Source organism: Nelumbo lutea, chromosome 3 (assembly GCF_056320005.1).
Source record: "Nelumbo lutea isolate HS-2025 chromosome 3, American lotus-T2T, whole genome shotgun sequence".
Lineage (NCBI taxonomy): Eukaryota > Viridiplantae > Streptophyta > Magnoliopsida > Proteales > Nelumbonaceae > Nelumbo > Nelumbo lutea.
In genome coordinates, this window is record NC_142686.1 from 9,276,727 (window position 1) to 9,347,711 (window position 70,985).

General features: G+C 38.4%; 5 protein-coding genes across 8 annotated transcripts; 2 read left to right on the plus strand and 3 right to left on the minus strand.

Moving 5' to 3' along the window:
• Positions 1-3,237: 3,237 nt before the first annotated feature.
• On the minus strand, positions 3,238-4,999 carry LOC148862796 (uncharacterized). The gene is made up of 4 exons (XM_088974541.1): positions 4,085-4,999; positions 3,786-3,891; positions 3,591-3,668; positions 3,238-3,503 (listed from the first exon to the last, which is right to left on the minus strand). The coding sequence occupies exons 1-4, from the start codon at positions 4,142-4,144 to the stop codon at positions 3,445-3,447; spliced, it is 303 nt and encodes a 100-aa protein (XP_088830667.1). The 5' UTR covers positions 4,145-4,999; the 3' UTR covers positions 3,238-3,444.
• A 24,253-nt stretch (positions 5,000-29,252) lies between these two features.
• LOC148862797 (putative BOI-related E3 ubiquitin-protein ligase 3) lies at positions 29,253-33,784 on the plus strand. 4 transcript variants are annotated; one of them, XM_088977710.1, is made up of 8 exons: positions 29,284-29,464; positions 29,554-29,612; positions 30,431-30,491; positions 30,582-30,691; positions 30,819-30,838; positions 30,941-31,041; positions 31,868-32,229; positions 33,086-33,784. In XM_088977710.1, exons 6-8 carry the CDS (start codon positions 31,023-31,025, stop codon positions 33,626-33,628), a joined length of 924 nt encoding a protein of 307 aa, XP_088833836.1. In that variant the 5' UTR covers positions 29,284-29,464; positions 29,554-29,612; positions 30,431-30,491; positions 30,582-30,691; positions 30,819-30,838; positions 30,941-31,022; the 3' UTR covers positions 33,629-33,784. The 4 variants fall into 4 exon arrangements, with proteins under 4 accessions (XP_088833833.1, XP_088833836.1, XP_088833834.1 ...); XM_088977709.1 differs by having other exon boundaries at positions 29,290-29,464; positions 30,819-31,041; XM_088977707.1 differs by lacking the exons at positions 30,819-30,838; positions 30,941-31,041 and having other exon boundaries at positions 29,253-29,464.
• A 9,422-nt stretch (positions 33,785-43,206) lies between these two features.
• On the plus strand, positions 43,207-50,874 carry LOC148862798 (phosphoenolpyruvate/phosphate translocator 1, chloroplastic-like). Its single transcript, XM_088977924.1, has 9 exons — positions 43,207-43,767; positions 44,301-44,423; positions 44,507-44,659; positions 45,548-45,633; positions 45,791-45,875; positions 46,370-46,489; positions 46,608-46,676; positions 50,293-50,422; positions 50,520-50,874. The coding sequence occupies exons 1-9, from the start codon at positions 43,372-43,374 to the stop codon at positions 50,594-50,596; spliced, it is 1,239 nt and encodes a 412-aa protein (XP_088834050.1). The 5' UTR covers positions 43,207-43,371; the 3' UTR covers positions 50,597-50,874.
• A 2,674-nt stretch (positions 50,875-53,548) lies between these two features.
• On the minus strand, positions 53,549-55,639 carry LOC148862799 (uncharacterized). The gene is made up of 3 exons (XM_088977925.1): positions 55,022-55,639; positions 54,759-54,885; positions 53,549-54,671 (listed from the first exon to the last, which is right to left on the minus strand). The coding sequence occupies exons 1-3, from the start codon at positions 55,573-55,575 to the stop codon at positions 54,078-54,080; spliced, it is 1,275 nt and encodes a 424-aa protein (XP_088834051.1). The 5' UTR covers positions 55,576-55,639; the 3' UTR covers positions 53,549-54,077.
• Positions 55,640-60,099: 4,460 nt separating this feature from the next.
• LOC148862800 (GDSL esterase/lipase At5g62930-like) lies at positions 60,100-66,729 on the minus strand. The gene is made up of 5 exons (XM_088975336.1): positions 66,321-66,729; positions 65,952-66,029; positions 62,500-62,576; positions 61,755-61,919; positions 60,100-60,411 (listed from the first exon to the last, which is right to left on the minus strand). The coding sequence occupies exons 1-5, from the start codon at positions 66,417-66,419 to the stop codon at positions 60,243-60,245; spliced, it is 588 nt and encodes a 195-aa protein (XP_088831462.1). The 5' UTR covers positions 66,420-66,729; the 3' UTR covers positions 60,100-60,242.
• Between the last annotated feature and the right edge of the window lie 4,256 nt (positions 66,730-70,985).

Below are 70,985 nucleotides of genomic sequence, written 5' to 3' on the forward strand. Positions count from 1 at the left end.
ATGTGCTAACTGGCCAGTTCAACTTATTAATCAAAGGAGTCCAGATATCCTGCATATTTATTACATATTTCCATGCACAACCTATTAGAGTGAGATATACATCAATGCCATACGGGTTGAAGGATTTGTACGTGCGAACAATTTAACCAGCATAGAATTACTTTTGTTTCTGTGTTTCCCAAAATTTAAAATACTTTGAAACAAAAAAGAGGGAGCCATTGATAAGTTTCGAGTGACACTTATGAAATGTGAGTGTGTAGGAAGCTTTCATCGATAGCAGTGGTAATCTAAAACCTGGGTGGTCGAGTTTTTGTTTAAAGACCATGAATGCTTGATGCCATTGAATTCATCGGTAACCTCTCTGTAATCTACGGAATAATTGGAGAAGATGAAAAGTGGAGGGATAAAAGAGAGAAAAATAAGGGCAAAGGAGGGGTGTTGGGAGAAGAAGAAGAAGAGAGAGAGATAGGTTTCCTCTTTCCTTTGGTTGTTAACGATCAAACCAGTAGCTAGCAAACAATCCTCTCTCTCTAAATGCTCTTTTCTCCTGTCTTACTTTCCATTTTCTTCTATTTTCTCCCATTTATTAACTTGATCATTCTTTCAAGATCAAAATTGTAATTGTGTATCATAAGCTCCTAAATTCCTGGTAAGATCGTCGTGGTAGAAACCTTCTAATTTTAGCAATAGAGGGTCAGTTGGTCAGTAAAAAAACACAAATTTGTCCTCGGTGTTATTTTCCTTTTGTTTTATAACTTTTACTTTAAATGGAGCATCTTTTATACTAACCGTGTGGTGGTATTTCATGCTGGTTAAATTATTCACACGTACAAATCTTTCAACCCGTATTGCATTGATGTGTCTCACTCTAATAGGTTGTATAGAGAAATGTGTAGGATAACAGGACTCTAATCAAACAATTAATACACATTTTCCCAATTCGAATTGAAAATGGAGTAATAATTTTTGACTTGTTTAATTTGCCTAGTTGTATTAAAAATAGAAATCCACGCTCTCTCCTGATTAAACTTGTATATGAGCATATGAAAATAAAATCTTCTATCATATAACCACTCACTCTCACTTTCTTGATTCCTTTTTTTTTTTTTAATTGATAGATGAGAATTTATTGTTACAAAGATTAGAAAGAGAAGGAAACAGCCAGTTTGGTGGATAGAACCACCCACGAGAAGTGTCATAATAAAATATTTCCTTTTGAGCCATAGTATGAGCTTCTATGCAATCCCTTGAACATCGAGTTGGTTAGTGTACCAACTTAATTAACACATTTCCCGTCTGTTTTGGCTCAGGCAGGAATTGGAGTCCGAATTAGAAACAACTAAAATGGATTTTCATTACTAAGAGAGGGCCAAGAATGATTCTATGCAACTGAACGGTTGAAAATGACAGACCCCTATTCCCATGAACCAAATAAACCCTTAGTCATCTTATTGTGCATACATGCAATAGATCTGTACCTACATCAAGTCAAATGGATCGGATCATGATCCGATCCGATATATGTTATATATTTATTTATCTAAATATATATAATACATATATATTGTATTTTTATATCTAAATATATATAATACATATTTTATTAATAATTTGTCTAAATATATATTGTATTTTTATCTAAATATATATGATATATATTTTATTTTTTAATAGTTTATTAATTTTAAAGAAAATAAATCAGTTCGGGTCGAATTAGATCCAAAGATCCATCTTACCATCGGATTGGAATTCAGATCAAGGCATGCCAGATTGGATCCGCCATAAACTTAACGCTTTGTACTAAGTTGTACATTAACTAATATTGAGGATTCATCAAAATTCACGCTTTGTACTAAGTTGTACGTTAACTAATATTGAGGATTCATCAAAATTCATGTGAATGGTTTTGATTGGTTAAACTTTTAAAAGTGAGACTGGGTGGCGATGTTTGGCATCAATGCCGTTTTCTGAGAAAATGATGCTCTAGACCATGCCTTGGAAATTGGGGAAGTGCGGTCCGGAACAACACCAAATTCAATGTTTCCTGGTGCCAATAATGCAATGATGTGGCATCAATGTTGATAACGTTGCTTCAGAAAATGAATCGATGTTCCCAGTATTGATGCCAAACATCTACTTACCTTACGGATTTTAATACAAACCATTTTTTTAGAAAACGGTGCTGTATATGTGTGGGTTGGAAGCACCGTTTTTCTGAGAAAATTGTGTTTTTTTTTTTGTTTGGAAACATTGTTGCCAGGTAAGACGTTTCTTGGAGCAATAACAACACCTTCTGCTTGGTACCAGTGCTCTATACCTGTTTTCAGCACTGGTACCCATTATAGTAAGTCCATGTCACTGCCACATAATGTTCTCGTTGGCAGCAACGAACTCCAGTTTGAGAAAACGTCGAATTCGACATTATTCCAAACCACGCCTTCTCAATTTCCAAGGCAAGACATAGCTTGGAATACCATTTTTTATGAAAAAATGGTTATGAACATATTAACTTTTCCTAACACCAATTTTTTCCAACATATCTGATGTATCACCATTTTATGGAGCAAAGGCACCGCTTCCAAACACCGCCTAAGAGATCCGGCATCAATTAGATATCGATACGTCAGCTGATTCAGACTGTTACCAGCAACTATTACAGATGGCTAGCTAGTTTCCAACACATCTGTTCCTTGTTGAAGTAAACCTTTGGTTAGTGGACTAGCAGAGTTTTGAACTGGACCTAGAATTTAACCGGGGTAACGCAGATCAGCTGGTTGTTAGCTGTACAATTGATCTATTAGAATTTAGATGAGTTGATCTAATCAATTAGAGTGCTCTCTCTGACCTCTGGGTCACGCGGAGAGTCCTTTGTATTTATTACCCCATTGGCTCGAGAAATAATCATAAGTTGACAGTTTCGAGCTAATGAATAATAACAGGGTGGTTGTACTCTCATGTCATGGGTTAATCCATGAGAGCTTAGGTTGGATGGACCCAGAACATGGGACATCAAGATCAAGGATCTGTTCGGTTCAGATAATAAGTAAGAGAGGAAAAGGAAGTTCTTAAGCAATTTCAGAACTTGCCTGCTAGGGTTTAGTGTCCAAGATAATAATAAGGATCTGTTTCTCTTTTATTTTCTCGTAAACCAAGCGCAGCCTAGGGTTTAGTGTCCAAGAAGAGAAGCTTGCCTGCTATGATCTTCATGGAGAAGTATAGAAGAAAGAAGTTGTATCATTTTCAACAATATCTGCTTAAAATTCATATACTGACCCAGCAATGGGAGCTTGTGTCTATTGTCTATACATATATATATCATCTACCCACAAAAATACTATAATATAGCTTAAACACATGTACATATATATACACCTAAACTAGGACAGAGAATACAACACTAGGTAGGTAGGTAGTATTAGTTTTTGATGGCGAGTTGGGTGATCTTCACATTGATTTCCATTGCTTCCTTCTTCTAAATCTTGATACCCTGTGCACTGGTGTCCCTGTACAGGCTAGCAAAGTTAGTTAATTTTCTTTTTCAGTTTTATATTTCTCAGGATCAAGCATAAGAAGCTTATAGAGTAACTTACATTTCAAAGGCCTTGGAGAAATAGCAAGATAATATGCTCGAAAGAAGTCCCTGTTCTCTTTGATTAGCTCTTTCCACACTGCAGGCAGCAGCACCAACTCTAATTATGTTCATCATAACCAACTCAAACCCAGGAAAACATAAACATGCAAGAGAGAGAGAGAGAGAGAGAGATAGAGAGAGAGAGAGAGAGGACCTGTAAGTGTGATGAGTGGGTGGATTTTGGCATGCACCGCAAGCCCTTTGACACAGTCGTCTCTAGTCATGCCGAGGAGTAAACATCTCTCTATCAGATGGTGAACCTGTTGTTCCATGCAAAAACATAATCTTCAATATAATGATACCCATTGATTATTAATCGCCAAGCGATTGTTTAAGCAGCAGGTCTATAGTAGTGAAGATATGATACAGTTCAAACAAAGTAGAGATTCTTGTACAGTCTCTTTCCTTCTCCCAGTGGAGAGGGGGAGGGGGGGTTCTTTGTCTGTCACTTACCATTCTAATGTATCTGTGGGGGTGGCAATACAAACATGGGAGTTGATGTTCAAGATACATTGTTGCTGTTTATCAGCAGAAGATGACAAAAACAAAAGGGTGGGGATCGAGTAATTGAGAAAATGAATAGCGATCGAAGTGGAGAAGAGCTAGAAAGAGAAAAACAGAAAGGGAAACAAATGCAAAAGTACACGAAGACGAGACGAGGGTGGGAAAAGAAAGATATTTGAGGGGGTTTATATAACAAAGGGAGGGGAGAGAAGAACAAGTATTATCCACAGATATCCAAGCGAAGGGCCAAAATAGCAGACGAAATCCCAAGGGGTGGATTCACCTCATCTTCAAGAGATAAGACTGTGACCAGTGAGGCAGTGACCCCCGTGATTCATCTCTCGTGAAGGGATGGTTTTGAGAAGCGTGGCCAATCCTAGAGCCACTTAACCCTCACCTTCCTCTCTTGAGTCCGTTCCTTTTCTGGGTCCTACTTCTTCGAATTCTTTCAACTGCAACCCAATGACCTGGGACTACCAGAGGACAGAGGTGGCCCGGCCCCACTTGGGTTCCTTCCGACAACTGGCCGGCCGGGACCACCTTCATCCCTTCACATCTCTGCACCACGTTATGTGGAATTGAATTGTGCTGTGGAGGAGGAGGAAGACCCACCACCTATACACTCCCCTACTACGGTACTGATCAGAATTTGTCGATACGGGTTCCAATTTTCGATCGAAAATATGTAAACTCGAACCAGAAATGGCCACTAAAAAAGAGGTTTTCCGCTTACAGGATTTTTGTTTGAATTGAACAGAAACGATTAATGTATAAAATTTTAATTTCAACAAATCAACCCATTCCCTTCTCCGTGTTGCCCGAAATTAGTGAAGGTAAACTTGCTGCGGTTCTGATTACTTGTGTAGCTAGTCATTCATTATTGTGCTTTAAAATGATAAGGTATCTGCTTGGTTGAGTGTGTTAAGTCTTGGTCTGAGGTATCTTCGTACCCAGTGGGGTACAGGCATATTTTGTCTGGCATTGAACCACCAGCGCCATCACATGGACCCAGATCAAGGCGGGGACGGGAATGGGGATGCGCATCACAAGTCCACATCTGCGATGCCATCCATCCATGATTTAATAATTTATCCCCACCTTAATCTGGATTATACCAGCACGTCATTACTTCATTACAGACTCTCCTATCTCTGATGAGCAGAGCATGATTCCAATATTATCCTGGGACCTGAGCCTTAATTGCATGGTTTGTGTAATAATCTCCTACAAATTCCTATTTTCTATCACCCGATTGTTTCGGCAGGCGTTACCTTTGCTTCCAAGTTTCTATTTGCCATTATCTGATCATTGCGTTGAATAATTTCTCTTTGATTTCTTTCTATGGCCTTATTCTTCGATTCCTTTTTTTTCCAACTTCCCATCTCACCATCATTATATTACCTTTCTGGCCTTTTTTCAAATTGTTGGAAAGCCACATTTTTTCATTGAATATAGATAAGAAAAAAAAAATAGAAATGTAAAATTTTATGGGGAAATAGCATTCAACTGTTTATATCTTTTCAAAAAAAAAAATCTTTTCTTTTTCATTGTGATGTTTTTAAAACAAATACAAGTTTCCAACATGACTCAGCCAAACATACCCAGACATACTGACAAGCTTTACAGGGAAAACCAGAAGTCGTACGTGCACAGAAGCTTCCTTCATCGCAAGTTCTACCACAGAGGAAAAAAAAAATATTGGAATGACTTTAACCAATCAAAACCCCTAATGAATTTTGATGAAAATCCACGTGATCGATTGGATATCACTTTTACGACGCAGTTGATTGGTTATAAGTTTTTCTGGTGGTTAGTTATAGTATTTCTGTTTTGAGAAACAATATGATTTCAAACAGGATGATTTTGATTCAACTTGATTTTAGACGTACAGCAACCAAGAAAAATAATTCATATTGTAAAACACCACCTACATTTTATGTATTCTTTGTTGTTTTCTCGTTTTGCCTATTATTATCCTTCTCTTGTTACTTTCGTCTTTGTATGCACATGCTTTTCATACTTGCTTTGAACAATATACTTCATTCGCTAGTTACCAAAAGAGAGAGAGAGAGAGAAATAGACATCATTCCTTAATAAATAAAGGCCAGGACCACTGGATGGTTGTAATAAAACATAGCCACGCCACTCACATTATCACGTGAAGTTTTAAGGAATTAGCCTTTCACCAATCCACATGTGTAGCTACGTACGTATCAATACCACATAGAATTAACTTTGCGTCTTGGGAGCCAACATCCAAAAGTGCTGCTGGGAGAACATCCTAGGATTCGATACGTTACTCTATTCATATCCATGTTTAGTGATGATAGCGGATTTTTCCCCTTCAATGATATTGTGACACATGGTACCTCGTAACAAGTAGGTGACACCTGAAATCACTTAGACAACAATTTGTCTTAGCCAAGTTGATGGTGTTCCACCTGGCGGCCTGGCACAGGCGCTGATCTGGCGGCCTGTACGATGTGTTCATCGACAAATTCGGCATGCATATCCAAACACTCCCACGATCTTTGGGAGTTGGCCCACGTGCCGAATGATCCGGAGGGTGGTCAACGTGCATGGCGGTTACCTCAGGGAATCTCGGACCACTTAGACGACTTCTCGAAAATCTCGGATGCGGTGCATGAAGTCCACACCAAACTATGCCTATATAAAGGCACCAACCCCAATGGCATGGGGGGGGGCAAGTAAGCATATTCTAACTCTCATACTTTGTGATTTTTACCTCGCAGTCTACTATGAGAGTACTGACTTAAGCATCGGAACGACCTCGCCGGGTTAGCCACCCTGGGTCCTCTGACATTGATTCCTTGCAGGTCTCTAAAGAACTACGAAGCTCAACAATTAATCCAGCTCGCTACCAGGCAGCTCGACACTCTGGTCAGCTCGGCAACTAATAGGCAACTCGGCCCTCTAGTCAGCTCGACACCTAATAGGCAGCTCGACACTCTGGTCAGCTCAGCACCAAATAGGCAGCTCGACACTCTAGTCAGCTCGTCACCTAACTTGCCTAGCTCGGCCCAGTCAGTTCGGCACCTAACCTGCCCAGCTCAGCCTAGTTAACTCGGTCTGCCCCCAACTCAAAATCCAGTAGAAGTTAACTTCGACTTCTGAGTCATCGGCCACTTGGAAGCAGACTAAAGGATGAGGTACTTAGCACAAAAAAATTGATACATCACCAAAAATTGATTCATCAATTAGTTTTTTGGTCCATGTCCATGAACACTCAACAACCTATGCATGACTGGTACATGTTGTTTCTACTTGAAACGCTGCTTGATGTTTTGGATCTAAACGTCAAACTGATGTTTCCTCCATCAGCTGCACATTTAAACGGGTGTTTATTCAATAAATGCTGCCACATAAAGCGCCTCTTCAGTAGTTCTTCTCTCTTGCTCTTTTGTATGCATCAAGAATGACAAAAGTGGATTTTAGTTTTCATGCACGCCTACTCTTTGGAGAAGTTATTTTTTAGAGCTTTCACAAACAGTTAGGCATTTTTTCACCGTTACGCTGATGTAGAGCCTAGTGGCACCTAATTGTCATAAATGGTTGTAATTATTACCTTTCTCGGTTTTGCAAGCAAATAAGGCTCTGTTTAGAAGGATAACAAATACAAATATGTGGAGTGCAAAACTTAGTATTTTTGTAGTATTTTATATGTATTTGCACTGCACATATTTGTATTTGTACTCTTTCCAAATGGAGCCTAAGGCTGTGTTTGGAAACGATGCAAATACGTAGAGTGTACAACGGTTCATATAAATTGTAAAATTGGGTTAGTTTTGTACTGACAAATTTACCTTCTTACCAAACAGCCTTTTAGCTGTAATGGATGCAAACATGAATTTCAATAAAGCATATGCTATTTTTTTTTAATCAAAAGCCCATTTGAATGCAAATTTACTTCTTTTTTATTGATGTATTTTTATATCTTATTATCAATGTAAATATGCATTGGTTTGCCATTTATCAATGCATAAATGAAATGTTACCAAATACATGCAAAAATGAATTAAAGTATAAATTTATCCTGACACTCTATTTGCATCGTTTCCAAACGCAGCCTAAAATACAAACGTTGAGTGAAATAAACGAAAACAAACACATACTAAATAAACAATCCAATGACCAAGCTCTTACTTGGCCCACTTGGCAATGTAGAGAGTTATTCCGGTGTATCAAATACTAGCAAAGGTCACAAGCCCTCCATGGGTACCTCCAAGACAAATGGTTCCCTTTTGGCTATGCTACAAGAACCATTAGATCTGCATTCACATGTTAATCTAAGTCTAATAATGAGTCAATTATTAAAAAGCATTTATTTTTAATATTGATAATTGGATGACGATCAGTATAGTAAAGTGGTGTCACATTATAAACATTTCATTTAAATATTTTAGCATTACCAAACAAAATAATGCTCAGAACACTTCTTCAACGCCCAGTCAGCATAACTACCAACCAAACAAATTTTATGTGAAAGTGCTATGTTGGCATTTTGACATAAACGTCATTGCCCCTCAAAACATTTGAGCCCAAATTGTCAAATGGCATCAAACACAAGCTTCGTAATTTCAAATTAGTTACTTTTGATAATTAAGAGGGTGTTTGGTTCCAGAAAAACAAAAAAGCATTCAATCTTTTTGTTGGCCACAGTTTGTTGGTCTATAATTAATCATAAACCCCATGTGTAAATCAAACGGTAATGCATCTTCCCTATTCTATGATATAAAATATTTACTTTTGTGCATAAATCATAAGAATCACATGGCCACGTAAGTGGTACGTGGCAAGTTACTTGGCAATTGGCATATAGACAAACTCAAGCAACAACGTCCGTTTTTTCGAAAACAAAACCTTGCATTGGGTTGGTGGTTGAAAAACTGGCCCCCACTATGAAAATATAAGAATTGGTGTTTGGAATAATGCGACCCACTTGCCGTGACCCAATCCCCCACCAAAAAACCAGAAAAATGTGACCCATTCAGTGTTTTTTTTTTTTTATCTATTTGTTGGGTTTTGAATGATTATTGTCAACAACCACTACCTAATGTCATGCTTACATCGGTGAATATTCCTCCTTCCTCCTTGATTGAATACAAATGATAAAAGAGGTTTTTGTATTTCACATGAAACGTAAACAACGCCCTTGGCCTTGGGCTATGGTTGGTTTCTTCTAACAGAGAATTTTGAGCAAAAAGTTGCTTTCATAAAATTTCTTGAGTAACTTTCTCTCAAATATCTGCTTTTATCCTTATTTTCTATCAAACACAGTATTAGTCTATAATTCTACTCCCAATACAAGGCCAATCATGGTATTACAACATGTGCATATAGACATCGCTCCTGCAAATGATACAAGGATGATGTGGCGTATTATGATTGGCCCACTAACTCCCTTATTGTCTACCTACCTGAGTTATTTATTCCACTATAAACAGAAAGCATTGGGTTCCACTTTGATAAACACACAATGTTTTAAAAACTGATTCGGAGGTTGAACTGTTTTTGCATCTAGATCGCAGGTCACTGGTCCGACCATCTGGGTCAAACGGGTCAGGCCGTCCCACATGTGTTTAAGGTACATACATACATACATACATATATATATATATATATATATATATGTGTGTGTGTGTGTAAAAATATATTTTATTAATAAATAATATATAATTATGTTAGATATGGTATATGTTTTTTATATTTAATTTATGCTTTTTAATTTTTTATTTATAAAAATATTAAAATTTTCATTTTGGGGCCAAAAAATGTTTTTTTTGCAAAAATAGCGGGGCAAGGTGCCTATTGGCCCTTTTAGACACATAGATCTAAAAAAATTACCCAAAATCACAAAAAAAAAAAAATCACCCTAATCGAACATTGGAATGCAAAGTTAAGGCCTCCGAAAGCTTGTATGAATTGAGTGTGACAGGGTCGAACAAGTCAATGGTTGAGCCAGCCAGATCAAACGGTTCTTGATCAAATCAGTGTTTTTTGACTGCCTAATGGGTTTGACTGAGTTGAACCCAAAATCTTAAACAAGTGATGATTTGAACAATTTAATTGACTGGGTCAATAGCAGATTGAAAACACTGTAAATACATTAGTTTGGGTCTGTAGATTGCACATCTATTATAGGACCCACTTGAAATAACACAATGTTGCAAATATGTGGTATAAGATGATTTGCAAAGCATACAAATGCTTTCTAATGCTTTTCATGTGGTGGGGAAAAGGGGGGCAAATAAACCTTCATCCAATAACTTCAAAATATCATAAAATATGGACTCCAATGGGGGTATGCTCAATATTTTAAGTTTGGTCGTTTTCGACCTTTAGTTATAATGATGAGATTTTTCCTTTTTTTTTTTTTGAAATTTTAGATGAATGTTTTAATAGTTTTGAATTGTTTTTTGAAATAATATGTTAATATTTATGCTATTATTTCATTATTATATCCTAAATGTCAAATAAAACAAATAGAGTTATCAATACGTCAGGTCTGGTTGAATAAGAATAGACCCAAACTGGATCCAACCTAAACCTGTAAGTTTGCAAATATTAGCCCATGACTGGCCTTGTTATTAGTTGGACTTTGGGAGAATGACCAATCGTAATTTTATAGTACAGGGGGAATACATCACCGTGATTTGATGCCAAATTTACAGGCAAGATGTGGTTTATAGGGGAGAGAGAGAGCTAGTACTAGGGGGGTTGGAATTCAGAATTCTGGATCGTATGTATCCGTAGTCCTTCGGATTTATTTTAAGCCTGAGCCTAAGTCCACAGGCCTAAAATTATGACCAAGCCTGACTTAATAACGAGTCGGGCCAAGCCAGCCCATCAGATCTAATTGAAATAAATTTATTGTTTTTCATAGAGTTGAGTTGAATTTAAGGGTGCAAATCGGATACCAATTTGAAATTTTTGCACTGTATCTGTCCTTGGCCTCTTTAAATTTGGCAAATATTTAAGAGTTGAACTGTTGAAGTTTTTCCATTGAGGTGAACGTGGGCGCACAGAAGTTTTTCAATTTTGTTCTCCCAATCCATATCAGATTGTAGTCTGTAGAGATCCCCGGGCTTGATCGTTGATTTTTGGTGGTCATGAGTCAGATCCTGCCAAGTTTCCCCTAGTACAATCCAGAACGACCAATAGTGATCTCAAATCCTCAATCTTGATTCTTGAATGAAGCGAGAGATTTTGTCCAATCCCTCTTATGTAATATAATGGCTAATACGCTGCTTGGGCCAACTCTCTATGAGACGTCTACCTTTGCTCGGGTGTCGAGACACCCTGACCCGATTGGTAGTTTGGTACCACTGGGTTCGGTTGCTACGATGCGTTCCGATCGCCCTTGTCACAAACTTGACCGATCAATCACTTTAGACAATTGTGCACCCAAATGATCTATATGAATCACCAATAACCAAGGAAATAAAATAATGGGCAAACAAGAAAGCTGAAGCAAAAATGTAATGGTTCTCACATGAGTGGACAGATTTCCCACTCAAAGTGGGCAGGAAATCCTATTTGCTCACGTCAATCCAAATGCAAATGAAAGGGATAAAGAAAATAAAAAAAACAAACGTCTGGTTCAGAATGAGAAAATATTCCAATAAACCAAACATTTTTTTTTCTAAAAATGAATTATTTTCAACCGACAAATGTCCTAGTGCTCATTTTCATTTTTCAAAAAAAAAAAAAAAAAAGAAATGTACCAATATTCATAAACCACCAGCTTAGGTCTCCAAAATTATTGGTATAAATATTTACCGGTGGATGGCCGGCAACCAATGTTTATAAGTTGGCATATATGTTTTTATAAAAGTTTTATAAAAGTGTTTTCATAAAAGTGTTTTTATTAAAATGCTTTTATAAAAAATACTTCTACAAAAGTGCTTTAGTAAAAATATTTTTATAAAAATGCTTTTATAAAAGTACTTTTCATAAGTTTACTTTTATAATAGTGTTTTGTAAAAGTATTTTCATGTAAAAGTGCTTTCATAAAAGTAAATATCTATGGAAACAGTTTTATAGGCAAAGTTTATTTAAAGAACGAAAATGAGCAAGATGGGGGGGCATGATAGCTATTCAATTTTTGTGCTACGAGGCTGACTTTTTATTATAAAAAGAATGTGGCCTATGGCAAGAATTTTGTAACCAAACACTAATACTATAATAGTGTTTTTATGAAAGTGCTTCCATAATAGTGCTTTCGTGTAAAAGTACTTTTATATAAGTGTTTTCATAAAAGTACTTTTATTAAAGTGCTTTTATAAAATCATTTTTATAAAAGTGCTTTCATAAAAATATTTTTTGTAAAAATACTTTTGTAAAGTATTTTTTTATAAAAGTGCTTTCGTAAAAATACTTTTCATAAAATTACTTTTATAAAAGTGTTTTTATAAGAGTATTTTCGTAAAAGTGATTTTGTAGAAGTACTTTCATAAAAGTGATTTTATGTTGACTTTAATTTTGATTGATTTCAAATTGGACAAGGGTTTGGCCTCAAGATCGAATTATTGGAAATTTGGTTTAGGTCCAATTCAAACCAATAAGAATATGGACCAATTTATTTTGGATTGGTCCAATCCAATAATTATAATGGACCGTCCAAATCCGAAATGATAAGGTTTGTATTGGATTGGATCCAAACCAAAACCGGCTGATTGACACCCCTACTCCTGAAATAAAAAACTCTGCACATAGCACCCATCCACACATAGGGAAATATCTCTTGTACGTGTATATTAAATTCATGGGGAGATGTTTCCAATGTGTGACCGAATGCCCATGCTTTCAGATTGCATGTAGACTTTTTGTTTGCAGGGGATTCCATCCCATTAGCAGGTACCCGTCCAGAGGGAGGGTCTCCTAGTTCATGGACAGATCAGATTAGCCACAAAATCCTTCTTTATTGCAAAAATGTGCCAGGTCATGTAGAGGTCCCTACTTTTATTTTTTTATTTTTTTATCATTGTAGTGAAGGTCCCTACTTGAACTAAAACACTTGCAACATGATAAGAATAAGCCATTTTTGGATATATTTAATAGTAAGACCTTCAATGACAAATAAAAAACATTAAGAAAAAATGTGGACTAGAGGATTGAATATTTGGTCAATCCAGATGGTCTGATTATGGAGCCCTCTGGATTTTCCACATGTTTAATCACCCATTCCAGATCACCTCTGTACTTACACCACTATTTGGTGTAACAATCTGTTCCAGTGATAGATTGTATTTTGTTTCTGTAGTAGGTATGTCTACCAAAGAACCAATGCGTAAATCCTTGAAATCCTCCAGCGTAGAATTCTTGTTTATAAATTCCTCAGACAAAATTTCATTCTCGGATTCTATATCCTCATCTAGTTCAAATGCATTATCCGGATCCCTGTCCTTCTCTGATACAAAATCATCATTCTGGTCTCCAGCATCTCCATTTGTTTCTTCATTATACTCAGTCTCTTTCAACATATCCGCAAGTGGAAAATTACCAAACTTCATGGTTTTAGGAGGAGAATTTCCACTTAGAAAGATTCTTTTTCCAAGTTTTATAACCTTATTATCAGGAGATAAAGACAAAAGAGCATTTGAATATGGAGTCATCAATGACTGAAACAATAAGATAATAATAGCTGCAAAACCCATGACAAAAAGCAATATCCTGGGCTTGAACTGACATGGCTTTTCAAATTGAACCGAACACTCCATAACATTAAGAATAGAACTAACTGCCCAAGGAGCACTGATTCGCTTTGCAGTCAATCAAGACCATATAAAAATCTAATAGGGAGATGACAGATTTACATTATTCAATCAAGAAATACACCTAATAAAACCAAACTCCAACAATTCAAGCTCTGTGAGCATGTAAAAGACAAAGTCCACAATTTTTTTAATTGAAGATAGATGAAGAGAAAAATGTGTCAACAAACGCAACCACAGCAGTAACTCGCTCGGGCTCTTAGTAAGCATGCCAAATATACAGTTTCCTATACAATGTTAAAAAGCTGAAATTATCATCTAAAAACTAGACCAAAAATTGACCAAGGGTCATCTGTCAGATTTCTGAAGGAGTACACAGGTGTCAAAAGGGAGATAGGATCTGCTACTCACATTTGGGCGCTTCACATGCACATCTGCTATGCATTGGGAACATCTCTCGTGAATAATAACTTAAAAATATGAAAGATATTCCTAATACATGGAGAGAGGCGCCCTCTGTGATCAAAAGGGCAATGACGCCAAATACGTACAATGTTGCTTAACCTAAAGCTAAAGAACATGACACCTCAATTATATTAGTGCAATAGTTCAGTGGACAAAGTAATGCTAAAATGGTAAGAGAAGTAGTAGTTGGTAACCACTGATAAAAAACAAGTGACATTTGGTGCCATGGAAGTTCCCGAACCAGAGAAAGTTTATTTTCTTGGGAACTGGATTCAATTAGAGCAAAGTCCATCCAAATAGTCATTATAGCCTTGCATTGGAAATACCTGTTCGAACACTGTTAGAACGGGCTTACCTCTCACTAAAGGCGATCTCATTTTCCTGAGTATACTCATCTCCTATGTGGGTAAATAACTTTCCCACCTTAAGGAAAAGTTGCCAACACTTGAAAGGAACAAGAATGCCCTGTGTAATAATGGTTTTTTATGGATAAAATGGTCATTGCCATATTTACATGGGAAATAAAAGAATATGGATAAATGCACTTACCCTGATAAATCTTTCCTAGGAAACAATTACTTTGATAAATGCATTTACCTAGGTAAGTAACTTCCCGAAATGTGAATGGGGCCTAAGAGTTTAGGGCATGGTTTTCAAAACCAGACCGGACCGGACGGTTGGACCGAAAAAATTAGGAACTAGTCACCTGACTGGTTCCGTTTTCTCCCAAAACCGTTGATTTTGATCAGCAAACCGCTAAACTGGTCGGTTAACCATTCAAATGGTTTTGACCATTTTCCAAATTGTTAACTTTTTAAATTTTTTTTGTTAGAATGGACCGATCATTCAGATTGAACGATCAAACCGTTCAAACCGATAACTGGACCCCTGACCGGTTCGTTTTTAAAAACTATGGTTTAGGGCTTGGGTGACGTGGTCGATTAAGATAAGTGGGTTCATGCATCCAATGAACCCACCAGTGCATGGACTCGAAACAACCCCCTCGAAAAAAGAGCTGAGAATATAAAAAAAAAGCAACGTACGCAACAAGAACTGAACCTTAAAAGTGAAAAACACCTATGAAAGAAATACTGTTGACATCAAAAAATAAAAATAATATCTACACTGCAACAAATACGAGGTTTATTATTTTGTTGTCGAAAACCGATTGTCTCCCTCCCCCACGAGTCCGGCCAATCGGCCACGTCAAGTGAGTTCAGATCTGTGCCCCACAACGTCCCATAGCACATTTCCGTCGCATATTTCCCCATAATAATATTAGAACCAATGATATCATTATTGAGAAATATTCTTAATACATGGTAGAAATATGGTGTGGGACATTGTTGGGTGCCCCTTGTGAGGCGCATATGTGAACTCACCCCAAGTTGTAACATTTGGGATTTGGGATGTGCTATCTGCAACCTCTACTCTTCAATGTAACATTTTTTGGGACTTATCGTAAAAACAGGGGTGGGTTCGAGCCGAGCCGAATAGTACTAGGCTCGAGCTCGGCTCGAGAATGTTCTACAAGGCTCGAGCTTAGTTCAAGCCAGAACCTTGAGTTCAAGCTCGATTTTGAGAAAAAATATTTTATAAAAATAAAAAATTATATATAAAAATGTTTTTATTTGATATTTAAAGAGTTAAGAATTATAATAATTTTATTATATATATTACTTTTTATAATATATATATATATATATATATTCGAACTGGCTTGCGAGCCTTACGAGGCTCGAGCTTGACTCGTTTAATAATCAAGCCAATAATTGAGCTCGAGCTCGAGATTGATTGAAACCGAGCCAAGCCGAGCTTGAATAGCTCGTAAAAACCTCGGCTCATTGCCACCCCTACAAAAAAGACACATGTCACTACAGGACCTACTAACTCACAAATTGGGATTTGGGATTGCTCATTTGCTCTCTCGACTCCTACCAAACTCTTTCTCTCTCTCCTCAATTCTCCATTGTGGTTTTATTATGTACGCTTTAGTACGTAAAAGTAAAAAATCTCTCAAAAATAAAAATAATAACAATTTTTAAAATTACTATAAGTTATTAATAAAATTAAATTTATTAAATAATATTTATTTATATTAAAATTAAAATAATTATTTTATTTAAATTTATTTTAAATAAAAAAATACAATTATTAAAATTTTAGATATTAATAATAACTTTAAATACTTTTAATTAATTAATAATAAAATTTGATTATTAATTTAATATATGATGTAGTGCGATCTGACTACTCCCTGTTGGAGGATGATCTGGCTTCCAGTCGAGCAGCGAGCTAGGTGAATCAGCAAGACAACGAATCAGAGAACCCGGGGTGGTTAACCCGGTGAGGTCGCTCTGATGCTTAAGTTAGTAAACTGTGATGTGAGCTGAAAGCTCTGAGAGCTAAAGAGTAGAGAAATCATGTGTACCTTGTGTCATTAGGGTTGATGCCTTTATATAGTTGAGTCCTTGCAGGTTTTGCGGTTCGGTTCTAGGATCTTTGTCCTAAGGGGATCCGTTTCCGCTTTAATTGGGGAGTAACGTATCAATTAATAAAGATTACCAATTCCTTCCGATCCGGGTGGGGAGAAGATTAGGCCTGTCGTTACGCGGTCTAATCTCGTGAGGTTTGGAGTCTGTTGGAGAGACTTCCAGGATCGTTACGTGGCGGTCCGGGTCGGTAGCCCCAAGCTGATACTTCAGTCTTTTAGTTTCGAACTGGATTGAATGCCGAGGTGACTCTGCGCCGAGGTGACCCTGCGCCGAGGTGACCCTGTGCCAAGGTGATCCTATGCCGAGGTGATTGAATACCCGAGCTCAATTGTTGCAAACTAAGCTTGCCAGGCTGAGCTGTCATCTCTTAGTCAGGTCGTGTCCACGTGTCCCATTTCTGCTAGGTCGGGCCAAATCACCCTTCATTAATTGCCCCCTACTCCCCGTGCCAGGGGTCTCAACCCGATGCGGGGAGTTCATGACGAGTCTAGGTGGATTTGGCACAAGGCCTAGGCGGCTTGATGGGCGAATCATTGGTCGGACCTATTTGCTGCCCAGCTCAACCAGGAATAACCCAGGTCACGTCTAATGTACGCGGGGATGTCACGCCTTTTTATAAAATCCACGGACGTCAAAACATGCATTAAACCAATTTCAACCTCGGGGGATGTGCAACCGGTTTTCCTAGGATCCGTCAGATCGTGGTGATCTCGACCGTTGATCCCCGGACACACCGGCTATAAATAGGAGGCAAGGGCTCATTTTCTTCGCCACTAGTTTGCTAATCCACAATTTGAGGTCGCATTCAAGTCCTTCAGTTCGGTGTCTTTCCGGGGTCGTCTTCCTTTCTCCGGTCTTTCTTTTGGTGAGTCTCCCCTAGCTCTCTTTTTTGATTCCTCATCTTTTCATTATGTCTAGCTTTAGTTTTGATAGCCTCTTAGACAGGAGTAGTGAATCGGTTGGAGCCAAGGTGGGTACCTCAGCTCAGGTCGTAGATCTTCGTCCTACCGAGGATGTTACTTCGGGTCAGGATGCGGTCCACGGTCCTCCCGAGGTGGACTCACTTCGGGGGGAGTGAGAGGCCTCTGGTGACTTGGCTTCCACCTCGCATCGAGTTCGGATGCCAGATAACTTTGGTCCGTCGACAATGATGGCGGACAAGCTTCTATCCTTAGTAGCCCAGTACAGACTTCCCAACGACCTCGTCTACAGTATCCCCTTAGGTAATTTCCCTTGGGAACATGGTCATGATGAGATCATGATCTTCGAGGAACAGCTCGTAGCTGGTCTTCGTCTTCCACTTTACCCTCTAATAGTCAAAATCATATAATTATTCAACATCACCATAGACCAGTTGCACCCGAACTCCATCCTTAACGTCATAGGAACCATTTATCTTTTCCACGACTACAACCTTCCCCTCGACCTTGACATCTTTTCTTCTATTCTTTCCATCAAAAAGAACTCGTCCAGTGTTCTGCCCGAGCACAGGCAAACTTATTACCTGTCACCTCATCTTGGCTACAAACTCTTGCACGAGCTCCTGAACAAGGTGCCTGCCTAGAAGAGGCGTTATTTCGTGCTCTGCAACACTGAGGAGTGGCCTTTCCCGACCCATTGGAGGGCAGCCATCCAGGACCCCGGTGTCAGGTTGGACCTGAAGACGAGGGAGGTGCTCCGATCTTGGGTGGAGCTCGACCTGAAGTTCGAAGACTTTGTGACCGAGGGGAAGCTCGTGCAGGCTGGTTTGAGTCCTAGTAGGTCGTTGTTTGTTGTATTTTCTTTGTCTTATTTCGGTACTATTTTTTATAGTTCATTTTTGTTGCAGCTATCATGGACATCCCCGCTAACGAACTCTTCGGGAGTATGAAGAAGGGGAAAAAGAAGAGAGCTTCAAAAAGAGCTTGCATTGAGTCCCCGCCAGCTGCCATTTCAGAGCCTGAGCAGCCATCAACCGTCGAGCAGCCTCTAGTGATGGACCTGGTCAAGGAGGAATCGGGCAAGCTCTCCCTGCCCCACGCGCCCGAGGAGGCTACGTCTTCGGAGCCTGCCCCAGTAGTTGCCGCTTCTTCAGGCAGCGACGACGGAGCTCGAAGCATTTTGACTTCGAAATTCGGCCTCCTCAAGAGCAAAGGTGTAGTGTTTGCTAAGGAGGTTTCTAGCCAGGCCAAACTGCCGGTTGCTCTACTCGGAGCCCGAGCGGATACTCACTGCATGGTGGTAAGTTTTCGGACTTGTCTTCTTCGATCTGTCTTGTACTTGACTTTTTATATGATAACACTTGTTTTCTTCTCTTGGCAACTGAATTCCACCATCCACGCCTTGGCTTATTAGTCTGAGGTGAACTTGAAGCGGGCCCTAGCAGCTAAGGAGTCTTCCCGCAAGGCCCACACCGAGCTGAACTTAGCTCGTAATGAAAATAATCAGCTGAAGAAGGACGTGCGGGCTAAGAAGGAGTTGATCACGTTGCTGATGTCGGAGAAAAAGGAGCTCGAAGAGCGTGAGGCGGCCTTGAAGAGGGAGCTCGAAGAGCGAGAGGCGGCACTGAAGAGGGAGGTAGAAACCCATGAGGCTCACGTGAAGGAGCGAACTGGGATACTACTTCAAGCAATGGAGGAGGCCAAGGTTAAGGCCGTCGAGGAGTACAAGACTTTGGCGGAGTATCGGAAGGAGATGATCGAGGTGGGGATGGCGATCTACCACAAAGGTTTTAAGCTTAGCAGGTGGCCAACCTGATGTGAGTTCCCCCATCTTGACCTCAGTGTCATAACCACTTTGAGGATCACTAAGTCGATGGCCATCGAAGCTGCTCAAGATTCGGACTCCAAAGCAGAAAGTGACGGCGACCTACACGATGAGGGTGAGGAGATCGGTGCTGGTGAGGGCCGTATGGAGACGGATCTTCCTACCGAAGCCTTTAACAAGGACAATGAGCCTCGAAGTGACTAGAAGCCTCTTTTCTTGGTCCTTTATGATGTATACCCCGAGCCTCCGAGCTCGGTTCATAGTGAAAGTTTCTCTCTTTTTTTTTTGTACTCAAAACTTCACATTAATGGAAAACAAGTATTTTGGCTTTCTCAGTGCAAAAAATTTCTAAGTGTAAATAACTCACGAACTGGTGAACTAAACTAAAAATAGGAGTAGATTTTTTCCAAGTGTTGGTTATCCCGAGCTGTCGAGCTAACGAGCTGAACTACTGATTGAGATAACTTCGCATCGTTGTGTGCCGACCCCAAATAGGAGTAGATTTTTTTTCTAAGTGTCGGTTACCCCAAATTGTCAAGCTAACGAGATAGATTACGAGTAGGGATAACTTTGCAGCGTTGTACGCCGAGGTGGGTGGACATTGTAGGGTATATACCTGACCTGTCTGCATGCGGGCTACTCGCTTAGGTGTCGATTATCCCTTAATGCTGAGCCATCGGGCTTGACTTCAAGTGGGATCAACCTGTTGTTATATGCCAACGTGGGTTAGACATAGTAGGGTTTGTACTCGAACTATCTATGCCTCAGGCATGAGAACTGGTTTGCCTATGCCGAAGAGGTGACTAGGACTTGTCTGCCTATGCCGAAGAGGCAACTAGGACTTGTCCGCCCATGCCGAAGAGGCGACTGGGTCTTATCTGCCCATGCCGAGGAGGTGATTAGGATTTATCGTAGTGCCGAGGTCTTATGTCAATTCGGCATCAAAGCCCTTGGGTTTCTAGGAGTGACTCGTAGTCCTCTCTCTAGTTCGGTGATTACAAGTAGTACCTTCTTAGGTTGCTGATGTTCCACGCTTGAGATACTTGCTTCCCTTCCAGAGTCTCAAGCTCATATGTACCTTCCCCGAATACCCGTCTTACTCGGCCCGGACCTTCCTAATTCGGTCCGAGCTTACCAACGTCGGGCTCAGGTACCATAACCTTTCGAAGAACCAGGTCGCTAACGCGAACGTGTCGCTTTCTGACCCGGGCGTTATAGTACTGAGCTACTCTCTGTTGGTAGGTTGTAGTCTGGATGTATGCCAGGTCTTGTACCTCTTCCACCAGGTCTAGATTGGTACGGAGCTCGTCATCATTAATCTCTTCGTCGTAGGCCTCCAAGCGTAGTGTAGGCACCTCGATTTCTGCTGGGATCACTGCTTCTGTGCCGTAAGTAAGGTTGAAAGGAGTCTCACCTATGGCAGTCTTGATGGTAGTCCGGTAGGCCCAGAGTACATTGGGCAGTTTGTCTACCCACAACCCCTTGGATCAAGTTAAGCGAGCTTTCAGTCCATGAAGTATGGCTCTGTTAGTGACTTCCGCTTGCCTGTTCACCTAGGGATGTGCCACCGTGGTGAAATTTTGCTGAATTCCCATTTCGACACAACAATTCTAAAACTTAATATCCTCAAATTTCTTCCCGTTATCGGAGATGATTACCTGAGGTAGCCCGGAGTGACATACTATGTTCTTCAAAAAGAAATTTTATATGTTGCGGGTTGTGATTGTTGCTAGAGGTTCAACTTCCACCCACTTTGTAAAATAGTCTACTGCTACGACCAGAAACTTCCTCTGTCCTGTCGTTGGCGGGAATGGGCCAAGGATGTCGATTCCCCACTGTGTGAAGGGCCATGGGCTAGTGAGGTATTTCAGATCGGCAATAGGTCGGTGGTGGATGTTGGGGTGCCTCTAACACTTGTCGCACTTCTTGACGAGTTTGAGTGCATATGCCTTCATCATGGGCCAGTAGTAGCCTTGCTGTAACGCCTTCTATGCGAGAGCCCTGCTCCCCAATTGTCCGTCGCACAAGCCTTCATGGGTGTTGCGAAGTACGTACTCAGCCTTTGAGGGTCGTAAGCACCGCAAGTAGGGGAGCGTGAAGGACCTTATGTACATTTGTTCATCTATAAGGACGTACTTAGCCACCTGGCGCTCTACCCTTCGGGGCACATTGCGTTTTGTAGGGAGGGTTTCATAAAGCAAGTAACTCACGAGTGGGTCGATCTAGCTCGGTTCTGCTTGTGCTACAGGAGCGACCTCTCCTGCCCCCCTGAGAATGCTAGGCCGAGGTAAGTCCTCTATATACATGGTCTGCATGGTGTTACTGCTTGTGCTGGCTAATCGGGACAAGGCATCAGCCTCAGTGTTCTCGAACCTTGGTATCTGTCTGATGAAGTAGGAAATGAAGCCGCACAGGATCTCCCTAACTTTGGCCAAGTGAGCCGCCATGGTGGGGTCGCGGGCTTCATACTCACCACTGACTTGGTTGAGTACGAGCTGAGAGTCGCTACATATGATGAGGTACTTTGCTTTCATTTCCCTTGTTAGGGTGAGCCCGATGACCAATGCTTCGTACTCTGCTTCATTGTTTGATGCCGCGAAGCCGAACCAGAGTGCATATTCCAGCTTCACCTCGCTTGGGCGGTACAAAATTATTCTTGCACCACTTCCTTGTTGGTTGGACGAGCCATCAACGTGGAGAATCCAGGGCTCATCGTCCCAGGTTGGACCTGCTTTGACCGGGACTGGTGCCGCATTGATTGATACTTCCATCGTGTGTTCGAGCTCGGTCAGCTCGGGAGTTGCAATACTGAATGTACATTCTGCCACAAAATCGGCCAAGGCTCGGGCTTTGATTGTCGTCCGAGGTTCATACCGGATGTCGTACTCAGTTAGTTCGATAGCCCACTTCGTCAATTTGCAAACACCTCGGGCTTGAGTAGAATCTGTCTCAGAGGCTTGTTGGTGAGGACAACGATGGTTTGGGCTTGGAAGTATGAACGAAGCTTGCGAGCTACTATGATTAGTGTGTACACTAGTTTCTCGATCTCCGGGTACCGAGCTAACCACCTTGTCACTCGCGGAGAGGTATAACTTTAATGCATCCCCTTCCTCGGGTCGGGTCAGAACTGGGGTGCTAGCTAAGTATCTTTTCATCTCGTCGAAGGCGACCTAACATTCTGCGGTCCATTCGAAGTCTTTACTCTTTTTTATGGCTTTAAAAATGGGTAGTTAGCGATCTGCCGATTTGGACATAAAACGGATCAGGGCGGCTATCCAGCCATTCAGCCTTTGAACATCTTTTAGTTTGCGGGGTGACCTCAGATCTAAGATGGCTTTTATTTTTTTATGGGTTGGTTTCGATGCCACGTCGGTTGACTACATAACCCAAAAATTTACCTGACGTGACCCTGAAGACACACTTGTTGGGATTTAATTTCATATTATATTTTTGTAAAATTTGAAAAACACTTTGCAAGTCATATAGCAGAAAATTTGAATACTGACTTTGAAAAACACACTTGTTGGGATTTAATTTCATCAACATAGAATTCAATTTTATTGCTGATTAACGACTCAAAATTTTTTTTTACAAGGCGTTGAAAGGTTGCCCAGGCATTTTTTAGTCCGAAGGGCATGACCTTGTAGCAATACAACCCGAGCTTATTTATAAAGGCAGTTTTTTCTTCGTTGGCGGGGTTCATCCTAATCTGGTTGTAACCGGAATAGGCATCGAGGAAGCTCAACAACTCATGCCCTGAGGTCGCGTCCACTAGGCGGTCGATCTTGGTGATGAAGTGTGAGGTAAACAAATCTGCGAATTGAGCCCAGCTCTTGATCGATCCCGGCGTTAGGTTTTGGTACCAGGTCCAAACTGCCCCCTTAAAAGTGGTGGAGAAGGCCACACACATACAAGACTCGTCTGCCCCAGCTAGGTGCATCTAGGACTGGAAGGAGTCCACATGATCATTATGATCAAAAGACCCATCATACTTGTCCAAGGGAGGCATCTTGAAATCTTTAGGCATCGAGGTCGCCAAGAGTTCGGGAAATAGGGGAGACGACCTGGAAAGTAGGGGAGGAGCGGCCTTTGTAACTACCGAGCTTGCCTCCTCCTTAACTTTAGCATGTCCTTCTTGTTGGCTCGGTCTCGCTGGCTGGCTATTTTGAGCTGAAGTATGGCGTGCCTTGCGACGCCTCCGTTGCTGCCTCTTTACCGGGTCGACATTGGTGTTGTTGATTTCAGTATGCTCTGGTACTGTTTTGTCGTGAGGCAGCTCCTGGTTCCTCATGGGATTCTGGGGCTGGCTATCATGGACGGAGAGGCCCTGCCTTGAGTTTGCACCCCGAACCCCGAACCCCGAACTGGTTACTTGCAAGCGACCCATCTTCTTGCTGTGAATGCCGAGGAAGATTGGCCCTGTTAAGATGAGTATCCCCGAACCTATTTCCGAGGTTCCCTTGCGAAGTAGGTGGAGTAATCTGACCGTCTCTCCTCCCGCGGGGTGAGACTTGACTCTTGGGAGGAACTGGGACTTGGGAAGTCTCTTCGCCTTGGTGGGAAGATCAAATGATGTCCTGATTCATGCAAGGTCGGTTCTAATTCTGCTGGGCCCCTGGGTGCCGAGGTGGAACCGGCTGCTGGCTCTGCGGTAGTTGGGGGAAATGCTGCTGGTATTGCTGGTAGAATAGGTAATGCTGGTACTACTGGAATTGCTGAACCTACTGCATTTGAACCTGGATGGCCCGCACACACTGCACCAGGTTGTTAAATTGGGACTGTCTAAATCCGGGGGGAACCACGAAAGGCTCAGAAAAGGTTGCGCCTACCACTAGGGGGAGTGGGGCGTTCACCCGCGTGGTGCTCGGTGGCGTGGTCAGCGTTGGAAACCCAGTCGCAATAAGCGGGATGGTGAACTGGCCAATGCAAACTGAAGGTAGTTGGGGTTGTCCCCTTGAGACGTTCATCTCGCTGCTTTGTCCGGCGTGACTGGAAGATGTCATTTATTCAGAAGAAGGTTGATGACTGTAAAGAAGAAGATGACTTTTCGATCGATTTCCCACAGATGGCGCTAATTGATGTAGCATGATCTGACTACTCCCTGCTGGAGGATGATCTGACAGCCGAGCAGCGAGCTAGGTAAATCTGCAAGACAACGAATTAGAGAACCTGGGGTGGCTAACCCGACGAGGTTGCTCCGATGCTTAAGTTAGTAAACTGTGTTGCGAGCTGAAAGCTTTGAGAGCTAGAGAGCTAGAGAGTAGAGAAATCACGTGTACTTTGTGTCATTGGGGTTGGTGCCTTTATGTAGTTGAGCCCTCGCGGGTTTTGCGGTTCGGTTCCGGGATCTTCGTCATAAGGGGATCCGTTTCCGCTTTAATTGGGGAGTAACTTATCAATTAATAAAGATTATCACTTCCGCCCAATCCGGGCGGGGAGAAGATTAGGCCTGCCGTTATGCGACGTGATCGCGTGAGGTTTGGAGTCTGTTGGAGGGACTTCCGGGATCGCTAGGTCGAGCCAAATCACCCTTCATCAATATAAATTAATAATAAATAAAATTATTAAATATTTCAAATTTTTTTCGTACATCACATGCATCCTGATAGTATTGCTTATATAAACCATGGTTTTCAAAACCAGACCGGAAAACTGGGAACTTGTCACTTGACGGGTTTTGTTTTCCCCCAAAACAGTTTGAACGGTTTTGACCGTTTTTCAATTTTTTTCAATTTTATTATTTTTTTATTTTTTTCTATCAGAACGAGCCAACCGTTCGGGTCGGTCGGACCATTCGAACTAGTAATTCGATCCCTGACCTGTTTGAATGGTCAGGTTGTTCGACCCGAACGACTGGCCTATTCTGACAAAAAAAATAAAAAGATGATCAAAACCGTTTGAACGATTAATCAACCGGTTCAATGATTTGCTGATCAAAATCAACGATTTTAGGGAAAAATGGAACTAGTCCCCGGTTTTTCCGGTCCGGTCCGGTTTTGAAAACCATCATATAAACTGTGTGAACGGGACCCACTTCTTAAAGCCAGAATACAATAGAAGCAGCCACGTGAAAGCCTTCCCTGCCAAACGGGGCACTTCATTATTTACCTACTTCCTTGATTCGTGGACTTGCATTTATCGTGTTATTTATTAGTTTCAAGGTTCACCTGCCGGCTGTCGCTGCCAAAACGAAGCCTACCAGTCAGGTGAGGTCAGGCCATCTCTTGAAGTCTCAACAACAAGATGGTAGTATGGGACCCACATGATTTGCTCCGGCACCGGCAGTAGTTCGGCCTCTCCACCCACCCCATTCCTTCTGCCTCTGAGTCTCTGAGTCATTGCTGGCCTCCCTTTGATCTCTTCGCCCCAATGCCTATCCCTATTCCCTTCCCTTTGCATTTTTCGTGATTCTTCCCGCCTTTTTTTTATTGGCCTTGAACAAGACCAACCACTATGACCCCTCACAGTTCACAAGTTACTACTCCCCGATTATGAGAGATCACGTGGGTCATCCTTTCTACATTTATTCGGAATCACCAAAATCCCCCAATTAAATTGAATAATTTGTCTGTCTAGAGAGCTCTCTAAGCTAAGGCCTAAGCAATGTTTGTTTTGAATTTTGATAGAAGGGAAGAGAGAAACATATATCAAATTTTATAAGGTATATCACTATATCAGTGTTTAGTAACCGTTATTGATGCGGATGGTTGGATCATCGTCTAGGCAATTGTTTCTGTTTTACCTTAAACTTGATTCTTGGCCAAATATTATTGAATTAGTTAATGATATGTTGATTTGAACAGTTGAATCATCAACCCATTCAATAGTTTTTGACTATTTTATATTTTAATTATTTTTTAATTGAGATGAACAATCCATTCAAACCGAACTGTCAAACTGTCAACATGAAAACCAGTGATCAAAACAGTTTCGATTCTTCGGTTTTTAAAACCTTGAGTAGACCCTGTCTCACTCCGAATCCGAACCAAAGTCACTGTAACACAAACCTTATACCCAGCTCTAAATAGAATAGGATTACCGATTTCTGCTCATCCTCTCCCTTCAACAGTGCCCCATTCTTAGCAAATGGTATATTGATAATTTTTCTCAGTGGCACCATTTCAACCGTGGGATCCATGTGGGATGTGAGGGTTCAAGCATTGATACATATACGTATTGGATTTTAGGGTTACTGTAATGCTAAATATTGAGAGAGAGTTGAGGGCCTTTTCCAATAGTAATATATATGCAGTTAAAGTTATTTTCATGGTTTTTAAAATCGACCTGGTGATCGAACTGGTCAGGGGTCTGGTTATCGGGTCGAATGGTCTGATCGTTCAAATCGAACGCTTGACTTGTTCTGACTAGAAAAAAAAATAAAAAACAGTCAAAACCGTTTGAACGATTAACCGCCTGGTTCAATGATTTGCTGATCAAAATTAACGGTTTTGAGGGGAAATTCGGTTTTTGGGGAACATGAAACTAGTCACTGGTTCCCAATTTTTTCCAGTCCGAAAATCCGGTCCGATTCGGTTTGGTTTTGAAAACCATGGTTATTTTCTTGCCAAAAAAAAAAACAAAGAAAATCGCATATATATAGGGTTTGATACTTCACCATGATTGAGGGTGGGAGGGGGGACACTCAACCTGAACTTGACGCATAACCCAATTGAATCTAACCCGAAGGGCTAAATGGCTGCTTGATAACAATCGAAGTTGTTGAACTGAGGGCTCGTTTGGTTTCCAATTGGTTTCCAAGGGGGGGAGGATTAGGGAATGATCATTCCTTCAAATAATGTCATTCCACTAGAAATGAGAATCAGATTCCAATCTCATCAAATCAAAACGATTGGATTCCAGTTTTGATTCTAAACTTCTATTCCCGCAAACCAAACAGTCCCTCATAGTTTATTTACTTTTATTTTAATGAATAAATTAATTAAATAATAAGACCATTCACAGGTATAACAACCCACCAACATCAGCTTCAGCCATCCCACAACCTCGTTGAAAACTTATTCATTGAAAAGAAAAAAAGAAAAAAAAAAACTTTTCAGACACTTCAGCTACTAACTTCTGTCAAATGGCTTCTATTCATAAGGTAGGTTAACCCAGCCCATTAACATCCCTATGGCCTTTTGAAGCATGTGAATGAGCATTTTGAGCTTAGAAGTTGAAACCATTAACATCAATTCCCTTCTTCAGTGAAAGAACGAAATCTTTCTTGAAAGCAGAAATTGCCATTTAAATGAAAGAACTGAACTACCGCATTTTTGGTGGATATCATTAGATTTTAAGTCAGGCAAGCACTATAGTCTATATATAGCTGGGTGGGTGGTGAAGTTGGAAACGTGGAATAGGAGATCATGTGTATCACAAATCACAACTTGCACATCTTATAAATTTTGCTAGATGATATTATTTTTTTTTATTTTTTATTTTTATAATAATAAGTATGCACTTCCACCATTACAAACCCTAAATATATACATAGGTAACTACTTAATATAATATTAAACTAAGCTCAGTTATATATAGCATTTCAATCCTTATATAAAATTCAATAATAATTCCCATGTTTATGTTTCCTAAGCATTGTTTCAATAGTTAAGCCGGAGATAAAAAAAAACCATTGGTTATTATATACTAAATGAGCATGCTTAGTAGAGAGTTGAATTAGAGTAGTGAGAAGAGACGTAAGTGATCCCAATTCATTGAATCCTATTTCTATTATTAATTTTATTAAATTTCAAATTGAACTTTTTCATTGACAGTGTTGGGAACAAAGAATAATTGATTTAGGATCACGATCACGACAAACCCCCCATAGCAGTAGGATTCACCAAAGAAAGACCCATAGAAGTAGGAAGGTTGCTTTGCATGCTTTGCTTAATAAGCAGTGTGTAAAATGGTAGATAATCAGATTCATCCATTTACGGGGTGTTTTGCAATCTGAATGTTTTTGTTTTTGAAATCGCCACGCATCAATAAAATATATAATACTGTACAGATCATACCATTTGTAAAAATAAGATATTAAATAAGCAAATGAAAACATGTGTTTGAAACCAGAGATTCAAAATGATGTTTTCATGCTTTTATTTTGAAAAACAATCTATTTTTAAATCAGACGGTTTTCATTTATTTTTCAACCCAACAACAACAAAAACAATTTACGTTGTATAATGCCCCCTTATCCCCCCACCCAAAGCGTCTATTTTACCAAAATGTCAATGTGATTGAATTATTTTTATCCATCTAATTTCTAGAGACCTATATTCAGTGCCATTAGATTTAGACTATGGTTGAACCAGTGAACCAGTGCGGTCAGATCCATATCCATCTAATTTCTCTCCCTACCATTCCTCTCTCCATTGGTTGGTTTACTTTTTTGAGACCTGTTTACGGGCTGGGCTTCGAGCCTCACTTACACCTTGTCAAAATTTGGCGAAAGTCAAGCTCGAGCCCGGCCCATGAAAAGTTTCTCGATTCTGCATCTCTAAGTGGGGCCAAGGCTTGGTGTCAATCGCAAGATCGTAATGACGTACAATATTAGGAGAGGTATTTTCGTAAATATAAACGAGGGTAATAGAAGTAATGAACAAATAATATGGTTAACTGGAGTAGCATTTCTGTCCTATAATGTGAAAACAAGGGTAATTACGTCAATACAAATACGATATTTAATAACCGAAAAAAAAAAAACAAAATTACTGGTGGGAAAACGAAGAGGGTGGTGGGTGGTGGGGGGAAGGGGTTAGAGATGAAGGATTCCAAAACTTATTCGTTCCCTCTACTACTGCCGTCTCCTAAGATTTGGATCCTCAGAACTGAAAGCCGTTTCTGTAACCGATTCCATATTCTTTGTGGAAACCAAACTCGATTCCGAGGTTCGATCACTTTGCTTTCCGATCTTAATTTCTTGCACACGGCCATAAGTTTTTAACTGCTTTTTTTTCCTATCGATTTTGCTATTCAGATCAATGGAAGGAGACATCAGACACGACTGATTCCCGCTGGAAAACCTAACTCTTGGAGGTCCTGGTTTGGATTGACCAGTTTCGATGTTCTGTTTCAATTTTGTTGTTATGATGAGATTTTCCCCCCTCTTTTCTTTTATATTTTTCGAGTCCTTTTAAAATGATCTTTGGGTTGAGGGTCCGGTGCTATCGTTTTTACTTGATTCTCATGTGTTGAATCACACTGTTATACTATTCAGATGATTTATAAAATTTTCCTCTTGGGTCTTGATCTCTTTTTTCATTTATAAACATCAGGGCAAAGACATATTTTTATTTTCATATTATGATTTTTTTCTCTAAGGTTGTAGTTATGGAACTATAAGGGAGACCATAACTTGCATTATAAGATTGTTATAGAAGTTTTTTTTTTCGTTGGTTTTCTTATGATGGTTAATTCATGTTCTGAATTTGTCGATGCTGTCTTCATGTCTCCATACTATTTGAGGATCTTTAGGGTTATTTTATGCTGTTGGAAGAGAACATTTCTGTTGCATCAACCTGATTCTTTGGTCGTGAATCGGAGATGGTAGATGTGTTTTATCTGTTTCTAATTGGTGTTTTTCTCTATTTCTTCTAGCGCATTAGGACAGGAATCTTATTGCCTTCACTAGATGAGATGGAGAATTTTGTAGCAACTTTTTTTTATTTTTATTTTTTTTTTATTTCTTGTTGATTGGGATTTCTAAATGGATCCTTAGTCTTAGCAAAACCTACAACTTTGCCTTGATGCAACATATGATCAGTTTCCGTAACTTTGCCTTGATGCTAGGTTTAAAGCTCGAAGTAATTGTTATTGATGTTCTATGCTGCTAATTTAAGTTACTTCTGCTGCAGGTAGATCTGAATTCCATCATCTATCCCCACACATTTCTCATTTGAAACATTAAAGTTCAAGGTATTTTCCCTGCCTGTCAAGGTTCAGGTGTTTGATGATCATCCTTTTTTTCATCTATGGTATTTTGATGATCATCCTTTTTTTCATTAGGGAGATGTTTGGAGCCGATAATGGTAATCCAGTCTTTCCTGTTTTCCTTGAGGAAAACCGGTTTCAGTATGATTCTAATGCCTCAACTCAGCTGCAGTTATTTGGAAATTGTGAGTTACTTTGAGAACAATTTGCTCTATCATTTTACATTTTCTAACTGTATCCTGTTGCACAAGCAAATAGTATTTGTTTCATTTGAATTTTCTGACAATATACAGTATGCAATTTTCTTGGTAGGGCCTCTCATTCAAATCATTGTATCCTTTTGGAGTTCCTTTTTTCTTTAGTTTTCTTTGTTAGTCCCACTGTGCGTGTTGATTGTCCTTATTGAACCATTACCCATTTTCTATACATTTTAGTGATGCAGGGTAGAAGGAATCTATCTGCCCTGGTGGTGTCGTACATTTAAATACTGGGATTGAGTTCAAATTTATTTTGGTTATGCCTTCAAATTTATCACGTACCCTCTTCACCATTGATCACTTGTCTAGTTTACTGACATCTTCTAGATTCTTTTGGTTTTGCTGAAGTTAGATCTATATTGTCTGTATGTCAGTCATTGGTTTTATTAGTTACTTTCCAGGGTTAAGTTGCTTTTGATTTCACATATTAATTTCTGTACCTTCTATTTCATATCATTAAATGGTGATACATATGCTGTATCTGAATGCTTATCTATTCCTTGGCATTTGTGTTATTCTTTAATTCTTTTATCTTTTCTGTTTCTATTTAATTTATTTGTATCTTGAAATGAAGTTTAGGAGATCTCCACTTCAAAGATGCCTGATAATTCATTCTGTTTTTTTCCCTCTTTTTAACATTTTAGTTGATATTTTATGGTATAGTTTAGGATGATGTTCACTTACTAGTTTTCTAAGCCAGCGTTCTGTCCCCTACATGTAAGATAAAAAAGATGAAAATTTCAGGGTAATCACAGGATAATCTCCAAGCTAATCTTGAGAATGTTTCTTTAATACCTATTTGCAAAAAAAAATCTCATAGCTAGTATCATTGTAAATACAAGTATGCCAAGGGATGAAGTGAAAAACAGAGAGATATCGTTGGTTTTTTATATTTCTTTCACTGTGCTTTTTATGGAATGTTATCTTTTTATTTTTGGAGTTTGATTTTACCACATTTATGTATGTGTTTATTAGTTTAAGTTACTATTATTATACATTTATTCTTCTTTTTACGCTTTGTGGTTGCACTACTCTGCTTGTGTTTAATTGCTTTATGGTTGGGCTGATCTTTTAAGCAACTGTCAATCTGTCATTCATGTACAGTACCAGCTGGTTGCAGTGTTGATCCAGTGAATTATGTGGGAAATGAGCATGTCTCTGCCATGAACCGGCCAACAAAAAGGAGCAGGGAAACAGAAGATATTCTGAAGCAGCAAAGGCTCCAAATCTCCTTGAATACTAATTTTTGTCAAGATGAGGTTGACCGATCACCAAGTGTTCCTAACCTGAATCTTGTTTCAACTGGACTGAGGCTGTCATATGATGATGATGAACGCAACTCCTCTGTTACTTCTGCAAGTGGAAGCATGGCAGCAGCCCTTCCTGTCATTCTGTCCCTTGGGGACAGCCTAAGGACTGAGATTGATCGGCAGAAGGAAGAGTTTGACCATTATATCAGAGTTCAGGTACTAAAAATACTCCTTAAGAAGGGAAAATCTATGATACTGGAAAGACACCGTACCAAAAGAGCTTTGACCAATGAAAGCACCCCCATGAATTTTGATGAATACCACCTGATTGGTCACCTCTTTTATGATACAAGTTGATTGGGTGTAGGTTTTTCCGTATCATATTTGAATCCCCTGAAGAAACACATTGGAAAGAAAAAATAAGCCAATATATGCATTTCACCTAGGTCAAAAGAAAATTGTAAGTTGCAATTATCTAATTTAATGTGCATCCTTTTGTTGATCAATGAACATAATGGCAGAAGGCCAGGAAGAAGTCTGTTGACTGGCAAATATGCTCATACGGTTAGGTTGATTTGGCCTATGTGATCTGTGGATCAAAGGTTCAAAGCATTGGGTGTATCGTATTGTATCGGCTGGTCTCTGAAACCCCAAATAAGGGGCTTTTGGATTTTGAGATGTTTCAGGGGGTAGACAATGCTGAAACAACCCCTGAAGCAATTTTGGAAAAAAAAAACTAAAAAAGAAGTTATTGAGCATCGAAACAGCTAATATGCCTGTTTGTGTGTATCGGTTGAATAGATACTTTGAACCTCGTGTGGATCTGCCTGTATTTATGTGGATGTTGGTGAATGCTATGTGTGCAATAGGTGCGATGGTTCAAAAGTTAGAGATGGAGAAGCATATGCTGCATGTTACAAATTTTCATTTATAGGCTGTCTATACAATGTACCACTATTTTTTTTTATATATATTTTTTCCTTCCCCAAACTTTGCACCACTACATAGTGTACAGAAAAATAAAATAGTAAATTCTTGGTGATTGATTGATGGATTTCTTTTTATTAAACAGGAAGAACACATTGCAAAGGTAGTGAGGGAGATGAAGCAAAGACACATGGCCTCTTTCCTACATGCCATAGAGAAAGGAGTTGGGAGGAAGCTACGAGAGAAAGAGCTTGAGATAGAGAACATGAATAGGAAGAACAGGGAACTGATTGAGAGAATAAAGCAGGTAGCAGTGGAAGCCCAGTCATGGCACTACCGAGCCAAGTACAACGAATCAGTGGTCAACGTCTTGAAGAACAATCTCAAACTGGCCATTGCACAGGGTGCTGACCAAGGAAAAGAAGGCTGTGGAGACAGTGAAGTAGATGATGCAGCATCCTCTTACATTGATCAGAACAACCGCATGAGCTTTCCAGGTGGGTCTGGGACTAGCCACCAAGCACTGAAGGAGCAGATGACTTGCAAAGCGTGCAGAAGTAAGGAGGTTTCCATACTGTTATTGCCTTGTAGGCATCTGTGCTTGTGTATGGACTGCGAGGGGTTTATTGATGTATGCCCTGTTTGCCAGTCGATGAAGACTGCGAGTGTTCAGGTATACATGTCCTGATTCCCGGGAACCAAAGTATATGGAATCCCAAAGTTAATCATACTCCCCAAAGCTTAAAAATTTGAGTGTTGCATTGCATCCTGGAGATGTGAGGAACGTTCAAAGGAATAGTAAACCTTAATGAATGAGTTCTGGTGATTTATTCCTTTGTCCCAATATTCTTTTTCTTGCTGGTACCTGGTAGTGGTAGATACTTAAAGATAGCCGATGTCTTTCATCTTCGTTAGAGCAGTATTGGAAGAAATGACTAGTAAGAACAGTCAATCAATCAAGCTTGATTGCTTGCTGCTGTGGGAGTGCTTGTTACATGTAAAGTAAAATATCAGTGCAACAATTGCAGTGATATTGCTGCTTGTGCGTGGCAGAGAATATGCTTTATACGCTGTACGTGGGACCATGTCACTAACAAGTAACAAGTAACAAACTCGTAACTCTTGGGCCTTTTAATATGAATATTATTATGATTTATGAGTTCTAACTTCTAAGTTCTAGCAAAAGGGATAAGGGGTACAGGTGCACCTCTCTAATGAAAATACGAAATGGAACTTCTGTACCTTCTATTACAGTTTCCCCTGTTTTTTATCCATATATTCTGTGGATTGGACAAAAAAATTTCGCTCGTTGAATGCCCTTCCGAGATCCGACTACCAAGTCCATTCAAGGAGAGTATAAAACTACAGATGAATCTTTCTGCCATACGGGGACGGGGGATGCCTGATGTGACCAAATAAACCCTTCCCCATGTTTGCATGATGCTACCCACATCGTTGTGGGTAGCAGGTCCGAACCATTTACCGTTTTGGTCGGATTAAATGGTTAGGGTTAGCTGCTTTGAGATGATAAATTTGGAGAATGGGGGCCTCAATCGGGTTTCAGGTCAGGGTCGGTATTCGGTCAGGTCGATTGGATTAATTTCGGTTTAGGTTCGGATGAGATAGGGAGAGCCATGCTGAACCTAATCCATTTGCATCTCTACCGACACTAATTTTCTTTTTGGTAAATATTCTGACAATTATAGTTGTATTTGGTTTGAATGTTTGATAAAAAATAGGGATATCTTCTAAAATTCACCATGACTTTTTAAGACCACAAGAGAGCCCTAGTCAGTGAGTTTTATTGTCCAAAATTCCTTTTATTTTCTGTTAGATCAATGTTAGTAATCATTAAAAGAAGCTGTCTATGTAAGCATTCAAATATTTTACATCATCAAATTACCCCTAAATGATCAATCAACTTTGTTGAGTATTACATGACAAAACTACTCTTGAATAGGGGTGGTAACAAGCCAAGCTTTTTATAAGCTGTTCAAGCTCAGCTCGTGAAAAGCTTAGTTTGGTTCGGTTTCAACTGAGTTCGTACCTTGTAGAATAGTCTTGAGCCGAGCTAGAGTCGAATCTTGAGCCCGTTACTATTCAGCTCCACTCGGCTCAAATCCACCCCTACTCTTGAATAATGCAGACCTGGTGTGGGCCCAGGTTCAAGTTAGTTATACTTTTGTCATAAAAAATATTTAATAAACTTGATTAACAACCATTCAGGGATAGTTTGGTCATATAAAATACTCAAATACTTATGTGAATAGCTTTTTTTAATAATCATTAATGATGAAATAAGGGAAACCTTAACAAAAAGTGAATTTTAGACAATAAAACTCTTTGACAGGAGTCTCTTTGGCTTAGTAATATTTTTATGGTAGTGGAAACTTGTAGCAGCAACATTATTCGTATTTGTATAAATAGATTCCCTCACAAGTTGAATTGGCATCATATATGTGTTTACGGGCACCTAGTTAAAGACCACCGACAGGCAATTTGGGACCATCTTATTCAAATTTGCTCAAACACTAACGATCCAATACCTATGGTGGGGGGCATGAATAATATCAATAGGGCTGGCAATTTTTCACTCAACCCGCCAAATCCACCCAATCCGCCCATTTACTTGGTGGGTTGGAAATGAGTTGATCACCTAACCCGCCTTTTAAATGGGTTGGGTTGGGTTGGATTGTGGATATCCATTGGGTTAACCACTATAGATATAAGTATTAATTCTTAGCCTTTTTTCTTAATTTTCTTCATTTGAATGAAATAATTTATAATTAATGCATTAACTTTCTATTAATTATTGACTAAATTTAATTTGATATTGAATCAATACACTTCACCAATTCGACATAAATTCAATCAACTTGACCTGAGTCCGAACCAGCTCAACTTGGTCTAAATATGAACAGACCCAATCACCTTGGCCCAATTCATTTGGATTGGTTAGCCCGGTCCGACCTGACCCAACACGACCGACCCAGGGCAACCCAGATCCGAAACGGGTACGAGCAGGATGGTTCATCACCCGCTTGCTTTGCTCGTTTTGACCGTCCGATTTGACCAATATTCACACGACCCAACCTGAATCCGAACTAATCCAATTTACTTCTCTTAACCCACTTCGGGTCAGTAGTTTTAGTCCCAAATCCGTGCACAAACCTGATATGGGCCGGTTCAATTAATCCACCATTGACTAAACTGGTCCGACCAGAATGATCTAGATCTAAACGGTTCAACCACCCTTGATGTGATTAGTTTGGAGACAATCCAAATAGATAATTCAAGTTGGTCTGGCCGGTTTTGAACCTAAGTGGTTCAGTCAAACCCGAAATCGAACATAGTCAAATGGCTTCGCCGCTTATGTAAAATTAACATACATGTAATGTGATTTAAACTTTCACCACTTGTATAAATAGCAACTTCTATTACCACCAAGCTATGACCAACTTATTTGTCAAGAAAGAGAGTTTGTTTTTTAAGTACATAAATATAAGATTAATGGGTTTGGGCGAGTTGGATTGGATTAAAGCGAGTTTAGGTTGAACCCAACCCATTTAATTTTATATAACTGGGTCATTAATGGATTGACGGATTAGATGGATTGGATTAAAGCTCAACCCAAACTAAACCCAACCCAACCCGCCCAATTGCCACCGCTAACTATCAGTCATGCGAATGAGAAATTCGGTGGTCTTCCCTTTCCCTCTCAGAATGTGTAGATGCGCTTTTTAATGATATGATGATAATTACATGTGCCTTAATTGACCTTGGATTCCAAGGCCCTAATTACACATGGTCCAATGGACGTTAAGATCAAGATCTTGTTATGGAGAGACTTGATGGAGCTTTGTGCTCTCTCTACTGGTAGCATATTTTTCCCAATGCTACCAGTAGAGAAAGGTGGGAAAACCTATACAAGTTTTGTAAAAGTTTCTTACCTTTCCCTACTTCTTCCTTCAAACCAAATTCAGCCTAAGTCATTACCTCTCAATGTAAATGCTTTTATACTTGGGATATAAGACCCATTGGTTTAACCAAAATTCCATACAAAATGGTGGTGAAAATTATAGTAAATAGAGTGAAGCCCCTTTTGGATCGCCGGTTGCACACCCCATATCAAAATGCTTTTATGCTTGAACGATTCATCCAAGACAGTTCTATCATTACTAGTTGAAGCTATTCACAACTAAAATCATATGAAAGGAAGGTCCAGTTGCTTTGCTTTTAAAATTAGACTTGTCAAAGGCTTATGATGATAGAATTAAATGGTCTTTCTTGAGTAGGTCCTAAAGTGTAGAGGCTTCTCCCAACACTTATGTAAGTTGATCCTCGATCAGTTGTGTATCAACTGTTAGATAATTTCTGAATTTCTTTAAATGGTTTCTTGCGTTAAAGATTTAGGGCCTGTTTGACAAATTTTTTTGAGAATATCTTCTTGTAGCTCTGACGGTCAATAAACGTATTGAGCTTTTAACATAAGATCTGGGCAACTTAAAGACCGTTTGACGGATACACGTCTTTTCGTGTATCATTTCGGATCTTTCTGCACGAGATTAAAACGTAAAAGATACAAAAAGTTTCATTTGAAACTTCCCGAAATCAGCTCAAAATAGTCTTTGCGCATATTTTTGGCGCTACATCTTTTGACGGCTAAATCTTCCATATGCCAAATAAGAATAAACCAATTTACGATCTTCTCGACTTGTAAACAACCAAAAGACCACACGAAAAAACACACCTAACAGGCCCTTAGGCCAGAGAAGTAACTTCATTAATTCTTCCCTCTCTCCCTTTACCTCTTCATCCTCTCTGCACTAGTGCATTACTGATGATATGCTCATATTTAATTTGGTTGTAGCTCTCCTCTTGAACTCACCCGCATCAAGGAGAATATTGATTTTTATTGTAGCTGATCTGGGCAGGGCATAAACTTCGAGAAATCCTCTATTTACTTCATCATAAGTATTATAACATCTATTCCAGCCTTTCATATGGCAACCAATGATTAATGAAATCCCAGTGGGAACCTGTAATCAAATATCAAATTGCTACTCAGGGGCTTATGGTGGGGTTTTCAAATCGCAGTGGGAACCTGTATCGAGGTTTTGCATGCATAGCTTAAACTGAAAAATCCTGTTTTTTTTTTTTTTTTTGTAAAACTGAAAGATTCTGTTTGTTTTTTTTTATTACTTGTACTATTGAAAGATTCTGTTTTTTTTTATTACTTGTACTATTCAAAAAAATGTTTTTTTTTTTCTATTTTCACTTTTATACTTATAACGTTTTTTTGTTTTTACTTTTTAGTGCGTGTTTAATGGGAGTAACTTTTTGAGAAAAATTGTTTTCCCTCATGTGTGTGGGAGAGTAACTTTTTGAGAAAAGAGTAAGAATTTCATAGTTAAGTTGTTGAGTAACTTACATGGGGAAAAATTGTTTTACCTGGAACCAACATTTACCAATAAAAGAACATATGGAAGTTGGTAACCCCCCAAATTTGTCCATAGGTGTAGATGAAAGTTGTTTAGAATGATCAGTTCAATCCGGTCCGTGCCTGGGTGCACACCAAGTCCACAAATTTCAAGGCCAGCATGGGCCAAACCCAGCCCCTAAACAAATAATAGTTTAAAAAATAGTTAATAAAAGTATCAGAAATAGTTAAATCGCCTAAGAATACGAGAGAGAGAATTCTAATGCATAGGTCCCACTCCTTCATCATTAACTTAATTTATATTAGCATATTTCCATAGGCCTCTTTGATTATTAGCCCATTGTATTCTAAAGAGAGAAAATTTTACTCTCATCTAAATTCTATTTATTTGTTTCATATTCAAATTCTATTTAATTGGTTAATTGTTAGAAAATGATAATTTGAAACTAAATAACTAAAATTAATAAACGATTTACTAAAGCTAATAAAAATATTGAGTTTTATCAAGTTTTTATCTAGCAACTATTAAGATAATTAATATTAATTGCTCTTAAATAATACATTTGGATTCTATTTCAAATAATTAATAATAGTATGATAATTAAAATAATAATAAATAAAAATTATCAAACCATTTGCATTCCATATAAAAATTGTAAGCCTTAGTTAAAATAATAGAACTAACATTGGACCAATTAAAAATGCCATAAGATACCTTTTACTTGGGGATGATCATTTATTACTTAGCCCAACCTAACCAAATCTACAAGTTTCCAAGCTCAACCAACTAGTATCTTCTTTACTAGATTTAACTCAAATATGCACCAAAGCCCACACATAATGCAAGCAGTAGGGTTGTAAACACGTTAGATTAACATCAAATCCAATTGCATTTGTATTCACATTTGATTATGAAATCTCAAGATCCACACCTGTATCTGATTATTATGTTAGATTTTGTATTGGACTTGGATTTAATTCGCAACCATTTCATTATTTTTAAAAAACTAATTATTTTTAAAGTGTACATGTATACTAAATGTATATGAATGTAAAATATTTAATTTACCCATTATAAACTTTATATAATTATACATAATATAAAATAGTTGGAACAGAACAAGCTAAATCAACATTTGATCCGGTTATTAATCAGATGCAAGTTCTAACATCCAAATCCAGGATAAATTGGACTTGGAGTCGAATTGAGTATTGGACTTTACACACACACACACACACACACACATATATATATATATATATATATATAAAACAAACATTATATTAATGTATAGAATTTTTTATTACATGAGCATGTCTATCATTGTTCCAAGGCTAGACAACTATTATTATGCTTGGGGTGTGGGTCAAGCTGGGTGAGGCAACCTTAAAAACCATTAATATACTATCAAAATTTAGCACGAGATTTTTTTTTGTTCAATATTAATAATTTTTATCTAAAAATAGTTAAAACCCAAAAAAAATGTATGCATGGGTTATACTCGATTTGTTAGTCTAATTACAAATGTCACATTGCTCTTAGGGGTGCAACTTGGGGGGTTGTGTCAGGTTGATTGGTTGAGGATTAACTAAAGCTCAACTCAAAGTCTTAAACCTTGACTACAGACTTAGATTAATTTAAGGGTAAATTTTCTAAACTACCCTTATGGTTTTGCTAATTGACTAAGTGTACCCTTACTAAGGTTACCTCTACTGTTTCTGACAATTGTCTAAACATTACTAAGGTCAGTAAACATGGGCGGAAAAATATAAATTAATCATTTTACCCTTAAACTCAACCGGATGGAACCACCAAAGAGATTGACGACAATGCAGATCTAAGAGAAAAAACTACTTGTTTCTGATCTGAAACCCAAATTAGAAACGATCGTCTTGTATTGTTTAAATTTTAGATGTATGTTGTCTATGATGGAGGTTCGATCCAAATCACCGTTGCTAAGAGTTGCAGTGGCGATGGTATAGGAGGAAAAACATGGGATGGGAGGTTTGATCCAAATCACTGCTCCATGTTGGTATTGCTCTCAGGCTTATTTGACTCCGATTGGATTCTCTTCAAACTTTATCGGTCGCTGCCTTTTCCTCTTTCTGTTGCAAATGCTTATCAAACCAAGACTGACATTGTCAGCCCCAAAAGGAGATTTCCAAAGGATCAAAAGAAAGAGTTGGGAAAAGAATCCAACTTCCAAGACAACCAACTCAAAATACTCACCAATAGCTGGTAACGGAGTCGAGAAGTGCTAGAATTCTGAGGCAACGTTGACGACTTAGGTGCCGCAGCCGAAACTGGTACTGAGATCATAGAAGAAACTCTCGACTTTTCCTCATTACTCTATCCATTGGTCTCCTTTGAATTTACCTTCTGTGATGTGTTTGCTGTAATTTCTTGGTTTGGCGGGCAATGTAATTGCCTTTTCAATCCATACAAAACCTTTGCAACCTCGATCTCAATCTCCTGGATTGAAGAAGATGAGGTCTTAGTAATCTTTGGAGGCCAGTGCTTAACTCCAATTGGTTTCTCCAACATAAGTTCACATTTTCAATAGACATAGACGCTGAAACAAGAAAAGAAAACCAAAAAAAAAAAAAAGAATAAAAAACTAACCATCTTCTTCCGAACAGAAGCATTGGAAGAAGAAGGTGAGATCAAAGCTAGTGAGGGTACTGGTGCGCTTGGTCTCGTAGGTGAAGTTGAAGCCTGACGATGAAACTACAGAGGCGATTCTTCAGAGTTTTCAAAGCGAGCGTTGTCATCCGACTCCGATGATGACCCTCGCACGCACTTGGTCTCTACAGACCCCCATCTTATCTCATACGAAGGGTTCCTGACTCTCCTTTCTTTTTTGATATTTCTGTCTTTTATTTTTTCAGCCTTCTGCACGCACATTTCAGTCAGTCATGCTTTCCTTCTTCAAGTTCTCTGGGGAGCAGAGCGTCAGGATCCATCTCCTTCTCTGTGCTTTGTGAAGATGTGAATTAGAATCTACAGCTATTGAAGACGGTCTTCTTGGCTTTCGCTTTCTCGGGATCTCTCATTGATTTACTTTCTTTCTTGTTGCTGAAATATCTGGTATTGATAGTGTTGGGGAAGATAGGATCACTGTAATTTTGGAGGAAAAGCTCTGAGGCGCGTCTGAAGGCACAGTCTTTAGAACGTTATTTGCCCCCACTTAGTTTTACTGAGTTTGCTGTTGGGTTACAGGCAAATTCGTTCTCATGATACAATAGAGCCTTGGGCGAGAATCTACAACCAGCAAAGTTGAAGAGTCTCCAAAGAAACCTTCAGTGAGACTGTAGCAGACCGGACTGAGAGAGAGAGATAGTGAATTTCGAAAATTGTGTGTTTTGGAGTCTGATTATTGCTCCTTAAATAATTTGTGAAGAGGTATGAGGAAAATGTACATGCTGGTTTAGAGAAGGCACCTTGAATAGTCACAATGTTTACCGTTGATGAGATCAATGGTCACGATTCAATCGGGTGTGATCAAGAGGCACAATTCAAAGTTAACAATCACCAACTGTTAACAACTTTTTAACAGTGATCAACGGTCATCAACGCACCAAAACCAGAGCCGCCCATCACGAGCAATGCGGGTGCGCGCGAAGTGCGCCTCATTGCGCGCGTGTTGCACGGTATTGAATCCCTATATTCTAAGGAGTGTAAATCAGCTCCTATTGAAATACTAAAAACAAACCTTGTAATTATCCAATGTGGGACAAGTTCAAAACCGAGCTTTTTTTTGTAAGAGAAAAACAGATTTTTCAACCAAGTGTGCAGGTGCAATTTCTCATATAATTGACCAATCAAACCCATTGGATTTAATCTCTTATGAGATTAAAATCCAACAAATGGAATAGAAGTTGCTGCTGCAAATTTGATTCAGTCTCTATGTCAGTCATCAATATATCTCAATCCAGATTTGCTCCTCCAAGCTATTACACCTACATGGCCCAAGGTAAGAGAGAGAAAAATAGAGAGAGGTAAGAGAGGAGACCGGAGGTCTGAGGAGGAAGGGATTGTTGGTTAGAGGAAGGGGACGAGAGAGAGAAAAATAGAGAGAGGTAAGAGAAGAGACCGGAGGTACGAGGAGGAAGGGATTGCCGGTTAGAGGAAGGAGACGAGGTTGGGGAATAATATTGGGTTTTAAAAGAATTTTAAACATCACATGGTCTCATGTGTACGTGGCGCCAATCAATTTTCAAACAATAAGGGTACACTTACTCAATTAGTTAAACCGCCAATCAATTTTCAAACTTTCTCGATTAGCTAAACATAAGGGTAGTTTAAGCATCATAATTTTATATATTTATTAATATTTATAAAAATTATAACATTTATTCATTAATAAAGTAATATAAATAAAACAGGGCATTAAGAGATAATATGAAAAAAATAATTATTTCACTAAATAATTAATAATAATTTATTATTTTTATTAAGAACTATTGATATAATTAATCTAAATTCCTAAAATATTTTTATAATAATTTAATAAAGATTACATAAAAATTAGTTATTTTAAATAATATTAGATTAATTTTTCTTTAACAAATCCATGCATCATACGGGTCCCCGCCACTTAAGTTTTTAAAAATCGACGTGGATTCCACTGACACTGAACAACTCGTTGCCAACCTGTCTCAATGACGGAGATTCCAAGATCATATACAAGGAAATGTTGCGGTGTATCTTGAGTCCATGGTAAGAGGCAAACTTTTTGTTGTAGAGGACCCACTATCAACTATCAAACCCATGTATCAGCCTTATTTCCATCTTCCTCGACACAATATGCATTCGTGTCAAAATGAGGCTTATTGTCTATTCCATTACAAAGTTGTGCTATGTAGATTCCCATCAGACGATCGCAGGCGTGAAGGCACCCACTCGGCTGAGTCAAAATCGTTCATTGTCTCCTGTCTTTTGCACTTTCCATCTCTCTCGCTCTCTCGCTCTCTCGCTCTCGCTGAACAAAATGCAGAGCAGTGCATTAGCTCTCTCTTCGTCGACGCCTTTTCTCAAAACCAGAAAGCCTCCGATTCCGAATCATAACACCAGATTAACTTCGATATCGTTCTCTTCTTCTTCTTCTCCAAAATCACTCGATCTTAACTCTGCCCATGGCGTCTCTGGTTCCTCGAGCCACAGATCTTCGCCGCTATGTTCTTCATCGCATTTCGGCAGCTGGTTGTCTGCTCCATCTCCCATTTGTGATGGACTTTCGAAGGATTTTAGCGTCAATGCAACCTCGGTTCCTGAGAGCGCAGGTGAGAGCGCCAAATCTGTCAGTTTGATCCAGACTTTGCAGCTCGGATCTTTGTTTGGCCTATGGTATCTTTTCAACATCTACTTCAACATCTACAATAAGCGGGTGCACATTCTCCCTTTTTAGCTCATGCGTTTTTTCGTTCTCTCTCTCTCTCTCTGTATTTTTTATTTGCTGCATTTCCGTATTTGTATGAATTATGATTTTGCAATTACTCTTATTTTGTTTCTAATCACCATCAACTTCGCATTTGCTAGTTTCATAATTTCCTTTTTCATTTGTTTCTGTTACCTTTTGTGTTGCCAACTATAATTATTGAATCGTAGGTACATTTGTACTTCTCATGAATGAAGATATAAGCTAAGTGGTGTTCAAAGGTATATGTTATTGTCAAATCAACTATCAGGATTACTTTGCATTTACATATTTGATTTTGTCACCTTTGGAGTGTAAGCACAAATCTTTAACTCAATGTTTATACAAATATTTCTCTTCAAATGGACTGACTTCAGACAGAAAACCTGCACCATTTAGGTGGTTCCTAACCATCTTCTTCTCTGCCTGATTTTAATATTGTTCTCAATGTTCTGTAATACTTGAGAATAACATCGATGAATAACGCTATTGATTGCTTTCAGGTTCTGAAGGTTTATCCCTTCCCAGTAACTGTCACAACATTCCAATTTTCTGTAGGGACTGTTTTTGTCTTTTTTATGTGGACATTCAATCTCTACAGAAGGCCCAAGATTAGTGGTGCACAGGTATTTAATTATTTTTCAAATACTTGCTGTTATTTTATCTATACTTGAACCTTACATCTTGCTTGTGAATGCTGACCTTGCAGCTTTTAGCAATCCTACCACTGGCTATGGTGCACACATTGGGAAACCTTTTCACCAATATGAGTCTTGGGAAAGTTGCTGTTTCATTTACGCATACAATCAAAGCTATGGAGCCCTTTTTCTCAGTTGTTCTATCAGCCTTGTTTCTTGGAGAGGTAAAGCTTGAGTTTAGCATTATTTGTTTGGTTACCCCAATTCTGTAGTTGAATATTTATTCTAGGTCCAATCTTCTTGTTAATTTTCCCCTAACTAGCTTCTTTAGTGTTTCATTGTAACCTTTTCTATGCCATTTTATGGCTTTTCTTATATTTGACTATACAATGCAAGAATCGGGACATCATAGTTTTCAGAAATTGGAGCTTGTTATTGAGTATGAGGAGGTGGTATATAGTTATATACATCTAAGTTGTTATCAATTTCCTTTACAACCTGAAGTAATACTTCATCTACAATCTGATACTCAGGCTGCCTTGACTATAAGAAAGTTAAGGGCAATATTTTAAAATAGAACCAGGTTGCAAGTGTGCACTGTTGCGCTATTGACCAGGTTGCAAATGAACTATCTGACAAACCATTTGAAACTACTCTATTAATCTATTGTTTTCTGATATCATGTTTTTTATTGTTCACATTTCTTGTTATTTTTATTTTTTCCTTTTTTCATGCATGAGTCACCAATCAAAGAAGTTAGGCACCTTGTTTGGTTTCAATACATTGGTTTTGTAACTTTATTCAGACATATAAAAAAGGTCCATTACCCAATGTTGGTCTCAGCTATCTGGGTCTTGGGAGGGGTGGACTGGATGGACCTAACCTCTCTCTCTCTCTTTCTCTCCCCCCACACACATACAGACACACATCATCTTGAGATTTTACCATTACCTTATCCAAAAAATGGATTTTACCATTACATCAAGTTTTCAAACATATATTTATAGGAGGATATAATTAAGAAATTTCTATAGATTTATTATTCTCGTACAACCTTTTAATGCCTTATCATCCAACTCTTTCTCTAACTTTTAATTATCCTATGCTTACAGATGCCCACTCTATGGGTGTTATCTTCTCTTGTACCAATTGTTGGTGGAGTAGCATTGGCATCACTAACTGAGGCCTCTTTTAACTGGTAAGCAAATTAAATTTCTCCTGATCTTAGTAAGGTAGGTCAGAGAAGCACACGTGTCTTTGAACATGGTGGATTGATTCTTTGTACAACAATTCAGTTTAGATTTTACATTTAATATTTAATCTGTAAGATATTGTCATTTTCTTCTATGAAATAGGGCTGGATTTTGGAGTGCAATGGCTTCCAACCTGACTAACCAGTCTCGTAATGTCCTCAGTAAAAAGTTTATGGTTAAGAAAGAGGTAATTTGTCTAATTAAGATGTGTATCCATTTATGTTTTTGCATTATCACAGTGATTACATGCCCTCTGGCTCAACTCAACTCAACCTTAAATCCTTAATCCTAACCACCTGGGAGGTCAGGTATACGTATCATGTCCCACCATTGTGCTCTATCAAGAGCCATGTCGCACCCTAACATTGTACAAGAAGTTCAGGATTTGTGTTCATAACTTCATACTGGATTGATTAAGGTTTTGTGTCAACTAAAGACCTGGGACAACCCTCTTCCTTCATTGGGGCTTGGGACTGGCAGTGTAAAACAAACTACCACAAGCTCTATATCAGTATAGCCATATGGTGCCTAATTTAGTGAAATGTTTTTTCTTATTGTGCTTTGTTATTGCTCTAATTGTTAACCCAGCCATTTGCATAGTCGATCTTTTGCATTGGTGCTTGCTTGTTAAATTTTTCCTACTGAAATTTGGACTTTTAACTTGTTTATTTTACTAAACAGGAATCTCTGGACAATATCACTCTTTTCTCAATAATAACGATCATGTCACTTATCCTGTTAGCTCCTGTGGCTCTTCTCATGGAAGGTGCCAAGTTTACTCCATCATACCTGCAGTCAGCTGTGAGCAATTTACCTCAGAAAGAAGAAATTACTTTTGATCCGCATATTTTCTTATGCCTGATGTTCAGAAGCATATCCTCTTTTTCAACTTTCTTTTTTTCTTTTTCATTAATATCAGGGCTTGAATGTTAGAGAGGTATGCATAAGATCTCTACTGGCTGGGCTCTGTTTCCAAGCTTACCAGCAGGCAAGTTTTCTTCTTCTTCCTTCTTTTATACTCTTGTTATGTCTCTCAAGCATATGCATACTTTTTTTTTTTTGCATAGGAAACATTATAGGTCTTTACTTTATTTTCTTTTTGAGAAAGGTTAACTGAGATTTTATTAAAAGTTAACAAGAGAAGATGTACAGGAGCCTTAGGAGGCAGAAACAGACTTACATAGGCAAAGAACTATCAGAAAACATAGATTCTCCACTCTTCACATTCAAAGAATCCAAAATATCTCTAGCTTCAGTCAGCAGATGAGCAAGCCTCCAAGGTCCTCCTTTCTTCTGCCTTGGGCATTTTGTCATATTAGCAGAATCACCTTTGATGGATAGAGAGGAAAGGCCTGACATTTTGACATAACGTAGACCTGTGAGAGCAGCTAAGATCTCTGCCTTGGTAGCGTCAGCTCTCCCAATCGGATCACTGAAAGCCCAAAAGATGTTCCCCCCTCTCCCACGGATTACTCTTCCAGTTCCTGCTTGACCTGTGGATCCTTGAGCACTACCATCAAAGCTTAGAGTTATTAGATCCTCCTCCCTAGAATGAAGTGTTTGAGTTAAACCATTTCCAGGAGAGGAGTAGGGGACTTCTGCTAAATTTCTCTGAAGGTCAGTTAGAGAAATACGTTTGAAAACTTCAGAATTAAGAGCCCAAATGTTGCATAAGAAGGTAAGATGAGAGATCAGGTCTTCGATGTTCCTGGTTTTGTTTTCAAAGGTCCTGTTGTTCCTTTCTTTCCAAACACCCCACATCACTGCATGGGTCACCGTACTCCAATAGAGCTTACCCCTGCTTCCTAGATCTTTTCCATGCCACTTTCTTTTTTTTTTTTTTGATGAATGATTTTCCATGCCACTTTCGCAAAAGATCCAAAGCTTGCTCAGGAAACATCCAACTGTATCCCAATAAATTGAGGAAGAAACACCAGATCTTCCTTGTTATTGGGCAGTGCAGGAATAGGTGCTCTGCCATCTCGCCATTATTGAGGCAAAGAGGGCAAACATGAGGGGAGATGCATCTGCCTTTGAGCTTATTCTGTAACACATCACAAGTGTTTAGTTTTTTTAAACAAGTCTCCCACACGAAAAAGGAAACTCTGGGGGGCAATATGAGCATGCCAAACCTTCTTGACTGGGAAGGTGGAATCCTGACCATCCAAAACTAGACCCTTGAAATCAGTCTGAAAATGAGTCTGAAGCTGGTATAGGTCTTTACTCGAAGCTCATAAATCAGTCTGAAAATGAATGACCAAGACTACAATGTTTAAATTGAAGGATTTGATGCTTTTGGACAATCTAGTTGTGTCAAAGAAGCTCAAAATATATATTGATGCTGTGTTAGACATTGGAATATTGGAAATGAAAAAAAATTGTGTTTCATAAATTATAAATGCAAGCTGATTCTTTATTTCAAATAATCTCATAATCCATGTTGTTGTTAAGAATCACTTTGATGCATCTAATTAAATCTGCAACTCTTTTCTGCGATTGTCACTTTTTTATTTTGATTCCATTTGAAGGACTACACAACGGGGGTAAGCCCATCCTCCAACCCATAACCCCTCAACCCAGGTGCAGGCAGGATTCGATCCCAAGTCTCCACTACAACCAGCAGTAGACCTTACCAACCAGCTGGTTGGCACCTTGCGCAATTGTCACTTTATTTTAGAGCACATGAATATTAAATCTTCCTGAGAAGTACAATTATGTCTTATTGTTCTTTTGTGACATATTTCTCCATATTCTGCATTCTGGAAAGCATGTTTTCATTGCTTGAGAAGCATCAAACTCTTTACTACATCTGCTAAATATAGATAAAAATAAGAATAATACTTCCAAATAGCAACTTATCCCAAAAAACAATATGCTAAATGGTATCTGTAGTTGGTGCTCTCTAAAGGTTATACTTCTGGAAGCCACTTCACTGTTCTGTCTGATTGCCTTCCAAGTGCTAGTTTACCTAGAGTTGAATTCTCCACACTTATGGAGTTTGACTACTTGAAAAGTGCTAGCAAAGCCTCGTAAACTTCTTTCCTACAAGGAGTAATTCAAAAACATTGCAGTGGTCAAGAAATTTTCATATTCTGTTGGGCAATTAATTAATGATAAAGCCTTGCTTCCTTTGTGTTTCTCTACACATCATACATATCTATGCATGTGGTTGTTTATGAAAATGTTGTTGGTAGAATATAACCTTTGAAAAGGGGAGGAAGTTCCATTGGTAAGATTTGCATTCTTGCACTAGTAACATAGGAATTCCAATTGCTTGGGAAGCATCTTAAGAAAATGACCAAATAAATCTACCATCCCAGTAAAACCATTTTTCTGTCTCACCCACCTTTATGAAGATGGACTTGAGCAAATGAGCTTCTCCTTTTTTTTTTCCACACGGGATATTTCTTGTTCCTAAAAAAGAAAAAATTGTATTCTCCCAAAAAGATGATGTAACGCCATAATGTGACTCAGAATTGCAGACAGGCTCACAAAGCGTAAGTGTGAAGAGGTGTAACAATACCCTGGCTTCCCATCTTTGAGGCTGGTATTAGACAATTTCATGCTCATAATTATACTTGCAGCCTTTAGATTTTTGTTACTCTTCATCCACTTCCAAAACCAAGTTACCCGCATTAATATTTTGTATGAACCTAGTTTGACTACTGGTATGGAGGCTACTTTTAATTCAGATTTAACTTTGTAGAATTTTAGCTGTTAACTCACCAACTAGTGTGAAAGAGTTAAGGTATATTTTTTTCCCTTGTGTTAATGTATTTCTGGGGTCTTACATTTATGGTGAACAACTGAACACCCTTCTTTTTAAGGAAAATCAAGTATCAAGCATATGTATTATCTGAAGATAATCAACAAGAACAGGATTACAAGTGTGAACCATGTACAATCAGGATCTATACACCCAGCCCAGAGATGCCAACCAGGAAAGAAAAAACAAAGAAGACTATATTTATCATATACAATGTGTTGTAGTAAAAAAAGCAATGTATTTCCTGAGTTCTTTTTAAATGCAGATAGTCATGAGCATGTTGTCCCTATGGCCTTGGCACTAATTTTGGGTGCTTCAGTTTTTAAAGATAAGCATGTTTCTTTTCTTTTTCCATACTGTCCAGAAGATTGTGTAGGGAAAGTTGCACATAGATTTGCCCCTGGTGATCAAATTCTTTAGTTGCAAGTAAATAAGTCTCTAATTGTTGTTGGGAAGACCTAATAGACCCCACATATTTTTAAAAATAAGCACACAGTATCTCAGCTGATATCACAGAGAATAAGGAGGTGCCAAGTACATTCGTCAGCCAATTTGCACAATATATTGGTCATCAGCTAGTGGCATTCCTTGTCTGATTGGCTGGTCCTTGTGAGACATTTCCTAAGTAAAGCAGTCCACACCGTAAATGCTACATCTGAAGGGACACATGAGCTCCAAATCTTGTATAGATCTATGAATATGATCACCTTTTATCGTAGTAGCTTACCATAAGAATGAACAAAGTTAACACTTCTACTTTATAAGAAAAGAACAGTTAAAATTTTTGTGATTCACTCGTCATTGAAATGTTCTGATTTAATCAGTTCGAATCTGGCAGGTATCTTACATGATATTACAAAGGGTATCTCCTGTTACCCACTCTGTGGGCAATTGTGTGAAGCGGGTGGTGGTCATTGTGACCTCGGTTCTCTTCTTCGGAACACCTGTCTCTCCCATCAATTCTCTTGGTAAACTCTTTGTCATATCTTGGGTGCGATCAACTCTAAACCCTCTCATTATTCTTACATCCCGTCTTTTTTTGCCAATGGTTGGATGTTACTGCAGGTACTGGGGTGGCTCTTGCTGGAGTATTCTTGTATTCAAGAGTGAAGCGGATAAAGCCGAAGTCAAAAACAGCATGATGCTGTTTTTCTCCTTTCTTTGTGGAGAAAATGTGTTAACTTTGTTGGGTATAAATCCATCTCAATGTTTCTAATTGTTAGTTTTAGCCTTTTAGGTCAGGCAGAAATCTCATTATGGGGATAATTTTATTATTTTGCCGCTCCTGAGTACAAATTTTCCAGCGGCAGATGTGCTAAGCCTGGGAGAGTTGAATCTTGTATTCGTCTCCTTCATATTTTACTTGTTCTGTAGCTCACCTTTTGGGTGGAATAAATGTGTTTTCTTGGGCTTAAAAAAAGTGTGTTTTGTTGGGGAGTGCTTTCGGGATTCAGATAGAAAAAAATACACTGGTTAATGTTTGATCGTAGAACACTAGAACTAAGAGTGGTCCGAACTGTCTGGGTCTGGGATAGCTGACAGCTGAGCAGACAGGGCACACGAACTCTAATTTATGGCATAGTATTATACTATTATTAAATGTTTGAAATCCCTTACTGGTTTACATCTTCGATCAGCGTCTGCTAATCAATTTGGACGGACACTGATGCGCAGCAGCGGTAAAAAATGATATTTTTTGCCTTCCAATTCTTTCCTCATCTCTGGTTCTCCTTCGGAAATTGGAATGGAATTTGTTGCACTTTTTTTGTGCAGCACTTGACGTGCACTTCCATTCAGTCTTTGACTGCGGTGCAAATGGATTGGATCGTGATCCGACCCAATTTGAATCTGATCCTATTTGTGTCGGATTCTCATCATCCTCTATCTGAATTTTTGGATCGGATAATAGGGTTCGGTTGAAAAATCTGATCGGATTCGGATCACCCCTATCCTATCTAATCTCTCTCTCTCTCGCTATATATATATATATATATATATATATATATATATATATATATATATATATATATATATATATTTATATTTCATTCTTTATATAAATTGTTATGTTTTTTCTTTTAATATTTTTTTTAAATTTTCAGAATTTGAATATGATCGGATCATATTCAAATCATCATATGTGAGATCCGATCAGATTGGATCTCCAATATGTGCTATCGGATCGTGGCTGACACTCCAATAACATCTCATATCTTGTGGCTGACGAGATGATTAGAGTAAGGGGGATTCTATGATCAATGAAATACCAAAACCAACAGAATTGAAAGGAAAAATTTTTATTGTAAGCTGTAACTTACTAGCTTATAAGATCAAATGATCTTATATGGAGCTTATTGTTGAAAAAACATGTCTAAAAATTGAGCATCTTTTGTTTATAAAAAGAAAATTTTAATAAAAAGGAACAGAGAAAAGAGAAAAAGATACAAAGAATGCTTTTTTGTAGCTTTGATCTTTGGACACCAGTAGTAGGATCCACATCTATTGATTCATCTTGGCACCACCAGGTGGAAGGACTGAATCATTGATTCATTTGATCTTAATATATCATTTGGAGGGCCTAGATCACACATACAGTCTCGAACTCGCCACTTCGTTGATTATGCATTAAAAGGAAACTGTGTTCCTATTAGATGTTGTTAAGATTGTGCAAACTTGGAAGTTTCTTTTGTTTCTGTACTTAAAACTTATAGTCAAGGTTCAAAATATAGATACACTCGATATGCCGGTAGGGGCGTATTAGGCATTTTGATACTTGTTTTCTTACTTTTTTTTTTTCAAAATTGGTCCACGGGAGCCGGTCTAGGACCCCTCCATCCCCTGAACCAGTCAGACCCCCAATACACCCACTGTAAGGGCGTATCAAAAGGGTCCCAAAACGATATGTATCGACCGATATGGGCCAGTACATAACGATATTTTGAACCTTGGTTATAATAGGTCAAGTCACATCTTGACTAGTTATGGTTTGGTTTTTTTTTTTTTTTTTTTGTGAGTTTAAGGGTTTCCCTTCTTTGTTTGTCCAAGTATTTAGAAGATAAGAGATATGTTGCATTGTTAGAGTTAGGTTTATTTTAAGGGAAAATTCCCAATCAATACCCTGTACTTTGGCTTGAGTGACAATTTGGTACTCAAATTCTAAAATGCGACAATCCAGTGCCTGAACTTTCAAAATGTGACAATCTGGTACTCAAACTTTCAAAATGTGACAATCCAGTACATGCCATCAACTAATCCATTAATCAGCCGTTAAGTGACATCTGAAAAGTCAAAATTGCTCTTTGAATGCCATCTAATTCTCTTTATCAACCATCCAAGTGTTGACAAAAAGACTGAACAGTCCCAAATCTTATTCCTATCCTCTTCATGATCTATTCAAAAAAGTTGGTGACTGTTTAGAAGAATCTAAAATTTAGAACTCTTCATTTTATTGTCAATGTTTGGATGGTTGATAAAGAGAATTATATGTCATTCTTAGGGCATTTTTTACTTTTCAAATATTGATTAACAGTTGATATCAAATTGTCACTCGAGTCAAAGTATAAGGAACGGGAATTTTCCCTAATTTTAAATATACTTGTTTTATAAGAATGTGATTTTGGCTTTATTTTGTATTTTAATCTTTCAATTAAACTTTTTTTCTAAAAAAAGAGAAAACTTGATACTTGGAAAACCGTAACTTGCTTGGCATTCACAGTGCCTTTTTGTTTATTTATTTTAGTTCAGCATCGGCAAATCATTACATGGTGATATGATGGATGCCCTCAAACCAGGATATAGTGGAGTCAGAATCTCGCCCACAGGAATTCTGTTCACGTCTACCCACATAACATCCTTTTATGTAGTATTATGAGCTGAGAGATATTCCCAATTCACGGGATAGTGTGTTGTGGGTAGAACGTGGGTAAGATTCTTGTGGATAGAAGATGAGGAGTAGATATTATAGTGGACCACCCAGAATTCAATCAATCGGGTGGTTTCCATTGGTCACAAATGATCACCGCGTAAAAAATTGGATGCTTCTAAGTTCCAACACCCTCAATTTTTCCATTTGGAATCCGAAATGCTAATGGAAGGCCTTAAAAAGCAAAATAATGCATGGAATCCTATTCATAGTCTTTAATACTAATAAATTACACATTTATGTACTTCAATAAATAATTAATGACAAATTAAGATCTGTAAATCTTAATTTAAGCACTTAAACCACGCCAATTTTTACTGGCACCTTCATAGCCAAATAAAAAAGAAGAAAGCCACAAAATGATAGAACATTGTAACAGAGAATTCATGAATATCATAAGCAGAAATAGATGAAAAAAAAAAAAATCTCCATTCACTAATTTATACGATGGCTTGCATGGTTTAAGCTTCACTGGTCATCAGGGCGTGGAGATGATATCTCCATATCCTATCTTCCTATTTCTTTAGCATTACCAACCCATTAATGTCTCCTTGCTTCTGCTCTAAATTATAAATTCTAAAGTAACATAAAATATAACCTTCCAAGCTAATACTACTAATCTCTTTATTTTTCCAGCAATAATGCTGCAGTTTAATCCCTAGAGAGAACGTAGCTCGAAATTTATATTGCAATGGTGATATCTAAATGGGGTTGCTTTGAGCGATCATCTCCAACAAATCCATTTCCCTCTTCACTTCACCATCCATTAGAGGAATCATATCTAAAGCCATATCACCCATATCCAAATGTTGCTTGTCCAGAACTGATGCACACGATATTTCCTGAAACAAAGACTCAATACCGTGTTCCTCTGAAAATAATGTCGTAGCAAAAGAAAATTCCGATGCATCATTAGAATCATCACTTGGGACCGGTGGATCATCACCTGTACAAAAATCTGTGCTCTGCAGTTGAGTTGTTGGTTCCATCATAGTATGAACTGATGCGTTTGATGAGTCGGTGAACATGTTCTGTAGGTATTCATCCGGCCCGGTTGATACAGCAGTACTACTCAAACTCTTGATGTAGTTCTGTAGGAGGGAATTTGATTTTGAACATTTCGAGCTTCGGCATCGTCTCTTTGAAAGCAGTCTTCTTTTTGTTGCATTCCAGTGGTTCTTTATAGAGTTTTCTGTTCTTCCTGGCAACCTCTTCGCAATCTCTGCCCATTTGTTTCCTAATTCTGCATGGGCCTGAATTAGAACCGTGTCCTCTTCTTCAGTCCATCCATCCTTCTGCAAATAATTAAAATTCAACCATCTGTTATTAGATATATAGACCTCCACATGCAGAAAATTTGATGAATGAGAGATTGAAAGAACCTTAATGTCAGGCCTTAAATGGTTGTACCATCTCTCTCGGCATTGCTTTCCTTTCCTGCCCTCCAACCTCTCAGCAATATAAGACCATTTTTTCATCCCATACTCCTTTACCAAGTCGACTAGTTTGCTGCAAATGCATATTTACATGATCAGTGATTCTACTTCTAAATCCAACAAAGTAACATCAAAAGATGGGAACTCAGACTACTACTTATTTTCAAGAAATTCAATTAACAAATACAAGTGAATAGAATATTTCCTACCTGTCTTCTTCAGTGCTCCACTGCCCTTTAACTACGTTCTTTCTCTTTTGAAATTTTCCTGCCTTTCTCATTGCCACACTCCTCTTCTTTAACCCAACTTCCTTGTATGATCCATTCTCCCAAGTTATACATGAAATCTCATCTGGCAGCCCAGAGTTAGGCGATTCAATTCCCTGCAGGAAGAGGTGGCTTCTATCCTGTTCTATCACAGTGGTTTCCGGAGTTCTCTGAGTATAACTCAATAAGCCTGTATTCTGAAATATCTCCATGATCCCATTTCCACAATCTTCTGTAATAGGCTTAGGCTTGTAAACATCCAAAGCTGTCGAATACCCACTTGCTATCGCTTCCAAATGATCAAAAAATAAAGTGGAGAACCCAAATTCCGTGTCTGATGATGATCCATCAACAAATTTCCAAAGCTCTTGAAAATATCCTGTTGACGAGGAAACCTCTAGAGAAAACCCATCTCCAAGATGGGGTTCCAAGCAATTCTCCGACCAAGATACCGGCCGCAGAGCAAGATCATCTCTGTAGGTTGTTTCAAACTCCATGAAAGGGACAGACAGAGAACAACAGAAACTCAGGGAGAGAGAGAGAGTAGAATGGTATTACCATGTGGTGCTCTGCGGTTTTCTGATATTAGTAGTAAGAGAGAGGATGACATTGATTTCCAGGGGAGCTGTGACCGTTGATTAAAGGATTGATCGGACGGTTAGCATTACTTATTAATTGTGACTGTTAAGCTTCCCTCAAGTAGTATTGCCAAGGGAAAATAAAGGCGGTAATGATTGCATGTCAGAAAGGTTTCTAATTTTAGAAAGTCTTCAGTCAAAAAAAGTACACGTGGCATATTTTTATAGGTCGATATTAACTCTAAGGTCATTGCGGCGGAACTGTAGGGAAATGTAAAGAATGGACGTAAATCTTAGCACTCTATTAGTCTATTTCACACAACGTGGGAATTCGAAAAAGAACAAGGTTCGACTACAAAAAAACTTTTTAGGGCCTTCAGCATATCTAAATGACAATTTTGACCCGCTTATTGGTAACTATAATGACTATTTTGACCTTATTCTTATTTAACAGAGACCTGATTAGTGATTATTTTCAAAATTAACATTCAACTGAAATTGAATTTCTTCCGAGGAATAATCCGCTCACTGGTCACTGCTGCATTAGACAATATGAATATGCTGTTAAAGACAGTGGAGTCCAAGATCCATTCCTATCGGGCCAGTTGGCCCGATCCACTCTAATCGTGTCTTTGATCCCTAACCGATCGATTGAGGCGGGTTGCCAGGTTCACACCCAGCCCATTTATGTATTCGGGAGTCTTGGGTAGGGGTGACAATTTTCCCCCTCCCTAACGGGTACCCGGGCTCCCCGATCGGGGACGGGGACGAGGATGGGAAATGCAATCCCCGTCCCTGATTAATATATATAATTATATATTATAATAATCATTATTCATTTTTTAAAAGATTAAAACTTAAGAAAAGTAAAACACTTAAACAGTAAAATATTCGATGACTCGATAGTAAAACCCTTCGACTTTGAGTCTTCGACATAACTTTAGCTTGGTCTTCCTTCGTTAGTTTGTCTTCGTTGCCGATTCTTTGACCGTCAACCGCCGTTGCTGACTATCGCCACTCGCCCGTCACCGTCGAACACCGGACAGAGTATAGAGATACTCGAGTCTCGACAGAGGACGAAGAAGAGATACTCAAAGAAGAGTTTCAGTTCTATAATCTTCCTTCAACCTTCGTCATCATCGCCTCGCCCTTCGAATTCTTTCTCATTGCCAACCTCAGCTCTCACAAGTCGCAATGGTCCTCTCTCTCTCTCTCTCTCTCTCTCTCTTTCTCTCTCTCTCAAACTCTCAGAGACTCAAACTCTTTGTCTCTGGTTCGTCAGGGATTCGGGTCTCCGATGGGGATGAATTCCCCGTTGGGGTTGGGGATGGAGGGGGGATTCCTTTCCTCGCCGAGGATCGGGGACGAGGATGGGGGTGATTTAGGGGTCAGGGTTGGGGATGGGGAATGTAATCCCCACCCCAAACCCGCCCCGTTGCCATTCCTAGTCTTGGGTTAGATCTATAGTAGCCCATACGGGATTTATAGAAAGATCCAAATCCACTAGATATGGATATAGAATTGTGGATTCAGATAGTTGCATCTCTGAATTGGAATCTATTCCTCACAGAGCGAACCTCACACCCACATTTCACTATGTATTGAGAATATCTCCCATAAATAATAAATAGAAGTACGGGAGATATTTTCGATGTGCGGCCAGGACATACTGTGAGGTTGGTGTGAAGCACACCATGTGAGGAGCTGATCCGGACTCTGCATCTCCACTCTAGCTAACTGCGCTTTGCTTTCAAAGAAAGTTTTGATTTAGTGTGGGGGGGTGGGGTGGGGGGAATAAATAAATATAGATGGGCCATATGGCGGAGGAGGACTATTGGGGTGGGGAGTAGAGGGGAGGGGAAATTTACAAACACAAGTAGGGATTTCTAAACCATAGGGGGGCCATGGCTCCCCCTATCTCTGCCCCTATCCAAGGTTCAAAATTTCAACATGATATGCTCCAGCCTCCATCATATTGGTAGAGTATGGATGCTCTAAATAATGATATATTTGAACTTTGTTTGTTTTTTCATGGGGGTAGGTAGGCATAAGACTGATCCCTGACTTATTTTTGGAAAAAAAAACTAAAAAAAACCATGCTCATGGTTCAAAGTATCAATACACTAATTTCGACATATCAAGATGTATCAATACTTTCCTGAATGCATCTATAAAAAGCATTGCAAAGCAGACATTTTGGCTCAATTTGAAAGGAGTACGAATACAAATATATATAATACGAATACATATAAAATAATACAAAATGTAAGATTTTGCACTTTACATATTTGTGTTTGTACTTCCAAACTGAGCCTTCTGTACATTATTTTCCACTTTTTTTCTCATAAGATGAACAATTAGATATCAATGAAAAGAATACCCAAAAGGAAGAATCAGTGTGAATTTTGATCCCTACCTATTAATATTGTTTTGGATTCAGATAGAATTAATTAAAAGGCAATTAGTGAATTAAACAAATTAATACGTAGGAAAAGTTTTGCAACTGAAATCTTAATTCTTAAAACTTGAAAGCTCTCTGTTTTATATATCAATCATATTTTCCTCCAATAATTTAAAATCCTGATCTAGTTTGCTAGATTAATGCCTCAGTTAGTTCGCATTGATCCCTGGATTCAATATTACACATCAATACCTTCATTACTCGGGGTGTTTCATGTCAAAGAAACAAACTTAAAATCTGTCAATTTTATTACATAATTAATCCTAAGATCAGACAGTTATGAAACATGCATTAAATTAATCCTTTATTAGCAGCTCTAAAGCAATTAAAATTTTCAAAAAATAAAAATGTTTATGTAGCTTAAGGTGTCTACTTCTTGTACATGAACAACGTACTTAACCAATAAGATGACCCTTATGCGTTGTGGGGCTCAACGCCTCAACCAAACCAAAGCGGATTTTCTGCCCACTACTCTACCCACAATCTATCCGCCATGAATTGCAGTCTTGAGTTGTGAAATGTGTGACTGCAATTCACGGCAGGTAGTGTGTGGGTAGAAAAAAATGAGTAGGAAATCTTCGTTCCAACCAAATGGTTGCCGCTGGTCCTTCGCAGAGGATCGTGGATGCTTGTACAGCTTAGTTTAGTATTGTCCGATAAAACCACTTCCGATGGTTGAATTGGTCACCCGATGATCTGGATGGTATTCGATAATGGAGTCATTTATCCAAGGTGTTTCTGCCATGTCAGTGCTATGTAGGGATTTTGATCTTTCATTTTTTCTTGTTTGGTTGGACGTTTTCAAGTTGTTTCAAACAACATTGGATGCTTTGAGTTTCGTGAAGGCCACGTTTAGAGAATTCGGCATTTTGATGTTTATTGCAATAGAAATAATATTTTCTCCTTTTAGCCTATGTAACACCTAATGATACTTGATTGACACCGAATAATAATATAAAATATGCATAAAATCCAGAGTAACTTAACCGAATTTCATGGCTTGGTCATTGCTTGAAAAGATGGCGGTGATAGGAAACACAGCCAATCTTTTTTGGATAAAAATGGTGACCGAGAACCCCCATTTTCTATCTGATAATCTGACAACATTGGTACCACCCACACGCTTGAAACAAAATCAATTTCATAACTGACAAAAATTACTTAGAACCTAATTGTTAGAAATCACTAATAATCATACATACCTGAAAATTTTAAGCCCCTTAGGTTTGCAGGAATAAGGGTTTAGAATCGGAATCAGAATGGGCTATTCTGATTCTAGCTGTTTGGCTGGATAGAATCGGAATCCCATTTCCATTATGGAAATGGGAATCAGCAGGAATGGAATTTCATTCCCAAGGGAAGGGCAGGGAATGACCATTCCCTCAGGAGAATGTCATTCCAGCAGGAATGGGAATGGGATTCCAATTCTGCCCAACCAAAGAGTTGCAATCGGAATGAACCATTCCGATTCCAGACCCTATTCTCAAAGCAAATACCCAATGGGGCCTCGAATGTAACTTTTTTAGAAGTTGGTTTCTTTAAATGATCCATGTTTTTGGCCATAAAAAAAAATAATAATAATGTTGTCAACTATTTGCACAGAAATTTGGCACGGAGATACTAGAATTAAGCACCATTTGAGTCTAAAGGTTTTAAGCATATACCCTACCATACATGAACCATTGAACTACAATCTTTGAATCATAAGTTTAGACATTTTGGATCCATGAATGTGTATGCGTACTCATGAAATCCTCAACTCCGAACCAAGAACCTGAATCCTACAAAGCCCATATCTGTTGTTTGTGATAGGGATGGGGTGAATGGGTCGCTAGGCAGATCCATTGTTGATGTTGAAGGTGTTTGGTTAAACCACAACCTTTGATAGCTCTTAGCAAAACCTCCTTAACCTACTACGAAGCCTCAGTCACATACCCACATAATGGCCATCACAGAAATTGGTAAAAAAAAAACAGGCCACATGGAATTGACATCTTGATATTTTTCAATATCAACTCAAAAGTCAAATTTAATACGCACCTGAGTTCTAGGAATAGCAGGACCAGATGCCTAAATTCATAAACTTCTATACAATGGAATCAAATAACACAAAAAGGCACAAAGACTATAAGCACCTCTGTTGGAAAGCATTCTCCGGATTCCTCCAATCAATTTCAGAATGGTGAGGAAAATCATATGGCATTTCTGAAGCACAAAGCCATGCTTCATTGAACACTCTCACCACTTCTTGGTGCAAAATTGCATTGCCTTCTTCAGTCAGATGCAATCCATCACTGACAAGGACCAAACAAATAAAAAAATGAGCAGCAAATCAGTAATTTAATAATTTCTTCCTGATAAACAAATAAAATCACCAACTAATTAAGTGAATTATGATAAAATGACTTTAAGTATGATTTCCAGTTTCATATAGAAGTCTAAAAAGTTAAATTCAATCTCGATGTAATATGCTCCCTTTGAATTTTTTCATTCATATCAACTTGTTTCTAATAAACAGGATTTATTAGTTCTATCAGTTCAATCAATCAAAAAAAGGGTTCAGAAAGTTGACAACTTGGCATACTAGGTAATCTTATGATCTCCTAATAAAAGAAAGAAATGCAACTGCAAATATGCGGTGAAATAAAACTTAAGTGGCAGGGACCTCGCCTCATGAGAGAAAGGGAGGGGGCAATCCAATTCTCTGTTCTTATTATGCTCCATTAGAATTCAGATTATCTGAACGCTTTAGCTGTTCAGCCGGCTATGGAACCAATGATGAGGTTCCACGTCAGTAATAAATTCATGGGCCCTACTGTAAAGATGCAGGCCCCATGTATTTAAATACTGGCGTGGAACCTTATCATTGGTTTCACAGCCCACTGAACAGCTAAAGCATTCAGTTAAACCTTGCTCGCTCCATTATTCTTTCATTTCTTTCTCTTTGACATTTTAAGAGTTCTTAACTTTGAAAGTGAAAATGAATACAACTGTTTCATGAGAATCAGTTTTAAAGAGCAGCACTTAGACTCATAGGCACGGACCATTATTTATATTTTGATGAATCAACCTTTAATGTAATGCTGAACTATTGTAGCATCTGTGATGTTTAGAGTTTGAAAAAGGCAATTCCTTCATTACCTTTTTCAAAGAAAAAAAAAAGAGTTTGAATTATTTAACTTATGTAGTTATGTGGGACTTGAATGTACAAGGTTACAATCTTCAGTGTTAATAATAGGATGCTCTAACCAATTGAGTTAATAAGTTTCTAAAATATTTTATTTCTTTTAGAATTTAATATGATTTCTTTGTACATTTAGCTTTTCATTTGATTTTTATTCAAATGTTGAACCTCACTTCATTCAGTTGAGTGCCTCGCTTTGTATCTTGCATCCAAGGCTCTAGGAATTCCTTGCACTTAGTTGTGCTTGTAACTTGTAAAATGCCTTTATTTCTCTTTTACATTTTACCACCACACCAAGCAATGGTCCCTTCTAGTGATCAAACAGTGTTGACAAGCCAAACCATGGAGGGCATAGGCCTCTCAAAAGGTCCATGTGACTATTGACTGAACAGACCCGAGTATGACAGCCTTAATACCTTACAACAGACAAAAAAGGCTTTACATCTCACTGACCTTAGAAATTTCTTTTCCCATCCCTCTGTTTCCTGCATCTTGGACCATAAATTGATGGAGGGAAGACCAAGCTCCTTTGCTAGTTCAACACACTGCTTTGCATACACTCCTGCCATTTCATTTGTCCTTTCTGGTAGATCCACAGCTTTCTCACCAAATACAGATCTATACCACATGATTCAGTTACAAAATTATAAAACATGCCACATGGAACAATAATGGAAGAAATACAAGAAGCTCTGAATTCTGCTTCTATAACTAAGAATCAAGCACTTTATTTATAGTTACTGGCACAGATCAAGCATCATCATCATCCAAGCCTTATCCCCACTATATGGGGCCATCTATACGAATTCTGTTTCACCAGTCCATTCTATTAATGAAATGGCAGATCATGCTTACTTTTGAAAATACAACATTGAAGTGCAGAAAGGCATTAAACCTAGGTGATAGAATTTTGGATCATATTTCAAGCAGAAAAGGTAAAAAAGTTGTTCAATGGGAAAGTCTCTGAGTCTGGGTGTGGAAGACAGACAAGAAGATTAAAAAAGAAAAGAAAAGAAAGGAAGAGAGAGAAAGAGAGAACAGATTGGTATGTGAATCACTCCACCTGGTCTGCATATGAATTATTAGTTTTTCTTATAGGAACTTCATGATCAATTCATGTCTTCCCTCAAATCAAATTCTTTTTATACTTGAAATATAACTATGGCTTTGGATGCAACAAAAGCAGAAAGAACCAAACCGTGCATATTCTTTGCGCCCTTCCTCATTAACTGGGGGTGGAGTTATGAACACTACCAGCATGGTGGGAGAATATTCCTGCAAATAAATGTTTCGAGAGACAGCTTAATAAGTGAAAATAAGTACAAGATAAAAACTGACTATAGTAAGATTAATAAGCTATTAGTGAAGACCCAAAGTAAAATGAAGTGCCGCATACTAATTTTCATATATTCACTTTGGATTATGCGAATATGGGAAGGGCATAGCTAGACATGGTATCAGACATGGAATTTAAACCAAAAATTGACGTATCTGTTCTGCAGTTTCACTATCCAGGTAATATATTTAGATTAATTCAAAGTAAACAAAACCTGTCAACTAAGGATTAGCCTGACAGTTGTACAACAGACTGGGTTGAGAACCCGCATTTGCTCAGCAATCTCACTATACAATAAACTCCTTGCCTACATACATGTGCTCATACAGGTGGGGGGGTGGGAGGGCTTCATATTGCTTACCTCAACCTCCGATTAATCACTCCAGATCATTCAATTACTCGGTAAACTTGTTAGCAAAGCCAAATCCTGAAGTTTCTTACAAATTATGATTCTCAAATACCAATACAAATACATTGTATCATGTCAGATACTTAGATTGTCAAGTTGTTTCCCTGGCATATCCAGGTAATATAGCTTAGCAAATGGGCAACCCTGTATTTCCTAATTATCCATTGTATTGGCTATCTTGTTAAGTATTTGGTGTTTTTCATTTTTCCCTCTATTAGACTACTAATTCAGCTTCATTTTTCATCAAACTCTTTGCTTATGTATGGTCTTCTTGGATGGTTAAGATTCTTCACTACAACTCAGGCATCTAATTAATGCATGGTGGGTAGAATATACAGTCCCTGAAACTTTTGCATCCAACACAGAAGCAAAAGACTAGCCCTGATTAAAAGTATATAACAGCTGGTAATGATAGAATGTTTTAAAATACTAATGAAATCATTTTGAACCTTTAGGTGATTGACAATTCTTCTGATATTCTCCTTATACTCTTCAACAGGCACATGTTGTCATTCATTGTTCCTCCCCAAAAGGGCCGCATCATTAGCTCCAAAGAAAATGATAGTGGCAACAGGAGGCTTTGTACAGCCCTACAAAGAAAAAAGGAGATAAAGACACACTTAAGAACCTTGGAATGAGCCAACAAGTAAAAATGGGTGAAATCTTTTACTTGTAAGGAAACTCCACTAAAGTAGAACTGGTTAAGTAAAAGATGTTTTATATTACAAAGAATCTCTAAATAAACCTTCTTTAGCCAATGTGTGTGTAAAACCATTACACTTTTAGTATACTACAAAGAACTAGCTTTTGTACCATCAGTAACCAGCTCTTTGATGTGATGTATTGAATCAGTTACTCTACGAACTCCCCCTTCATTTGCCCAATGGATTACGTTGATCACATGACCTGATAAACTTCCAACTTTTGACCTTGAGGAAAGCCTTATTTTCCACTTAATTGAATCCACTACCCACCATCGTTTGAAAGATCTATTCTGGTAGAACCAGAGAACACAAGCCCAATTACTATTTAAATTTACACTAACAACTGAAGTCCCAGGATCATTAAAGTGTGGAGATGTTTCCTATGTGATCTATGATTGAAGAGAGAATGTAGTGGAAGTATGTTTCTTGAATGTTCTGTGACACCTACTGATCAGACTGAAGGAATGTTTTTTTTAAGATGGCTATAGTACCAGAAATGCATAAATATTTTAGGAGATGAAAGTATTGATCAGATTCATAGAAAGGGTCATTGATCAAAGTCTGGAATTCTAAGGACATCTACTGGCTGAATTTTATAGATAAATGGCAAAAGGTATGATAGTAATTAGTAAGCCACTGTCATATGGTTCCATGTTAATTCTGTTGATGAATTCAATTGAAATCTAGTGTATGTAGTGAGGTGCTTCAAGAAGAATATTAGAAAGGTAGAGCTTGGCAATATAACAAGTACCAATCCCTGAAACTCTTTTCATATGGTGTACACATATCAGGCACATATTATATACCAGTATATCTAGAAGACTACAATCTTGCATTCACAACACAACAAATCCGGAGAAGATACCATAAACAATCATTAAAAAAATAATCGTAAACCTTTCTAGTTTGTCCATGATGAAGTTCATATGCCTTATACAATTCCCTAAAAGATTTTTAGCATGTTAGATTAAATATGCCTACCTTCATCTGCTTCAGAATGTGCAAAAATACATGCCATAAAATTTAATCTGTTTTAGCCAATATATGTTCCTTTTTTGTTTAACAACAACAAAAAATGCACAAAGATGTGGCTATATGTGTGTATGCATACATAAAGGCACCCAATGTTGGTCCCAGCTATTTGGGGCCGGGGTCTTGGGAGAGCTCAGATCCCTACCCACAAACTGTTCCCACATCCATAGCCACCAGACACTGCAGGCATGCATTGGGAATATCTCCTTTGTCATTCATGGGGAGATGTTCTCAATATACAGCATTAGTGTCCTGTGGGTAAGGATGTGGAGTTTGTAGGTAGGACTGTAGGAGACCCAGAGTAGTCTTGGGAGGGGTGGACTGAAATTGATACAGACCTAACCTTAGGCACATTTCGGACCAAAGTGGCCGCTTTCAGACTCAAGCCCGCATTCTCATGCTTGTCAGCCCAAGGTCTAACCATTTCATGTATGCATATGTTTCATAATGGGACTCCATAATGTGTAGTTTAATTTTCTTTACTACCAACTCAACAGGTTAACTCTTCTTCTTCCTCTTACAATAAGCAGCTGAAGCTTACAACTTACAAGCCAGTAGCTTCATTACATCTCAAGATTTAACCTTTACTAAGTTCCAGGTTCTTCTTCTTCTTTTTTTCATGGTTTCAGGGACTCATTATTGTGTTCCTATACACTTTCCATGTCCACCACCGTGTATGCATGTTAACCAAAAATGAACTTTATGTTGTTTCTGTTACTTTAAATTTCTAAAGGATTCTCACATTGTACTCTTTCAGTATGTAAAGGTTTTCCCAAAAGAATCATAACAGCTAACCTGAACCACATATACGTTTCTAGAGTTAGGCATGCCACTCGAATGCCAGTTCCATTTTGTGTCACATTCAACACCCAAAGTCCCAAACCTATAATTGGGGGAAACAGCATTGTTGGCCATAAGAAAAACACCACTCCTGCACTTCAGAACCCACTACAAAATTGCATTTCACAATCCCCTACTTTATTAACAAACACATCCATTCAAATTCCCTAGTCCGATCTAACACAGAAATTCAGAGATACATCATTCATGAAGGATTTCCAAATGTAAATGCAAACAAACACAGGAAAAGTAATTACAAATGTAGCACCATAAATAAAAAAACAAAGGATAAATGGAGAGTAAAAAAAAGAAACAAGTTTAAATCTTACAAGCGGGATAAGGTGATTTAATAAGAACAATGCCCATCTAGTGTTGTATCCACCATACCCACGAACAATAACGTCAGCCTGCCCATAAAGAAAAAAAAAAAAAAAAGAAGAAGAAAGAATTGCAGTGAGTCAGTGACCATTTCTAAGGTACTAGGAAAGCATTATACCTAAAAACAATCATGAAAGACGGAGGAAAGTAAAATTGAAAAAATGAATAAAAAGACGTTTCTTATAAAATGGGTTTGAAGAAGAAGAATCTGACACATGGAAGAACAAATAGAAACTGCAGTATTCGACGTTTGGAACAAAATATACACGAAAAATAGGAACAAGAAAGAAGATGGTAATAAAAGCATAAGCAAGGAGAACCTTTCGAGAGTAAGTATCAGCAAGAGCTGCTCCCCATCCACCTGGTCTGAATGATTGTTCAGTGATCGAATCGCCAAATAAGACTATTTGAGGTCTCATCCTCTCTATCTATAATGGGAAGTTGATACTTGAGTCTTGTGACTGTGAAAGACCCGATTACCAACACTGATACTGAGGATCTTCAGCAGTCCAGAAATCGCTGGCAAAAGGTATCCTGAGTTCACGATGATTTGATCTTAGAATGGGTTCATGGTGCATGATGATGATGCTACCCCAATATCTACTCCGACCCGAATTCATTATCTTGCAGCCGGTTAACGGTTTGGAGCTACAGGGCAACTGGCCCACAGCCCACAGGGAGAACGCTCATGAGTCATCATGTCATGAAACATTGATTTGCCCCGCAAACCTGAGCCATACTTCTATCCCACGTTTTTTTATACTTTTTTGATGAATGGTTCAGAAAAAACTTCCAATTAACGAAACGATAAGCATTCTATAGTTTTTTTTTCCGATGAAAAAAAGCTTTTTATTATTATATTTGCAGCAAAAAAAAAGAGCATTTTATTATTGACATTAGAATTGAGGTTAGAGATGATGGTGAGGAGTTGGTGAACAAAAAGCTACTACATCCGTGGTCGCATGCGACCCCGATGAAATGCAAACACACCAGCATCCGAAATAAATTCAAGACCTCTCAGAACTGATTTTCCATTAGTTGAAGGTAGATGAAAACATGGATTGAATCAATAATAAATAACGTAAGGACCCGAGATTTGACAATGGATATGTTGAATAGAGGAACAAGATTCATGTGGTTGGGTCAATTGCAATTATTAAAAAAAGTTGAAATTGTTTTTATTAATGCAATCACATTAAAGTTTATTTACTTTTATTGGTTTAGGTTTTATAGAGTATACTTTCACAATTAACAAGATGCAATTATCATGACATTCAAGGTTCAACTACTTTTTTTGCTACAGGTGCACCATATGTACTGTAGATTTTGCCATAATTCATTCGCTCATTTTGTCATTTGGCAAGAGATTCATAAAAAACACCTCTTGACCAGCCGGAAAGACCAAAACGAAGGCCAGAAATTGGGTCTGTTAAAGCCACTAAAAACCAAAATCATGTATTTTTTAGCTTCCAACATCATGTTCAGATGCCATCACGTCACCTTGAAGTGAAAATGCAAATGATTTCACCGTTTTTTTCACTTTTTCCGTTGTTTATGTGAATGTGAGCAGAAAGGGTTAAACAATCCGAACTCTTTTAAATATGCCATTTCCCAGTGTCAAGATAAAACCAGAAAGGTTTTCATCTTCAGGATTTGAACAGAACTTGTTCGCATTTTATTTGGAAACCACTCCAAAAAAACCATTCTGGTTATAGCCCGACGACCTCTTGCTCCAATGGGTGGAGCCGTGGAGGCCCCAATTCCCAACTCCCGAATACCTGGGTTTACTCCTGTAGATTGTGCGTGACAATTCCAATATTGAGTTGCAGGTGAGCCTCGAATGAGGATATGCGCAATTCCCTTCCCCATCCGACATAAGCTCATTTATTAATCCTCTCCCAAGTGATATTACCAAAAGGAAATCTACGATTTTCAGTCTGTATGCCAACTACTGAGAGTTCTGTCAGATTTAATGTTCAAAGCTTAGTGATTCAAGAAGCTTTATTCAATCACAGATGTTTCTGTGCGTCAGAAAGATTTTTTTTGGGCTAAGAAACAACGTGACTACATAGATTTAATCAATAAGTTGATTATTGGGTTGGCATTAGGTTATCAGCCTACCAGTAATTAAGTTCAAATTGGAAACTACGAAATCTGATCATGGATAAGGTTTGTGGATGCTGATGCCAGACTTTATTCAGCACTGGTCCCCCTAATTACAAACTAGTACGATTTTAATGAAACGTGTTAGTATTACTTGGCTCCATCCATGACAGGCACTCCACTACAAAGATATTAGTGGCCGCTGGTTGGGACGACAGCAGTTTACCCATCTAGCCTGGGAGTCTCACCTGGATTGGATTCTGATGCAGAAACCCAATTGTGAGATAAGACTCTAAATGCTGTTCAATTATCGGTCTTGGGTTCACTATCCTAAAGACATCTCCCAAGTTGTCACTAATTAACAAAGAGTTAGAGAAGATAAGAACGCTTTGTTGGGCTAAAAAGCATTGAAGAAGGAAAAAAAAAGTCTTCCCCTAAATAGTTATTACACATTACAGAGGGATTAAAGACAGAAAAATGCACACAAGGCCCATTGACCTTACCAAAGAGAGCCTGCAGTGATACAGGTTAAGTCCGTAGTAGAGCAAGGCATGTAACCAAGCAACTTTTATCTGAGAGATTAAAGAGTCCAAGACACACATCCATGTGAATGTACCAAGCCCTCCTTCCCCTCCCAGGCTCTCACACATACGTGCACTCTTGTGCTGTGCATATATGTGGTTTTCAAAAAATGCAACCTCTTATATTCCTTATATGGCTCTTATTTTGAAGGCTTTTCATGAGTGTAAAGATGGAGTTTGCTACCAATTAAGTTGGTCTTTGGGTATAGAGCTAGTGCAATATAAAACTTACATGGTGGCATCCCAATACAGAAGCTCTACTAAAGAAGAAGATGAGAAGGCATGAAAGAGCAGTTGCCATCCCAATGAAAGTCTGTAGATGCACAAAGAAAGAATAGTGTATTTGGCTGGCTGAGTTATTAAATTACAACTAAATGATGAAAATTATAGGTGGAAGGAGGGAAAGGCACCATATTGCCTACATTTAGATTTAGTAATACAAGACAAATAGATTGGCGACAATCATCAGGTTATAAAACTTTGAAAAAAGAATCAATTGAACATAGAGACATGAAAGGAGATTATCCAAAAAAGTCAATTTTTCTTTATTCTAGGGGAGAAAACTACCAAGTATATCTTTTCAGGTATTGAAGAAAAAATCTGGGGAGAAGAAATGCCTTCAATGCTTATTCATAAATGCCGCACGATAATGGTTTCTAGATATACTTTGTGGGATTTGAAAAGGAAAGAAGTTCTGGTTGTGTATCTCAACATGATTATGGTTATGTACAAAGAAGCAATTGATAGCATGACAAAATTTGGTGGAGAGACAAGTTTATTTGCTCTGCCTTACCTCAAGGATCAATGTTGATTTCACATTCTTTTCAACTAATCATGGATTAGAACTAGGTTAATATAAGAGAAGTCCTATGGTACAAGTTGCTTGTTGAAAACAGTTGCAATTTATTACACTAGAAAGAATGGGTAAATGCAAATTAAGCTAGAAAAGAAAATTAATTAAGATTGATGGCAATGAGATTCCTCTAAGCATTACCTTTCAGTATCTTTTCCTAATTATTCATGGGGAAGGAGAAATATACTGCCCATAGAGTTACTACTAATGGCAAATTCAAGAAATGGTGCCCAGATATAGATAATGGCATGGACATGTATATATATATATATACACACACACATATTAAGCTAAATGCCATTTCTCAATATCCTGCAAATTTAGTTAAACTTCTAGCATATATAGACTTTGAAAAGGATGATTTATTAAAACAAGCCATAATGCATATTATAAAGGTGCTAATGCTATAAGGTTTACTTTTAAAAGTGTCCATGTAGTATTCAGTACTGTTAGTGTTGAGTATGTAGGGGTATTTCAGTCTTTATTCTTATGCTGAGGTTGCTGATGTGTAAGATTATGTTAGAACTAGTGTCCCTCACTTAAGTAGGGGCACATGTGTCTTTTCCATTATGTTAGTAATATAAAACACATCTGGCCGAATGGGAGAGTGAATCTTTGCTCTCATCCGAACCAGAACTTTTCTCTCTCTTTCTTTCTTCTTTCTTCTTCTCTCTTCTCGACTGTTATCAGACAAACAGGACTCAAGGGCAGGCCGAATTATAAAAAGTACCAATATCTAGTATATATCATGTCAGACATGGCATACTAGAAATATGTAGCCATCTGAGTATCAGAGTTCGAGACTTCAAGTGTAATGCTGTCGATGCATATCATAAAAAATGAAGTTTTGTAGGCACCATAAGACTGGTATTAGATGTTAGGCACCTAAGAAACAAATATGAATGAAATGAGTGCAAAGGAATGGGGATATTCAGATCAATGAGTGGTAAAAATTTTACATGCAAGATTAAAAATGATTATATTACTGGATAAGAAGTTGCACCGATCTGCAACAAGAAAAGGGAAAGTAAATTATGACACTTTGTCCATGAAAAGTAAGACTGACAAATGCAGTAGCATGGAGCTTTCTAGTGCAAATCGAAGGCCCCAAAATAAACAGTTTGTAAACTCACTCTTAACAGAAAATATAACCTTGGATAAAACATAATCGATAAGAGGATTCACGCCTGCTAATTTGATAAAGGATTATTATGACAAATGGTGGGAAGCACTCATGTGTGTCAACATTTCAATCAGTGTTTTAAAAGGCGTGGGAGGTGCAGCGAGCCGCTCGCAAAATGCCTTGAGGCATATGCCAGAGATGCTAACACCTCTGAGGCGTACACTTCAGGTGCAATCAAACGCTTTTTTCATGAGGCATACGCCTCATGCACCTCATGCACACCTCACATAAAAAGACAAAAAAAATAAAAAAAAAAGGAAAGGAA

What these genes read in the sequence shown, in the direction of transcription:
- LOC148862796 (XM_088974541.1), bottom strand. Translation starts at nt 4,144, where the DNA reads ATGTATCTTGAACATCAACTCCCATGTTTGTATTGCCACCCCCACAGA. An exon ending in CCCACTCATCACACTTACAG is followed by an intron (nt 3,669 to 3,785) that starts GTCCTCTCTCTC and finishes TGCTGCCTGCAG; the next exon opens with TGTGGAAAGAGCTAATCAAA. An exon ending in TTCTCCAAGGCCTTTGAAAT is followed by an intron (nt 3,504 to 3,590) that starts GTAAGTTACTCT and finishes TAGCCTGTACAG; the next exon opens with GGACACCAGTGCACAGGGTA.
- LOC148862797 (XM_088977707.1), top strand. Translation starts at nt 30,586, where the DNA reads ATGTTTGGAGCCGATAATGGTAATCCAGTCTTTCCTGTTTTCCTTGAG. An exon ending in GCTGCAGTTATTTGGAAATT is followed by an intron (nt 30,692 to 31,867) that starts GTGAGTTACTTT and finishes ATTCATGTACAG; the next exon opens with TACCAGCTGGTTGCAGTGTT. An exon ending in ACCATTATATCAGAGTTCAG is followed by an intron (nt 32,230 to 33,085) that starts GTACTAAAAATA and finishes TTTATTAAACAG; the next exon opens with GAAGAACACATTGCAAAGGT.
- LOC148862798 (XM_088977924.1), top strand. Translation starts at nt 43,372, where the DNA reads ATGCAGAGCAGTGCATTAGCTCTCTCTTCGTCGACGCCTTTTCTCAAA. An exon ending in CAGCCTTGTTTCTTGGAGAG is followed by an intron (nt 44,660 to 45,547) that starts GTAAAGCTTGAG and finishes CTATGCTTACAG; the next exon opens with ATGCCCACTCTATGGGTGTT. An exon ending in CATCATACCTGCAGTCAGCT is followed by an intron (nt 46,490 to 46,607) that starts GTGAGCAATTTA and finishes CATTAATATCAG; the next exon opens with GGCTTGAATGTTAGAGAGGT.
- LOC148862799 (XM_088977925.1), bottom strand. Translation starts at nt 55,575, where the DNA reads ATGGAGTTTGAAACAACCTACAGAGATGATCTTGCTCTGCGGCCGGTA. An exon ending in TGGAGCACTGAAGAAGACAG is followed by an intron (nt 54,886 to 55,021) that starts GTAGGAAATATT and finishes ATGCATTTGCAG; the next exon opens with CAAACTAGTCGACTTGGTAA. An exon ending in ATTTAAGGCCTGACATTAAG is followed by an intron (nt 54,672 to 54,758) that starts GTTCTTTCAATC and finishes AATTATTTGCAG; the next exon opens with AAGGATGGATGGACTGAAGA.
- LOC148862800 (XM_088975336.1), bottom strand. Translation starts at nt 66,419, where the DNA reads ATGAGACCTCAAATAGTCTTATTTGGCGATTCGATCACTGAACAATCA. An exon ending in GGGCGCAAAGAATATGCACG is followed by an intron (nt 61,920 to 62,499) that starts GTTTGGTTCTTT and finishes CATGTGGTATAG; the next exon opens with ATCTGTATTTGGTGAGAAAG. An exon ending in TGGGAAAAGAAATTTCTAAG is followed by an intron (nt 60,412 to 61,754) that starts GTCAGTGAGATG and finishes GGTCCTTGTCAG; the next exon opens with TGATGGATTGCATCTGACTG.